General features: G+C 27.1%; 3 protein-coding genes across 6 annotated transcripts; 1 reads left to right on the top strand and 2 right to left on the bottom strand.

Annotated features, from left to right (window-relative positions):
- The first annotated feature begins 1,576 nt into the window (after window positions 1–1,576).
- Window positions 1,577–41,652, top strand: LOC129980867 (ATP-dependent RNA helicase A protein-like). Of its 3 annotated transcripts, none has more exons than XM_056091308.1 (28): window positions 1,577–1,656; window positions 1,927–2,046; window positions 2,623–2,766; window positions 4,131–4,307; window positions 5,938–6,077; window positions 8,454–8,500; window positions 10,003–10,139; window positions 12,143–12,238; window positions 12,576–12,737; window positions 13,663–13,737; window positions 15,710–15,829; window positions 18,031–18,102; window positions 18,202–18,343; window positions 19,666–19,748; window positions 20,013–20,169; window positions 20,376–20,479; window positions 21,015–21,113; window positions 22,037–22,246; window positions 26,086–26,159; window positions 27,445–27,597; window positions 27,706–27,866; window positions 30,243–30,354; window positions 31,115–31,367; window positions 31,835–31,933; window positions 33,944–34,111; window positions 34,257–34,372; window positions 36,515–36,739; window positions 40,724–41,652. In XM_056091308.1, exons 2-28 carry the CDS (start codon window positions 1,933–1,935, stop codon window positions 41,397–41,399), a joined length of 4,116 nt encoding a protein of 1,371 aa, XP_055947283.1. In that variant the 5' UTR covers window positions 1,577–1,656; window positions 1,927–1,932; the 3' UTR covers window positions 41,400–41,652. The 3 variants fall into 3 exon arrangements, with proteins under 3 accessions (XP_055947283.1, XP_055947284.1, XP_055947285.1); XM_056091309.1 differs by having other exon boundaries at window positions 1,595–1,656; window positions 1,913–2,046; XM_056091310.1 differs by lacking the exons at window positions 1,577–1,656; window positions 1,927–2,046; window positions 2,623–2,766; window positions 4,131–4,307 and adding an exon at window positions 7,687–7,797 and having other exon boundaries at window positions 5,952–6,077.
- Window positions 41,653–45,439: 3,787 nt separating this feature from the next.
- On the bottom strand, window positions 45,440–48,977 carry LOC129981931 (tetratricopeptide repeat protein 19, mitochondrial-like). The gene is made up of 2 exons (XM_056092989.1): window positions 48,686–48,977; window positions 45,440–47,142 (listed from the first exon to the last, which is right to left on the bottom strand). The coding sequence occupies exons 1-2, from the start codon at window positions 48,859–48,861 to the stop codon at window positions 46,230–46,232; spliced, it is 1,089 nt and encodes a 362-aa protein (XP_055948964.1). The 5' UTR covers window positions 48,862–48,977; the 3' UTR covers window positions 45,440–46,229.
- A 2,385-nt stretch (window positions 48,978–51,362) lies between these two features.
- Window positions 51,363–59,059, bottom strand: LOC129981911 (uncharacterized). 2 transcript variants are annotated; one of them, XM_056092966.1, is made up of 3 exons: window positions 58,978–59,059; window positions 55,933–56,101; window positions 51,363–51,616 (listed from the first exon to the last, which is right to left on the bottom strand). In XM_056092966.1, coding segments are annotated over exons 1-3 (315 nt in total). In that variant the 5' UTR covers window positions 58,980–59,059; the 3' UTR covers window positions 51,363–51,472. The 2 variants fall into 2 exon arrangements, with proteins under 2 accessions (XP_055948941.1, XP_055948940.1); XM_056092965.1 differs by lacking the exon at window positions 58,978–59,059 and adding an exon at window positions 58,794–58,940.
- Between the last annotated feature and the right edge of the window lie 2,099 nt (window positions 59,060–61,158).

Here is a 61,158-nt window from a genome sequence, read left to right as displayed (position 1 = left end):
CAAATTTGATAGCTGTATGTCAAATGACCTGACCTGTAGAGCGCCAACACACACACACACACACACACACACACACACACACACACACACACACACACACACACACACACACACACACACACACACACATTGAGCTTTATTATAAGTATAGATAACATTTTTCGAAAGTATATACATATGCTTGTAAGTACATTTAGAAGTATGTGGCACACTCTAATTTTTTTTTTTCTGTATCAGTTTATATCAGTTTTATTACTTTCTCGTCCTGGAATAGGGGTAGAGCGTCTTCTCCGTGATCTGAGCGTCCCAGTTTAGGCATTTTTGTTTTTCTTTTGTGTTCTATCTGCGAGGTGTGAATATGCCCTCCTATAAAAGGTGTCGTGTAAGCGAATGTGACGTATGAAGTAGCCAAGTCGTACTCTTTGCCCTAGTTGGCGCTACTGAAAAAATAAGAGACGCTCATTCGGCTTAAATCACTGACAGATAACTGTCAGCGGGTTTGTAAAGTGTCATGAGCCACAACACAACAACTTCCTTGGAAACGAAGGAAAAATAATAATAATAATAATAAAAAATCAAAATTCAGATTTTGACGAATATTCACGCTTTAGATCTTTCTGAATTTGAAAAACATCTGTCTGTCTGTCTGTGACAAAGACGCTTTAAATTAGGTGGTTAAAATTTGGTATACAGCATTTATACCAAATTTTTAGATTTCTACCAAATTTAGAACAAAATTTGTTCAGAAGAAGTTTGTCTGTCCGGCTGTCCGAATATATGTTAACACTATGACTACAAAATGAAGTGCAGCAAAAGAGATAAAATTCGAGGCACAAATTTAATTTAGACATCTATTAAATTTTGAGTCAAATCCCACAAGTGTTCGATCGTCAGTCCGATCTTTGGGATTATAAGTGTAGTTTTGTGCCAAATTATTGTTTCAATCGGACTGAAAAAAGGCATCTAAAACACAAATTCGATTTTCGGATACTATTAACCAACGCCAGAGATTAATCGTCAAAAAATTCTCAAGGATCGTCTGATCAGGATTTAGAAAAAGTGATAATTTCATGCCAAAGGCCATTTCTTAACTATTGTATGCGAATGTCATTGTGGTGAAAGCTTATAAGCCAGTTAACAGCTACGCTACCCGAGCAATTGCTTTTGTATTGTAGTCATGTTACTGGATTGCGAACCAGAAGGTCCTAGGTTCTATCCTCGCTCATTCCAATACGCCACGTCATGCAAGGCATTCTCTGGGCTAACACCTTTATTAGCGAATATGTGATAAAGTTTTGGGGTGACCGCTTTCTCTGGTTACACAACACATTTGCAATTGAAGTTTTTGTGAACGGAAATATAAAACAAAACACTGCATCTCTGAATTCTATCCCCCATAAATCTTGGCAAAATACGCGTCTGTTTGTCAAAGGGAAAGATAAATCCAAAACAGAAAACATCTCATCATTTTAAAATGATTGATTGAACAAATTTATGAAATTCGAACTTTTGCTCAGACGAATCCCGAGACTGAGGCGCCTGTGTCTCCGAATCAGAGAATTAGTAACTGTGACTGTGGTAAGTTACTAACTTCCTTGTTTTTGTTGTTACTAATGATGTACCGGTAGTTATCAAGTTTGCATTTATTAAAGTTTTGTAAGTATTAAGGTAGTGCCTTTTATTTTATTGTTTGAATTGGGAAATTATTGTCAAGTGTAAATATTAGATGCAATCCTTATATTTTAAATTTTAATTCTGTTTGGAAAGCTCAATTTTTGCTTGTGCGAACTTCTGTTTGAATACTGTTATTCATTGTATAAATTTGTTGGTGATTTCCGAATTTTTATGTCACTCTCAACTTTGATATATAATGCCTGATTCATTTTTTAATTTGAAAGTAATATATGTTTAGTTTCAAAACCTTAGGAAACCATGGGAGATGTTACTAAATCCTTTCTTTATGCATGGTGTGGGAAGAATAAAGTTACCCCATCATATGAAGTTAGAGGAACTGGAAGTAAACAACGACAAAGATTTTTATGTGAAGTACGTATTGTATTTATAGTACCAAGTTTTTTGTGTTTATCTTGATATATTGTTTTTGTAAATTTTGCTTCTGTTCTGAGTACTCTGTATCTGTAATATTCATTTATTACTCTATAAATGGTAGAATATGTAAAATTATTGATTTCTGTATTTGCTATTAACATACATAATATAACTTTTGAGTGGTTAGAATGAATCATTGTTGCTTGATGAACTTGGGCTATATTTCAAAAATACTTTATTTCTTAAATAAAGAATTGGGGAGTTATAAATTTAAATGTTATTTTTCTGAAGTTATTAGTTTGATTTTTTAAAGTTTTAATTTTAAAAAATTAGAGTGGTTTATAGAGAGGATTAAAGAAATTAATTATTTGCTCTGTTTTCATATTTTTTATTTGTATGTAGCAGTTGGGAAATTAATTTGCTAAAATTAATTTCTGTTATTTTTTAAAAAATATATATATAGTAGGTTGTTTTTTTGTGAAATAAATCTCTCTATATGCATATTCAAATCAAATTGTTAGTATCATTTTCTTTCTTTTTTTTAGTAATTTTTAACTTTTTGTATGATTATAGGTAACAGTTCCAGGATTTGATTATGTTGGTATAGGAAACTCTACAAACAAGAAAGATGCTCAGACAAATGCTGCTAGAGATTTTTTATTATATCTAGTAAGAGCTGGTAAAATATCGCAATCAGAAGTGCCCATTGAATTGCCTGTAAGCTGATCTCAAATCTTGAATGTAAAATTTTTGATATTGAAACTAAGAAATTTTCCTTAGTATGTTTCATGAAAGTCTATTCATTTATTTATTTTCTAATAAAATTTAAATTAAAAAGAATGCTGTTTAAAATTTGATGTGAAATAAATTAAAAATGACTGGTTGAAACCATGAGCTCTGTAATCCCAATGTCTTTTATTATTGTGGCAACTTAAATAAATTTTTCATATGTTGTGTATAGTTTGTTATTGCATTTTACTAAATTATTGGCAAATAAGAAAATAAACTTCAAAATTTTTATTGCTTTTTGTATGATTAAAGTCTGAAAGAATGTGTTTCCCCCTCTATTTATGTTTTGTTCGTATACCCCCCCCCAAGATAATCACATTATTTTTTAATTTTTATTTCAATAGCTTATTATAGCTTCCAGTTATAAGTCTCATAATGCCTTAGTCTTTAAGAATATTCAAACTCTGTTTTTAATTTTTTTTGTTTTCTTTCATTAAAAAAATGGTTTACCTTTCTTCCATGTAAAACAATTAAAATAGTTCCTTCTTTATCCAAGCTTATATATTTGCATATAAGTTTTAATACTGTACTGTTTTTGGAAAATGTAATAATTTGTTATTGAAAATATTTAAATATTTATTTCTCTTCTGTTAAAAGTTAAGGAATGAAGATATTGTTTTTTTTTTTCATTGAAAGATTAATCTGAATTTATAAATGGATTTTGCTTTATTTTTTATAGCATTCATTTTTTTATGAAATCTAAAATATTAATTATATTACTAAGTATATCACATAAGCTAAAAAATTATGGTTACCAATCTTTAATTCTGTTTATCATCTAGTTATTAACATTCTGTTTGATTGAAAATGCACAATGCCATTTTAATGTCAAAATCAAATGCATATTTTGCATGAAGAATTAGAAATGTTAGTTTGATGTAACAATTTGCAATTTAGATGCTTTATAAGGCAGATAATTGCTTGATCCATCCTTTTTTTTATACCAATAAATAAATGAAAAAATAAAAGGGGAATTGCAGGGAGGAGGAGATATTAAGTGCCTATATCAATTTAAATTTATGCTGTTAAAGTAACCATGAATATCAAATTATGTATATAAGATTCAGTTAAAGTAAAACACAATAAATTATTCTGGCAGACAAACTGGTTACTGATGGCATCTTACAACTTATGATAATGAATAAGAAGTTAAAAACTGGAAGGCAGAAATAAATGTGTTTATCTACTTTTTAATACATGAATAATTGTATCATTATTTAAAACTGATTTTATAAATTTTTTAAAAAATTACTTATTTTTTTAACAATTTTGTTAATGTATATGTATTTTAGGTTGGACTTCAGAATCAAGGACCTGCAGAATTACCATCTGGTGGTCCACAAGCACCTCATATCCAATTGAAAGCTACTGATCAGAATTATCCAATTAAAGATAATTATGTTCCATTTAATCAAGGCTCTGTTCCTAATTATGTGCAGCGTGCAGAGGATCAAAAGAAAATGGAAGAGGTAAATTTTTTAAATGTTTGTAAGCAAGATAATAAAATTCGAACATTAACTTTATATTTGTGGTATATGTACATTAGTCTATGATGAATGAAAAAAAAAAAAAATGAATAATTTTTATTCAGATTTAGAAAAAGCAATCAAATACATTATGATTAAAAAAAAAAAAAGAATCGGTTGAATTCTGTCCTATTTAATATATTTGAAGAGAAATGGAAGAAACAGGGAAGTCTTTTTTTTTGTTCATAAAATTTTATTATTGAATTAAAAAAGGGATTGTATTTAAGTATAGTTAAAATTAAAAAATAAACTGATAATAATATTAAAAAGAAGTAATAAATGACCAATCTGATGACAACAATCAACAGTTATTTTGTTCTGATTGAATACTAAATAATAAGTAATAAGTTATAAACTTCTGAGCTGATGACTAATGAAATGTTATTTATTTGAAGATTCATCATCGAATTTCATTTTAGAGATTTTGGACATATTTCTTCTTAAGTACCTTCATACTTTTTAAAAATTTAATTTTTAAATTAAAATAGGAATAAAAGTCTTTTAATCTCCTGAATATTTGAACTTGATATTCCTTTTCAGTATTTTTGTAATAGTTTCTACAGAATTTTTTTTTCTATTATTTCCTCTCTTGAAATAATATGTTCTCTTCTTTCAAAAAGAATAAAAGTTTAATATAATAGTTACATTCCAGGTAAATAGTCTTTGAAGCCAGACATTCATGATCATTCTGTTTGTTATGCGAAATACAAATTCCACAAATCAGAGTCCAATGCAGCGATTGAACTATGAAACTGTCTTACATGACTCAATAACAAATTTGTAATATTTATTCGACATGAATTTACAAAAACACACAGACAACAAAGCACATTTTACGCAAAAACAGAACTTGCAATAAGAAGTTACAGATTGATAGTAAACAACCTAAACACACAAAGCATTTGGAGAGAATTCCGTAGGAGCAAACCTCTCATTTCTATTCATGCCCCTCTCTAACTCACTACTGGTTCAATACCAACTGCACAACTCACCGATTAACTCATCACTGATTGATTTCAGCTTCATCTCCCAACTCTATAGTTTTCCATAACAAAGCAAAAAAAAAAAAAAAAAGTTCTAGAAAGATAATTTAAACTCAAGTTCTAATAGATTTATCAGCAAGATAGGATTCGTCATTTTTGGAATCTTCAGTTTTACAACCAAGCCTGTAATATTATCTTTTTCACCAAGTGGTATACTGTACAGGAAAGCAACATTACAAATTCATGACATTTCGTTTGTTTAGGCCAATCATTCCATGCCGATTTTATTCCAACTAATGTGGTAAATGATTTATTAGTGTGTCACAAGCTCTCCTCCTTCCATGGACTATAAACCTATAACTGCATTTTCTGACTGACCAATCTAAATGATATAATAGAAATAAGGATAATGCATATTTTTTTGAAAGGGTTGTTATATCTAAAGGTTTTTTTTTTCTTTTTTTCCTCCACATTGACATTTAATTTTGGATTGTTACCACTCCTTTGTTATGATGTGCTGATGGAATTAAAATGAATGTCTGGCTTGGTGATTGAATAGAATATATTTAATGATGTACTACAAATTGCAGGCTGAAGACCTAGATATTAATTCTGCAATTCATGGAAACTGGACTCTTGATAATGCTAAATCTCGACTACATCAATTTCTTCAGGCTAATAAATTGAATCAGGAATATAAGTATTCTGTAGTTGGACCAGATCACAACAGGTTTGCTTAGTTTTTGTTTTTAGTTTTTTTTTTATTTTAGTTTTTTTAAAAAATGATTTTGAACCTTTTATGGGCAATACATTCCAGAATTGATCACTGTCTAATCACTTCCAGCTTCTATGTTTAGATGATTTGTGAAAAAATCTTATGTTTCTTTCAGTTCTGAGTAAGAACTGGAAGAAATTAATTTTTTTTTGGTTTTATTGTCAATTATTGAGTGAAATTCATGCACAGAACTAAAGAATGCATTAGAATTTAAATTATTTTCTGTTATAATTGGTAAAAAGTAAGTTCAATTTGTTGAAACAAATACAGTAAAATATTTTTGAAAGGAAAATTTTGTATGGGGGTTTCACAGTTGAAAACTTAAATAATAATAATAATAATAGAAAATAATTGGAAATTAATTTTTATCTATATTATAAAGTACCCCAGGAAAAATCCAATGAACAAATTAATTTTTCTAAAGGCAATAGTTTAAAAAATCTTTTCTGTTTGTAATAAGATTTGCATTATGTCATAATAAATATATGCATGCAGAATCTCTCGTGTATAATAAGCTACTAAATATAAAAATTAATTAGTTCTAAATTGTAATTTCAATTAAATTATATATGAAACCTGTAAGATTATTTGGAAATTGTATTAAAAAAAATATTTATGTTGTTTCAGGTAGGCAAATCATGCTAGAAATTTACAGATCATAAACTGTTTTTCTCCCGTTCATTTCAAAATAATTTTTAAACGATTTTCATAATCAATAGCAAAATATGTAAAATATAATTTATTGGTTGACAATTCTCTAATTACTATAAAACATTTTAGAATTCAGTAGGAACATGCATTTTCATAAGCTGAATTCCAATTTATAACTAAGGTGGAAAGAATGATAGGCTTAAAAAATTTGATATTATGTTACATATCCATGTAAATTATGTTAGATATTATTGTTCCTGCATCAAACTGAAAATTATTTCATCATTATTTGCACCTTGTATTAGATCATGCAATGTGTAAATCATGAATATAAACTAAAAAGAAAAAAGGTAATCTGAAAAGCAATAACTGGGATACAAATAAACAAATGTGAATGAATCTGCTATACTTGGTTTATTTTTATTTTGAAATGGAAATAATAAAAGGAATCGGAGTTGGTTGTGGTGCTTTAAATGGTTAACTCTTTCTGTGCTTTGTTTATATATCTTAAAAATTTAACTTTATCTTAAAAGACACAAGAATAATAATTTAACAAATCATGTAAAAGTTTAGGAAGAGCCTTTTAAAAATTTTAAAGAGAAAAGAGAATTTTCAGTCATTGCTAATATGTTTCTATTGTGTGATCGTATTTGATTAGAAAATAATTAATATTAAATTGAAGTTTACTTTGATGTAATTTTCATTGAATTTATTAAATCATCATCATTATTAATTAATTAAATGCAGATAAATTTAAGTTCCATTTATTAAATACCTTTAATATTCCCATTTTTTATAGTATCAAATTTCAATGATTATTTCTTTTAAAGTATTTGGGAATTATATCAATACTTTTTTTTATTATGTAATTGAGGTACAACTGGAAGTAACTTTTTATTTTTATTTTATGCAGACACTGGTATAATATTGTGCTGAATCTGCTAGTGATTAGACCATCAATCATGATTATTTTCAACAAATAAATGCCCTTTCTAAAACTCTGGAATGTATTGCCTTTAAAAAGGTTAGTAAGCATGTGTGAATGTTGTTTTTTACCTTTCATTTACTGTCTTGCTTTTGATTGTCTAAAATATTTTGTACTATTTGGTGTTTTTTTTTTTTGTATGCATGTATCAATTAATGTATTTCTAACTATATAAAAAAAGTGAAGAGGGAAAATAAGTAAATGCAACTAAAGAAAAATATTTAATTTTAAAATTTGTGTATGATATCATATATTTTATTAATGTTTTGAATAGTTTTTAAAAAAATATATATATATTAATCTGAAAATTTTAAACAACCTGAATTTTTTTGAATAATCAAAAAAATAAAGTTAAAACTTTAAAATAATTGAAATGTTAAAATTGTTTTTTTTTTTATATTTTCCATTTATAAGTCTATTTTATATGTAGGCTTTCCAATTATATTGTAGTATTGGTATAAGGTTATGATTTTTTTTTTTTTTCCATTTTTACTTTTTGTAGAATTTTGCTACTGTTTATTAATTGAAACTCAAATGCATGTTTTGTTGAATGCTTTTATATTTTTATTTATTGTCAACTTAAAATGGTTTTTGAAATTTCTTGCTTATCATATGAAGATTTTGTTTTTTAGTTTGAGAGATTAGTGCTGATTACCATGTTTCATTATTATTGTTTGATTATTTCATTGTTACAGGAGTTATTTGTGCGAAATGAGTGTATATGTCAAGCAACTTGGCCGTTGTAAGTATATGTTTAGTTACATCATGTTTGCTAAAATTGTTCTTAATGTTTCTGTGAAAATAAGTGTCCTCCCCCCCTTAAATTTTTTTTATTATTGAGCAATGTATGTGTAATTTATAATTTTCTTTTAATTTTTCTAATTGCTGTTGTCTAGAGACTTATCTTTCAATCAACTTTCTATTTCTCTCTTTTTGCTATCAATCTATTAAAACTTTCTCTATCTTTCTACTGTTAAGAATTTCAAAACATTAATTAGCTTTTTGCTTTGTTTTGAGAATAAAAATGTGACTTTCTGTGCTTATTTTTTTAAAAGTAGGAGTTGAGTCTAGTTTATTAAATTCTAATACCATGATTTGCTTATATTATGCAGACCCATTTGTCTTTGCTTTTTAATCAAAAAATTATTTTCAAATGTTTATACTCATCTGTCTTTGTGAAAAATGATGTTTCCGTACTAAACTTAAATAATAATCTGATTTTGAGAATTAATTGAAATAAATGAATATGTAGAAAAATTAAAACAAGAGAAAAAATTAACACTTTTGCTTTTAAGAAATATCATTTAAGTTCTTTGAAATAAGAAAAAAAACTTCTTATTCAATCCAGTGAACTTAATTGATATTGGAATATTATACTCTTTATTAATGTTGCCCAGGGCACTTGCCCTTCTGGCAAATTCTGATTATACTACTGCTGTCATCATTAAATAATTTTGGTACATTTCGGTAGTGTAACTGTTATATTTTGTATTTATTTTTTTAGAAAAATGATATTTCATATTTATTTCATTTGTAATAATATTTAACTTATTTTTAATTTGAGCTTTTGTCAGTGTGATGGCAACTTGTTGATAAAAGCTAATTTTTTTTCATGCATGCATACCGTTCTCATGCAGATTAAATTTTATTTTTCTAACGTGCAAGCTATGGTTAAATTATATTTGAAAAAAATCATTAAAAATAGAAATTTAATTTGTTGGTTAAAACATTAGTACCATTAAAAAGATAATTTTTTGATCTTCAGTATTGTTATATTTACGTTTGTAATTCAAAATGTTAAGTGAATGGCAGTGTGCCATTGAAAGTGACAGCGCTGTTGTAATATTCCATAAAATAAAAAGATGTCAATTTAAAACAATGGTTGTTAGTTTCTTGCTTTTGTTAAGAATATCTACTTTATTGCATAGAATCTGAGATTCAAATAAAGTGAGTGACATTAGCTATCAGATAATACAAAAAATACATTTTATTTTGATATAGATATAAGTACGAGTTTTTTTTTGTGACTGTTTAGTAAGCGATGTTTTCAATTGTACATTAAATAACAGTAACCAATTTTTTTTTTAGTTCTTGTGATTAGCAAAAATTTGTATCTAGCTTTCAGAGTATCTTTTCATTTGATGTTTGATAAAAAAATAAATTTCATTTGATATTTTCTAACATTCAATTGCAATTTCTGGCTTTTTTTTTGCTTTAATTATAGTAAATGCTATTCCTTTATAGCTTTACATGCTAGAGAACATGGTTCAAATAAACAGATGGCATCTAAGTCATGTGCACTTTCTCTTGTACGGCAGTTGTATCATTTGCAAGTAATTGAGGCATACACTGGAATAACAAAGAAGAAAGAATCTGATAAGGTAAAAAAAAAAAAAAGAGTTAAAAAAATAACATTTTGTATGGCATTTAAATATTTCCACCTACCTGAAAGTTATTTTGTGTATTTCTGTGTATGTATTTTTTGTGTGTGGAGTTTTAAAAAAAACAACCTACCACTTATTTGTCTCCAAAACAGTCATTCAGTTTTCTTAATGAAAATGTAAAGGGCCATTTCTAAGACAAAGGTGAGGTGAATGGGGCATTTGTCTCAGACAATTTTAAGAAAAGATGATAAATTTTGAGATCTTTCTGTGAATAATAATAAATTAATCTGCATACTCTGAATTCTTATTCCTACATTAGATTCTTATTTCTATAATCATATTTAAATTAAAATTAAAATTTTATGTAAAATAAAAATAATCTCTCTTTATATTCATTATTGAAATGGGTAGTATTGATGTAGTGTCATCATTATTAAAAAAAGTTGTACAATTTATCAGCTATGAAATCAAAGAGCTTTTGCATCTGTTTCAAGTTGTCCTTCAAAGTAATTACAAATATGTTAGTCTTCCAACTAAATAATCTGCTTTTTATCAAAAGTAAAATATAAATATTTTAACACTGGTTAGGTACAATTCAGTGTTATAATCTTTTCCATTATGGATCAGGATCATGTTTTATAAAAGCCAGATGTTTAAAATTTTCAGAAGAAATATACATAAAGAGTATATTTAAAAAAAATTCAAGGAATCTCTTACTTGCATAAACTGTGATAAAACCAGACACATCACTTCCCGAAGGGGGTGAAAAAAAATTCCCAAAACAAATTGCAATCAACATTATGATGAGAGTACAGTACACACCAGTTGATGACAGTACACTGGCGTATATTGTCATCAATATTATGATGTCAGTGGTTCGAACACAAAAGAATGTGTTGAAGAAATTTTCAAATGAATGCTGAAATGAATGAAGCATATGAAATTTTGAAACTAGAATCATCATTTAACAAATTTTAAAAGGATAATACAGTATGGGCAATATATAAGTGCACCATTAAGGAATAATTGACAATACACAACAATTAATAAATTTTTTGATTGTTATTTTTGGAATAGTAGCCAGATCTGATGAATTTTTTCTCTCTTGATATGATAAAAATACAGTTGATTTTATTGGGAAGTTGATTGTTATTGTTATCAGAATTTTTTAGTTCCAAAGTGAATGTATTAAGCAGCAGCTATTGTACTTGGCTCTTTTAAAATTGGCAATTTGTTTTTATTGATTTTTGCTATTGATAATTAAAATAAGCATTATTATTCACGAGTTTCCTTTTTTTGGCACTACAAATATTACTTGGTTGACTACAGCTCATTGCCAGATAGCCAATGAAGTAAATGTATTAACCATTGATTTTGCTTATTAGTTTGAATTAGGGAAGTTTTTCTTTTTTTCATTTGTTTTTCTATTAAAAATATTTGTGTAATATACATGTAGACTATGCTTAAATTAGCAACATAATTTTTGCACCAAAAAAAAAGTTAGGAAATTTCTGAGAATAGTAAGTTCTCAGAAGAGATATTTTTTTACAGATGTTTTTTGATGGCTAGTTCAAAATCTCAATCTTTTATGAGTGCTAATTTTCCCTAAGATTACAGTACTTAAAATCTTTTGCTCCAATTATTATACGAATGGTATTTCCTTTAGACAATTATTCAAAAAATAGATATATTATGTAATGAATGGATTTTTCATTGCAAATGTTTAATGTTTGCAGTTGAAATTCTAGAAAAAAAGTATTATTATTTTACTATGAATATATTTTGAAGTAAACAGGTATTTTTCTTTTTTATAACAATTACACTTTTTTTCTTAATAAAGATCCTATTGATTTCAACTTGATGTATCATTAGAAAAATTGCTTGCTTAATTCCATTTATTTGAAAAAAATTTAATATTTTTTTCTTGATATGGTTAGTATTTTAACTAATAGTTTTGTTTATGTAAATTTAATAAAAAATTTTTTTAATTAAAATTTTAGTTAGAACCATATGAAGTCAGTGTTGATCCTGAACTTATTAATGAGATTTATGCAACTTTAAATGAATTGGATATTCAACCCAAAGATATCCCAGATGTGAGTATTTTTTTTATTTGCCACAGTTAGTGGAAAAACTATTTGTAAATTATGCGGTGATACTTATTTTACCTATAACTAAGCTCTTTGTAGAATATATTTAAAATTGTGCCTTTAGAATAATTTCAGTTCCTTATTAATGCTTGATTTTAATATTTTTTAATTTTTTTTTGTTGTATTGAGTATATATTTTTGAGTATACATTTAAAATTTAAAAATTCCTGTCAAATTATGGCTAATGCTGAGCATGTAACAAATTATGTAAGATAAATTTAAATATAAAGCATATTCATAAAATTTTTTAATATTTTTTCTGTTAATGTATTGAATCTTATAGGATCCTAATGTTACCGAACCAGTTCTTCTTACGATTGAAAACAATGTAGAAATTGATAACCAAAATCGACCTCATCCTGGAGGTGTAGTACCTTGGTCACCACCTCAGTCTAATTGGAATCCATGGACAAGCTGTAATATAGATGAAGGACCATTAGCTGCGGTAATTGTCATGTATTATATTGATATCCAGCATGTACCCTAATTTGTAAAATAAAATCAGCTTATTACATTTAAAGTTAAAAATATTGCGATGATATTTTTTTATTCATAATTTAAAGGATTTAAATAAATTAATGCCAATTTTTTTTACCTATAATTAAATTTCATGTTTAATATGTATTTTGCGACTTCTGTTATAAAATTATGTAACTTTAAATGCTACAATTTTTTTTGTTGCTTATTTGTCATATTTATAGTATTTAATATGGCTTGTTAAAATTTGGTTCATTGATAAAATTTAAACTTTTAACAAAAACAAACAAACAAAAAAAAAACACTTCTAACATTGACCATCTTATTCAAATGCTTGCTATAAGGTGTTAACATGTTAGATTCTCATAGGACTTTTTTTCTGACATAATTTAGCTTTAAATTGAACTATGGATTAAAAATTTGCTTTTATATATCTTTTTATTCATAAAGAGATACAAATATATCTTTTGTAATGAAGTGTATTTTTAATGGCAATAAACTAATAAATATTTAAATATTGAATCATTTTCCCCAAAATATCTTTTTATTGAATTTTCAATTGATTTTGCTTTTCTCCATTTGATCTTTTAGCATATAAAATTAGAATGTAATGTTGATTATAATATGTAGATACAAAAACTTCATTAAAAAAATTGTTTATTTTTCAAATAAATTTTAAACCTTTATACAATTATCTAGGAAGTAATTACAATTGTTTTAATTAATTTTGAATTTTTAACTGTTTTTATGGTGTTTTATGTTCTTAATGCTATATATATTATTTTAACTATTTGTATTCATTTTTAATATGCCATATAAAATACATTGAAATCATTCTTTAAGAATTTTTGTTCCCTATAAAATAATATGTATGTAATATATTTCTTTGACAGATGCCTCTTGAAACAATCAGTCAGAATTTATTGGTAGAATATAATCAAAAGGAAAACGATAGTACTTTTCAAAAGGTTTGTAATTTTAAATGAAAATTTATTTTCATTATCTTTATTGATTTGAATCTGTATTCCTATATGTAATTGACATTAGTGCTGATAACACTTAAGAAAATATAAATGAATATTTAAATATTGTGTTGTATTTTATTTCTTATTTCGGTTAAAATCTAATTATATATATTCCTTTTTACTTTATTGGAATTAAAGTTTCAGGAATAAAGATTTTTTCTGTGCTCTAAATTATTGCAGATAAGCTCACTTTAAAATTATGAAACAAATATTTGTAAACTTCAATGACTTGGTCCCCACTTCCTTAACTCCATGAATTCTCCACATTGTTATGTATAATTTTATAAAATTAAATTAAATTATTTTGATTAATTTGATATTAAAGAAAATGTAAGATTTTTAAAAATTGTTTTTGTTAGTTAAATATGTCAATATTCTTGTCCTTTAATCCCATTTTATTTTATATAGCAATTTATTTAACTGAAAAGTTTTTATCTTTTTTTTCAATCTTTCAATTCTTAGAAAGCTTTTGATTACATTAGATGGATTAGTAATATTTGTTTTGAAGTTTTAATAATACAGATACTGCTACAGATATTCAAAGTATTGTATCTATTTATTTAATACAAATATCTATGTACTATATTTTTTAAAATTGCCATTATTATGATTATTAAAATTTTTATTAAAAATATTTATACAAAACATTAATCATTTGTGGCATTTTTAGCTTAGTTATTGTATACCTATAGTGTTCTCATTTTTTAAACATTTGCTATCTGTTTACTTTTGTTACTAAACTTAAAAAATAAAATAAATAAGAAAAAGTATACTATCAATTAACCTGAAATACATTTAGATCCAAAATTAAAAATGTTATTTTAATTAATCATTTAGATTATGTGGTCATCTTCGCATTTGGTTTTTTTTGTAGGAAGATCCATTTAATGTTATTTTCCTGTTCATTGTCTGAAATAGCTATGTTTATCTTCAAATGGCCATCTCTTTCTAATGCAACTTAAAAAAAGTTTAAAGCTAAAAAAATGATTTAGCACTTAGAAGCAAACAAATATTTCATTTTGGTTAGAATGGACATGCTAAAAAAAAGTTTTTATTAATATAAGAATCTTTTTTCTGTATTTTAATATATATATATATATATATATATATATATATATATATATATATGCTAGTCACTTTTGGCTATCAGCTGGTTTGCAGGGGATATTGATAATATTTTAATTTCAGTTATATCATTTTGGTATAACTTCATGGCTGTGATTTTCCAAATTATAAGATATTAAAGCCTGTTATTTAAATTGTTTTAGTTCTGTTCTGTTTATAGTGTGCATAACATGTTATTGAGGTAAAAACATCTTATTTATCTGTGTATTCTTGCTATTAAAATGCAAATATGCACTTAATCTTTTTTTTTTTTTTTTTTTTTAAATCTTCCTGTGTATTATAGCAGTTTATTTATTTTGAAGATTACTCAGTTTTAAACAGAATCCTTCTTCAGCTTTCAACAATGACCGAAAATTATTTTATTAAATTTTTGATGAAACAACGACAATGGTTTGAATTTCGAAGTGACAATATAAACTACTGCTGGAAATTAGGCAAAAAATATTTTTTTTTAAAAATTGCCTAAATTTAGGACAAATTTGCATGATTATTAATGGTATAATTTAAATAACAATTTCTTAAATTTTGTAATGATTTTTTTTTGCAATAATGTTTTTGGAAGTTATTATGGAAAAATTTGTTTAATTTGTTATTAATATTCTAATTAAAATTTCAAAAAAAAAAATGCTTTGAATTGCACATTTCCATTTTCCAAAGTATATATATATATGTACCAGATCTGATAGCTTTCAACCAAATGTCATGCACACACATTCATCTGTATTCTTAGAGTTTAGATATATTTCTGCATAAGGATAAATATTATATATCTGTCTATCAAACTTTTTAGATGCTTGAAATGAGAAAGGAACTGCCTGTTTACCAATTTCGTGAAGAGATTCTAAAAGCTATTCGAGAAAACAGTGTTGTGATTATTCGTGGTGCTACTGGATGTGGTAAAACGACTCAAGTAAGCCCTTAGATTATTTTAGTTGATGTTGATTTAGTTAGAGCAATGTCTTATGTAATTACTAATTTCTCTGTGTCATGTACATACTTTATATATGAAAGAGATAGATAACCATTAAGGCTGGATATATTACATATAATGTATTGCTTGATTTTGTTTTTAAATTCAAGTATCAATTTCAAAAGTACTTTTAAATGCTGACTGCCATCAGTTCTTATCTAATATATATATATATATATGTAATGATATCTGTTAAGCTAACTATATTCCTAATTAATTTCCTAATTTTTATCTTAATTTAGCTCATATTAACTTCATTCTAAAAATCCTGATCCAATTCCCACTTTTTATTTAATTAATTCTTCATGTGCTCTATAAAATTCCTAATCTCAGCATTTTCTCATGCTCTGAGTGAAGGGATAAAAATTCTTAATATTTACAACATTCTTTCAAAGATACCTAAGATACCCTCTCATAAATATGCACGAGTCAAAGAGATCCTTATCAAAATTTCATAGTAAAAACATTGTAAGGAAAAATTTTTGCTCTCTTTTGCACTTGTATTGCAGTGAAAGTGGATGTCAGTTTTATCATCGTTTCTTAAAATGCCTCCCGTAGTGAAATAAAGTGTATTTAAAATTTCAAAAGTTTCTTCTTCGATTCAGTCTAGCTACCACTAAAATATGTTTACATACATATATATATATATTATAATCCTTCATGAAAGAGAACAACAAGCTTTTTTTATAGATGAAGATATTGTAATCGACATTGTTTGAAATGTTCTAGTCAGTTACATACTTGTTGTTAGTTTTGTGGAAAACAAATGAATTTATTAATTGTAAATATTGAAGATGAAATCATCTTTATTATTATTATTGTAGTAACAATAGTTAGTTTTGCAAGTTTTTTGTGGGATTAAATTTTGGAATAGTTGAACGTAGAAGATAAAGGCTATGATGGAAGCAATTTCTAGCTTAAAAAAAACTGCATTGTTTATTTTCTTCAGATGAGAATGATTTTAACAGGTTACGAATATAAGAGTAATGAATATAAGTATTGATTTTAACAGGTTACGAATATAAGAGCAATGAATATAAGTATTGATTTATTGAAAAATGGGATATTCTGCTTGTATATAATTTAATTTTAGATGTTTTCTTTTGTAATTTTTCATATTTTGAAGTCAAGTCTGTTTTAGCAAAACATTTGGAAGTTGTATCTCAAATATTTGCTTGATTTTTTTTGCTAATAAAAACTAAATAATAAAAGAAAAATTTTTATAAATTATTTTTGTTATAGAATTAAAAAAATATATAATTATCTGAAATGCTAGCTCAATAAGGAAATCTATATAGCACATTAATGAAGCTGTTAATTTATCTCATATTCTTTGTATCAAATTCAGTAAAAATTAGTTTTGATTCAGAATATTATTTTTTCAGATGGAGTTATTAGAATTTTTCTATGCTATAAACTAGTAAAAATTTATGTAGAAAGTGTTGAAATGTTTATGAAAATATCATTTATTTGCCCTGTTATTTATGCTTAATGCTTAAGAATCATACAATTTTTAATTTTAAGAAAATTAACTTGACTTACATATAGTATAAATTACATTACATATTATTACATATAGTATAAAGTTTGATGTGCATAATTGAAATAATTATATGAAATTCAGTCAGGCTAAGATAATTTTTGCTTTTAAATATTTATCTGAAGTCAAAGGAGTTATACTGATTTAAGAGAACTCTGCACTTCTATAATTATATTAGTTTATATTTTTATTGTATTAAGATAAACAAAAGAATTTAACTATTGCTCAGAGTATAATTTTCTCAGAACATTATGAGTAATAAAAAGAAAAGAGGATTTATGAAATTCATTTTAAGGCTTAAGTAAAAAGAAAAATTGCAAAAGAAAGGAAATCGCTCCATGCTGCAATACTAAGAAAGTTATTCTTTAAAGGAAGAAGTAAAATATTAAATATGTGCTAATTTATAGCTTACACAAAGTGCAAAATTCTTCATGCTCTGAAAATAAGAAAAAACCAGGATTAGAAACTTATCTGAAGACACAAAATGATAGGCAAATGAGGATTTTATTTAAATTGGATTAAATCTAAAATCTGAAATTTCTTTTTGTAAATTTATTAACTAAGTTGCTATAAGCATTTTTATTTGAAAATATTTTTTTAGGTATCTCAATACATTTTGGATGACTATTTAACTTCAGGATGTGGAGCTGATTGTTGTGTTGTAGTGACTCAGGTGATTAAAGTTTTAATTTTCAATTTAATACGGATATTAAGATGGAATTGATTGTAATTTTTAATTCCAACTATTATAGCTGCTTAAATTTTTTTTCAGCCTCGTCGTATCAGTGCTGTGTCTGTTGCTGAAAGAATTGCTGAAGAACGTGTAGAATCTCTTGGGAACACAACAGGATACAGTGTCAGATTTGAATCTTGTTTACCTCGCCCATATGGTTCAATACTTTTTTGTACTGTAGGTTAGTTATATTGTTTTTTTTATAATTGCTATTTTTTTATCTTTATTTTATATTTCTTTTATGATTGTTCTTTTGCATCTATTGATTAAAGTTAGTTAAAACACTATTATTTAAAATTTATTATTAAAATATGCATTATGTGGTGCATTAAAAATTTACAAAAAAAAAAAAAAAAAGCCTTTCTAAGACTAGATGTTTTATAAAAAGAATTATAATTCCATGAATTTCAGTTAATAAAGGCCTTTGTGAAGAATATTTGAATTAAATTTTTGAAACATGGATATATATTAGTTTGTTTAATCTCTGTTACAATGCAACAATGAACTCAATGAAAGTTGTGTATTTATTATATTTTTATAACTAAGATAACTATTATGAATATTAAATTAGATTGCTCTGAACAGGTAGAAAGATGTATATTTGTATGAATATTAGCATCTTAGGTTCAGTTTAATTATATCTAGTTTTTATTTTATTACTTGAAAAGAATATCTTTTTTTATTTTATTTTTAAAAATTAGCGAATTGTCATTAATAATTGTTGCTGTAAGTATGAATTTTCTGAAATATTTTCCAATTTTTAGAAACTTTCCTTTAAAATACAATTTTTCATTTGAACATATATATTTACTGACTTTTTATAAAAATACTATCCCTATATATGAGACCATAACAATCATATTCTCATATCTCAAAATACCTTGAACTAAAATTTATTCTATTCTTGATAATGTTACAATAGCTATGATCTCATGCATATATCGGAATAGTTTTTTTTATAATCTCCCAATGTGTATGTGTGTATATATATACACACATACATTATATATATATATAATGTTTCTAAATGCTTGTTTCAAAAACTTTTAATATTTTTTATTACCATAAGTCTTAAAATGTGCGGAAGATGTGTTGATTAACCTGTTGATATTAACTTAATTTAAAGCATACATTTCAGTAAAATTGGTTTCAAATCCTGATTAAAATAGAAATGAAATAACATTTTTCCCTATAATTTTTTTTTGGTAAAAACATCTTTATAGATATGCATTAAAAGATTTTTTAAACAATTTAAAGTATAAAATTATAATTATTTTATATTACATTAAATGGGATTTCATTCTAAATAAAATTCTTGATTGTAAAAAATCATCTTGGTAAGGTTTCATTATCAGTTTGAATTCATTAATACCTTTCCAATTATTGTTTTATTTTAATAATAAGTATGCTTATTTGTTTGGTGATTATTTTTAACTAATGAATTTTTTTAAATCTTAAATTTACATGTAGAAAACACAAACTTTTAATTCTATTTCTTACTAGGTGTTTTGCTTAGAAAATTGGAATGTGGTTTAAGAGGTGTATCTCATGTGATTGTTGATGAAATTCATGAAAGAGATGTGAATGTAAGACTTTTCATCATCTTAATGATACATTTTTATAGTAATTTTAATTATTTTAATTATTTTATTTAATATTTCTGCTAATTTTTTAAGTATATGTTCTTTTCAATTATTTGAATCTTTTTGAAATAAAGAGTTAAAATTAATTTTCTCCATTAAATTGAACTATATTTTCTCAAATTACTGTACATTTCAGATCTGTTTGATGAATTAGAATCATTAATATATACTAAAAATGCTCTTTGTAATATTGTTCTTTTTTAATAGTCTGACTTTATCATGGTTGTTTTGAGGGACATGGTGCGAGCTTTTCCACAAATGCGTGTTATCTTGATGTCTGCTACTATTGATACTACCTTATTCCAAGAATACTTTGGAGGATGCCCTATAATAGAGGTATCTGGAAGAACTTTTCCTGTTCAAGGTAATTATAATTTTAAATAAATAGTTGTATAAAATTGATAATTGCTGCACTCTTAATATTTATATTAACATTGCAATATTATTATTTAAAGACACAAAAGAACTGTGAACGTAACAGTTTGTACAGTTTATATCTATTTTTTATGTTTCATTATTAATCTAAATGTATTGTAAATTAAACAATTTTATATATTTTAAATATTTTAGAATATTTTTTGGAGGACTGCATTCAGATGCTGAATTTTGTTCCTCCTCCAAATACTAGAAAGAGGAGAAGAGAGGATGATGGTGTAGAAACAGAAGAACTAGATGTAAGAATTTTTATTATTTTGATCTCTTGTTATTTTATTCAAAAGGATGGGGAATCAGAATCCCCATATTTGTATAAGTAAGAATGAATTGTATTGTACGAATTTAACATTTGTGCAAATTTTATTCAAAGCCTTAGTAAATTATATTGAAATAATTTTATTTAAGATAATTTACTTAAACCTCTTTTCTTTTTTGCCCTCTTTCTTCCCCCCCCCCTTATTTATAAACACTTGCTTCAGATGTTCAGCTGAAATTTCTTGTGAATACAATAATAATGTGCATTAACATTATTTGGAATTTCAATTTTCAACTAGAAAACAGCATTTTAAAATCTATTTTATAATGTCATTTTTTCTACATTTTATTTTTTGTCCATTTAATTATATTAAACTTTTGTTCTTTGTAAATGAAATTTAAAATTTTAAATGTAGAAAATTTGTTATTCCTATCTCTTAATTATTATATTTTAGTTATTAATTGTTTTTGTGATTTTTGTAATTTTGCTAAAACAAATTTTATTCTTTCTTTCCCTAGGAAAATTTAAATAAAGTAATTGGGCCAGATTACTCGCCTAGCACCAAACAAGCAATGGCTTCTTTAAGTGAAAAAGAGATGTCATTTGAACTTATTGAAGTATATAATATATTATGTTTTTGTTAACTTATGAGACAAATTATATATAGTTGAGGGTAGATATCATGTAATGTGATATCAGTAATTCTGTAAATAGTTTTTAAGTGCATGCTGGATGTTTAGTCTATTTAAGAAAACATGAAAAAAAAATTAAACTGTAGTAAGTGTCAAAATTTCTAAATTAAACTTAGAATTTATTTTTCCTGCAAAAGCTAACTATTTTTGTTGGGTATTATATATATTTTTTAATGTTAGATTATTCTAATATAAAATTTGAATAAAAACTATTATGAGATACAGAATTTACAAAATTTTGGAATCTATAATTCATACTAATCTACAATATGTATAGTTTGTTCTTAATTCTGGCATAAAAGAAATTCATTGTTTCTAGATTTGTCTCTAATAAGTCCTTAGTTTAAAGCATTGTTAATTTTAAAACAGGTAAACAAATTTATATATTTCAATGAGATTAGTTAATTCATTATAGATTTTAAAGCTGCAAATTCATGTTTGCATATATCTTATTAATTTCTGTTTGTATCTACAAAAAAATAATGAAATATTCTAGATTTGAAACAAAGTAGGATAGATGTAAACTCGAAATGAAATCCTAATCCAAGGATACCATTACTTTCCTTTATATAAAAAACTAATGCAATTGCAGGAAAATATATGGTAGCACTCTTGTAATGAATTATTTGAGAATTGAAACTTTAAATTTGAGAATTATGCATTGATGTTTTACATATGAATTTCCTTTCTATAAAACTTTTTTATGGAATATTATATTTTTGTTCTTTTTTATGGAATATTATATTTTTGTTCTTTTTCATAAATATTGATTATAATACTTTCAGTTTGTACCCATTAATCTTTCATAAAAATTTGCATATTTTAAAATGTCACATATGTTTCAATAGGCTTTGCTGTCATACATTAAAAGTCTGAATGTACCTGGTGCTGTGCTAATTTTCTTGCCTGGTTGGAATTTAATTTTCGCCTTGATGCGCCATTTACAACAGCACCCCAAGTTTAGCACATCAGAATATTGTATTTTACCACTCCATTCACAAGTTCCTCGAGAAGATCAGCACAGAGTGTTTGAACCTGTTCCAGATGGAGTCACTAAGGTAATGTTTTTTTATCCTCAATTTTATATAATCTATTTTTAAAAGTAATTATATAATATATTACATATTTAAATAAAAGTTTATTTTTATTAATCAAACAACTACATTTTGAATTTTATATTTAAAATTTTAACCTTTACTAAATAATTTAAAATTTTAACCTTTACTAAATAATACCTGTGACTGAATTTTCAGATTAATGTTATCATGATGAATTAGGAGAAACTTCCTCTTAAAAGTATATTTTTGATGGAGGAACTGAAAAGAGCCCCCGCCCCCCTCGTTTTCAAAATGTTGGAATATTGGGTTTGAGATTTCCCTAAAATATCTGCAGGTGTAAAATTTTATCTTCTTTTCATTAGCAATCAACTTACCCATCACACATGGTGTATCTATATTGAACTGAGGAGTTAAACAATCAGTTATATGATTAAAGAGAAGATATTTTAATTTAATTAGTGAATAAACTCCTAAATGTGTAATTGGTGCATATATTTTAAAGCATATAAACAAAGATAAAAATTCTGTTGATGCATATATATATATATATATATATATATATATATATATATATATATATATATATATATATATATATATATATATATATATATATATATATATATAAGAAATAAGTAAGTAAGATACTTTTTCAAAATTACCTCAGATTTCAATTATATCTTATGTTAATTTGTTATTCATTAAGGGATTTGCTGAAATAATAATACCCTGGTAGTTATTAAGAATAATGCAAGGATTGTATCATTCTTTGAAGAGTAATCAACAAAATGTCTATCAATTAAAAATAAAATAATCTGCATTGTAGTTCTAGATATTTATACTATGCAAGAAGAGAAAAATTATGAAACTGTGAGTCACCTTTAAAAAAGTTATTATTATTTTTTTATGTGAAAATGTAGTTTTATTATTTCAGATTGTTTGATAAGCAGTCCAGTGATAAAGTCAAACTATAGGAAGTTAATAGTTAAATAAATATTTGATAATACTAATGAATTAATTTGTTTATATTAAAGATAACATTTTTCATGTATATTCTACAGAATACTACTATCTTATGTAGTTTAACATTAATAAAGCTGGTAATTCAACATTGATCCACATTTAAACTTTAAAAATCATTTTATTATTTTGATTCTTGTTGCAAGTATTGAAAGCAGTCTATAACTTTTATTTATTTATTTTCATTAATCCAATATTTGATTTTTCAAGATATAACATTTTTGAGTATTGATTTGCTGCAGTGCAAAAGTGTTTGCTGTGTAATTCTCTTTTCTAAAATATTATACTTAACCCTGTTTTGTTCACATTTAATATGTGAATATAGAATCAAGGCTTGTAGTCCAAATATTAGCTGGGTTGCTTTGGCACTAGGAGAACTGGGAAATTTGGGAAAACATAGGGAATTTTTTAAATTGTCTATTTAATAGGGAAAATGATGGGGATTTTTGATTTTTCCTTAAAAATTGGGAAAATATAAGGATATGAAATTTTAAATTTCTTAGTTTTTTTTTTTTTTTTTCATCTAAAAAATTCTGATCTCTTTTTATATTGCAAGAATAAGAGATCATCCTAACTCTAAAAACTAAATAACATTCTTGGCGATTAAACTGCTGAAACTCGACTCTTCTACTTGCTCTCCTTTTCTTCTGTATAGATCAGTCCATTTTCCAATATTGAGGAAAAATATTGTTATTAGAATAGTGACTATGGTTGTTTTAATACTAATGAATTACTGAAACCGAAAAAAAAAAAAAAAAAAAAAGACTAACAGAGTGTTTTACATTTGTGAAGTATATTATGGTGTGAAAATTAAGGCAAACAGGCTATATTGTGTTCAACTGAGGGAAAAGCCAAAGATTAAACAAGAACAAGTTTATTAATAAAACCGTAAAAATCCACCTAGGAATGCTCTTGGATCCTGGTGCTGTAGAGTGCCGTGAAAATGTTGGTACAAGCTTTTAAAATAGAAAAAGGTGGTGTAGTCACAAGCTTAACAAATGCGTTGAAACAGTAAAACAGACATCCACTATGTGGCACCACAAGGATACCATAAAAAATTTATTTGAATGCATATTTAAAAATTTTGCTATTTTAAAAGCTGCATCATGTTTAAATCTATAGTTATTAAAAATAATACACTATTAGATGAAAAATGAATGGTTGATTTGTTTCAACTTCTTTATTTCCAAAGCATAAATTTCTACTGCATGTTCTCTAATTTGAATTTTTTCATGAAAAATATTAAAAGAACAGCAAAGAACATATTGATACATTTAATGAAAAAAAAACTCGTTTAGATGATTTCTTTTCTGTTTGAAGTCCAAAGAATTTTCCGATTATTTGGAAGTCGTAAAAATAATTCTTGCATTTATACATGACAATGTGGCTGTGGAAAAGTGTATTTGGTATCAGCAAGAATATGCTTGTTGAAACTCTGAAGGAAGATTCTTTAATTGGTCTAATTAATTTTAACCATAATGCCATAAATTATTTTATAACTATATGATGCCATAAATTTTTTATGGAGGTGTTTTAAATTTTTTGACCTCAAGAGGCTTATAAAATAAGCAAAATTTGCTCTTGTGAATTTTTAGGAAATTGCATAGAAAAGAAAAAGTTCAGGGGAAGAAAGAGAATTTAACAAATGCAAATAGCTTTGCAAATTAATTTAAAAAATGAAATTGACAATTGTCAAATCAATCAAATTTGCAGAAATTGATGCTCAAATATGTAAATTGACAAACAAAATTTCTTTGTAAAGTTTTATGTTAAGAAATCATTAAATAATCAGTAAAATTAAGGACTATCATGCTCTTTACTTGTGTGACTTACAATTAACGAGCATGATTGGTAATGTATCCCCCTCTCTTATATAAATTTTTTTTGCATGTAAATATAAACCAGTTATTTTGAATAATGTTAAATTGTTGCTTCTTTTTCTTGTTTTTTCCACTCCTTAAAATAGTATTGCATTATAATTAACATATGAGTGCTGTTTGCATATTTCTTCTTTTTCTTGAATATATGTACAGCAAAAATACAGGATTTTTTTTTTTTCCAGATTTGTGAGGTAACTTTTGTATTGCTTTGCTTGAATTTTTTTTTTATTTCCATAGCACAGCAATTTTTTTCAGTCTATATTGTAATTATTATTGTTCAGAGAATAAATGAGTTACAAACAAAATTACTATAAGGACTATGATAAAATATATTCGTAAACTGCTAATTTCTTTTACTTTTACAAATGTATGCATTCAAAAGTTTTTCAAGAGTATCGCTTCTGAAATTAGATTATAACACCACTAGAGTGGTGTTGTAATCTGGATTAGATTACAGTACCACTTTAATAATATTATAATCTAAAATTTTTTTTCAGCCTGTTACTGATTTATTTACATATTTTATTCATAAGAATGACTTTCTTGTATCTTTTTGGAATACAATTCATAGCAGTTGTATCATAGGTTAAGTTAAAATTTGTTTTGTATCTTTTTGGCATTTGATTAGAAAATTCTGATTTTTCTCATGGACCAAGTATGGTAATGTTTCATTTTAGAAAGAGTTGACAAAGTTTGTTGGCAGTGGAGTTGTTACATGTACCATTACACCCTCTTAATTTATATGTTAGTTCATTTATAGCTCATAAGTCCTGTTTTTGTCTTTGGCCCAGTTTTTTTTTTTTTCAGTATTAATATGAGCAATTAAAACAAATGAAATTTCACTATTATGTAAAAACAATTTTTTAGCTTCATACTTAGTTGGTTTAATTGACAAAATATTAATTGAATTAATATTTTGTGTGCATTCTTTTCTTTTAGATAATCTTATCTACTAACATTGCAGAAACAAGTATCACAATTAATGATGTAGTATATGTCATTGATTCTTGCAAGTAAGTGACAAATTTTCCTTTTAAATATTTGTGTGAAATTAAAGTTTTATTGCTTCTTGAATATGCATACTTGAATTGATGCATTGGATGTGTATACTTGTTCATCAAAATGACTGAATTAATTCATATTGGGGCTAATCAAGTACTATGCAATAACATAAGTTTGAGGTGTTCACATCTTTGTTTATTTAGCACGTTTCATCTTTATGTGTAGCTTCTTATTCTGTTTGCGTGCTTTAATGCAGTGCTTTGAGAAAGAAAGTACAAGTAAGTTAGCTATTGTAAATAATGGGAAATGAAAAGGCTGAATTAATTGATCCTTTAAGTGTTCAATTATTCTTATATAACAGCTTTAAAGCTTGATAAATTCACTTTTAAGGGAACGAAGTAATTTTTTTGTATTCAGTCAAATCTGAAGTCTTTAAAATATTTTATCCTTGCACTTTAGGTCTTTGAGTTGAATATGGAAATCTAAAAAAGGCATTGTGCCACTTAAAAGTCTAAACAATAAAAGAACATTTTGAAAAAAAAATGTTAATGAACACAAATAAGTAAAGCATTTATGCATTCAATATAAACTAAAAACTTCCTGTTTACTGCCATTCAACATTAGATGCATATAAGATTTTTTGCAAAAAGCTTTGCAAAACATTTGCAAAGCATTTTGATTTTCTAAGAAAAGAACCAAACATGTTGCAGATAAAAATGAAGTATTGTGAGTCTTTTAAAGAGTTAATAAGCAAAGTATATAAGATGCAGTTTATTTCATGTCTGCAATAGTAGGCTTAAAAAAATATCAATAAGGAATACATCGAATCTGAGTCCAGTCCATTTGGAGGAAGTCATTGTTAGGCCCTTCATCAGAAATCTTGTTAGATTTTACTCTAGATTAATTTCACCTTTTAATATTTATATTAATTATTAATACTTTTAACATTTGTATCTTTTTTTAAGTGAATTTAATTTTTAATTTTTCTTATTTAGTGGTTGAAATTCACCATTCATTTTGTGGAATCATTACCAAATTGCTCTTAAATGACTTTAAAAAAAACTATGCTAGAGAAGTCTATTATTTTTGTATATAAAAATGTCTGGGATTCAATCTGATTGTGCTGTTTCTACATGCTTACCTATGTATAAGTGAAAAATTAAAAAGAGGGGGAGGTAGCTTCTAAAGCAATTCTTTGCTGAAACTTTTGCTTTTATTAGTCTAATTTTCTTTCTTTGCAAATAAAACTCAGTATTTAGATAGAATGTATTAACAATTATTTCATTCATGTTATAGGGTAAAAATGAAGCTTTTCACATCACATAATAACATGACAAACTATGCAACAGTTTGGGCTTCTAAAACTAACTTAGAACAAAGAAAAGGTAGAGCTGGCCGTGTAAGAGCAGGTTTTGCATTTAGACTTTGCAGTCGAGCTAGATTTGAAAAGTAAGTTATTTGTATTTTCAGTAAATTATTTTTGTTCTTGAAAAAAGAAATTATTATAGTTAGTTTAAAATCTGCAGTTAAATGAAATATTGTGATTTTTTTTTTTAGATTGGAAAATTACACTACACCAGAAATATTTCGCACACCATTGCATGAAATTTCTTTGGCCATTAAACTTCTTAGGCTTGGTGATATTGGTAAATTTCTCTCTAAAGCATTAGAACCTCCACCAATAGATGCTGTCATAGAATCAGAAGTTCTTTTAAGAGGTAACATTTTTTTTTTTGATGAATTATAATTTTTTTGCATTTAGCAAATTAATTTTTCTAATTATATATATATATATATATATATATATATATATAATATATAAAGTTATGGAATACTATAAATTTTAGTGTTAATTTATTGGACAATTCATTAATTTCATTTTAATTTTAATTACCAGTTCAGATGTTATTGTTTCTTTAATAAATGATTTTTAAACTTAGTAATGTTAATTTGGAAACTTTTTTAAACACTTTTTTTTAAACTTTAGGAACCAATTGGGATGGTGAAAATATTGTTTTTTAAACCACATTTTGTCCTTTTTTTAAAAAAAATTTATTTGGGAATCATAGTTCCTGGTGTATAATCTTTTGTTGCTATAAAAGTTCTATTCATTTCCTAGTAATTTCATATAACAAATACTATGCTCATTTCAAAAGTAATGGATGCTGGGATCCATCTAATGGCCTTTAAAATTCGTTCCAGCTTAAAATGCACATATGCATCACCTGTCCCAAGCTTAACTTACAGCAATGCACAGTTGGTAAACATGGCTGTGAGAGACGTTCGTAGGTGATGCATATATGACATGCCCATCATGAAAAGGTTAATAAATGATTTGAAAACATGGTAACATTAATTTTGAAATTCTTTTCCCTCATTTTTTTTTTTTTTTTGGAAACCTATCTGGACGTTAAAAATATTGTTTTTTATGCTACATTATGTCCATTTTGTTTTTTAATTTGTTTTGGGATCATAGTACTTGATGCATAATCTTTTGTTGCTATAGAATGCGATAGGTGATGTTACAAATTTTTTTGGTCAGTTTATTTATTGTATTCAGTTTCATAGAAATAAAATGAATTTTTTTATCATAGGAAATAATAAACTAAATCTGTGGCCTATCAATTGATTAATTTAGTTTATATGAATTTTGAATATTTCTTTGTGTATTACTTTCAGCTAAATAACAGAAACTGTGTATTTCACAGTTGTTTGTAATCATGAAGTAATAATTATTACAGTTATGAAATGCTTTTAAAATTTCTTTAAATTCTTTAATGTGCATTTTTTTCATTAAGTAAGTCTTCCTTGTTTCATGCTTATGTTTCATTTATCAAATTGATTCCATATAGGAATGCTACCTATTACAATGGCTTTCATGATACTGGAAATATTTCTATATGTCATTTTTGATCATGGAAAAATAGAACCCTAAACCACTTCTCATTCAAGCATTTATATAAAAGAATATGTTATAAAACTTTTGGTAAATTAACAGAAGAAGCATGTCTTTAAATCTGTTCAAATTACAGATTGAACAGATAAAATTTCAGAAATTAGACACCAAGAATCATGATAAAGCCTGTTTTAATTCTTAAGAACTCAAATAATTTATGATATCCTTGTGTGCATTATGCTTTATCTTCATAAGTTTGTGACTGTATAACTCAAGTAGTTATAAAATACAGTAAATCTATTCTTTATTCATTTTTATGGTGAATTTTTTTTTTTATCTTTAAAAAATTCTTTGTAAGGATCAGGAGTGACTCACTCGCCACAGCTATGCAGAAGCCAGATAAGGACTGTGTGGAAGGATTCTGTGCTCATGTATCTTTAAAAAGGGGATTTATCAAAATTTAGCTAAGCAAGCATTTATTTTGGCAGCATTATTTTCATATGATACTGCATATTCAGATTGAACAGATAAAACTTCAGAAATTAGATGCTGAGAAGCAAGAGAAAGGCAGTTTTAATTCTTAATAACTTGATTAATTTAAATACTTTATGTATTTGTTACTATAATATCTCTGTGTGTATTATGCTTTACCTACATGAACTTGTGACTTGTAAGTATTTCTGCTTAGATTGGAAGTGATGGGAATTTGAATTTTTATTTTCCTGTGATTCTCTTACAATTGAAATTAGAAGGATAATTCAAACCAGATGAAACATTGGATTCATCATGATAAATAATTTTTGTATTCAAAATTTTCTATTGTATACAAAGCTTAGAAGTTAAAAGCTGAAAAAATCATAGCCCCAGCTTTAATGGCTTTTTAATTTAAACTTCTAACATTGCTTATAAGCTATCATCATTTGCATTTTCCCCCCATTTTCTTTCATCTCAATATCTCTTATTCTTATTATGAAATTAGAGGAGATAATATTGAAGTGGAGATCGATATATTTCTAGTCGGATGGAATCTACCTTTTAAATTTAGATTTTGATAAATTATTGTGAAAAAAACATTAGAAGATATTATTCTAAATATTTTGTAATGTTACATCCAAGCTCTGAAGATTTAATTTTATATTTAATTTTGCATAGGATAATAGTTGAATAGTTGTGGACATTACATTGTTATATTTTTTAGAAATGAGAGCACTGGATCATAATAGTGAACTGACACCTTTAGGTAAAATTTTGGCTCGGCTACCGATAGAGCCTCGTCTGGGGAAAATGCTTGTCCTAGCATGTGCATTTGGGTAAGTTTCTTTTATGAAAAAATATTACTTATTAAGTGTGTTTCTTACTTTTAGTACTGTATTATATAAAGTTATATAACTAAAAGCTGTTATATAAATAAAATCTCTCCATCATTCTATACACCACCCCTCCCCCCAAATATCAGCTTTGTCAATATGGTTTCTGTGAGAGAAAATTATATATCAAATTGTTTTTTTCCTCTCCCCCTTTTTATCTGATTGTAGATAATTACGATAGGATCCTTAACCCTTTCCATTCAGAAAAGTAAAATGCATAATAATTCACCTACAATTATAATTCACCTATACTATATAATTGACCCTCAATAATTCACCTACCTATTCAGTACAAGGACTTGTTTATTGCTCCAAAAATAAATGCATATACTTGTTTTAAATTGAATTCTCCCATTTAATTAATTTGCATCTTCTTACTATTCTGCAGGTATTTTTAACAATCAAAATTAAGTAAATAAATGAAACATCATGAAACATGGCGAGTGAGAGTCGCCATCCAAATGCAAAGAGTTAAAGGATTTTCATCATGATAGGACCTTTTACTATTAACCAAATTACAGCAGTGGAAAATTGTGTTCATAATTAATTACATTAAAATTTTTTATCTTAATGTTAATTTTTAATCTGTTTTTGAAAATATATTCAAAAATGATTAATTAATCATTCTAATAATTTGTTTAATAATGTAAAGTTTTTTTTATATATTTTTTCTTTGCATTTACTGTTCTTAATTTTCTTTTAGAGCTGGAGATGCTCTTTGTACAATTGCCGCACATAGCAGCACTTTTCCTGAACCCTTTGATACACCTTTTCCAAAGCGTTTAGCTTATGTTCATAGAAAATTTTGTGGATTGCGTTGGAGTGACCATTTGACTATGTTGAATGCATTCACTCAATGGGAAGATGCCCATATGCAAAATGAATTCCAAGAACAGTCATTTTGTGAAAGATTTTCTCTAAATATGTCTACTCTTCGAATTACTCATGATGCAAGGGTAAATATTTTTTCAGTAGTTATGCTTATGACTATTTTAGTTTTCAGATGTATCTGAATATTCATTGAAATATAATTTCTTTAAAGATGTTTTTCATACATGGTATTTACTTATCTATTTAGTTATTTTTTTGCAAGTTTTTTGAAAGAATACGATTTACATTTGCTTGAACGGAGTTTTGACTTTTGTGAAATGAAATTGTGCAATGCTTAAGTGATAGACCATATTTTCTGAGTATATTTTTTTAATGTGCTGATTTTTCAAAAATTCATTTACAGTTATTATCATTTTCATTTATTAACTACATTTATATTTAAGTTCTTAAAAATACATACATTTATGAAAAGACTGAATTAACTTTTGTTATGTATATAATTGTTAAAAAAAAGGACCCTCTTAAATATTTTTAACATTATAAACAAAGTTTCTTATGATTATGTATCACTTCTTAAATTTTTATCTTTTAGAACCAGCTTAAAGATCTTCTAATTGCTGCCATGTTTCCTGAATCTTCCTTAGAATCCCAATCATACTATTTTGAAGGACCTGACTCAAAATTAGATATTGTAAGTTGGGAGTAACTTTTAAAAATTTGTTATGGTATGATAATATTATCAGAAGATCATATATAATTTTTAAAAATATTGTTTATTATCTTCTAAATCCTTTTTATATTAAAAAAAATCTTTTTATCTAAATTTTTTTGTATTAAAAAATGTATAAAAATTTAATTGTATAGTTAATTAATTCCTTCAAAAGATATATTTATCTATAGAATGTTATGATTTTTACTTTACATATTCTTTCCCCAAAACCTACTGGATTGCCAGATTTTTTAATGGATGGAATCATGTTGTTGATTCCCTCCCCTTTAAAGGTCTAGATCATTTTTGTAACTATTTATGTTTTCAAAACTTTGTAATTTTTAAAATTTCTTGTATAGTTTGATACACATATATTATGTATATAGAGGGTGATCAAGAAATAACAGGAGGTGTTCGGAGCCCTGTAGTGTGTTATGTCTTGGATGAAATATAACAACATTTCGCCACCATATACATTAAAGTATGCGGTTTTGATTTATAAGGAAAAATAAAAAATTAGTACAAAAAATGCCGATAGGGGAAATCCTGGTGCTGTAAGTGCATAATATGTGGAAAAAGAATACATAACTGCCAATGAAAGCAGTAAATAGCAACATACCAAATACCAATAAAAATTGTTTTATTATAGCAACTTATAAATTTGGCTCAAGGTAACCACCAACTTGATGTTTCAATAATTGCATGGGGTACACGAGGTTTTTGATGGTGGCTCACAGCATATTGGCATTTATTCGTCTGACATGTAACGTTATTTGATCTTTTAAAGTAGGAATGTCAGGAACATGTCCTTGATACACAATGCCTTTCAAGTGAACCAGAACCATCAAGAAACAAAAAACAAAAGAAAAGAAAACAACAACCAGAAATTGCCAAGATTCAGATTAGTGTCATCAGTTAATGAGTGTTATCTTGTATAGATAAAATTTCAGAATCTTGCACAATATTTTCTGCATTGTCGAGAATGGCTAGCTGTTTGACGTGATATTAAACGTGCACTGCTGATAATCTGCTTATTAGCTTTAGCTACCACTTGTTCCTGCTTGATAACTTTACGTCCTCAGCCTTGTTGCACACACCAAGAATTCCTGTTGTTTCAAATCTTTCAACCATTCTTCATAAGTTAGTTATGATTATCGATCCTTTACGTAACTGTTGTAACCACAGTATTCACAAGGAGCAGCATTGGCATTTTCATCCCGCCGATAAAATGGCTTGTCTAATAAGGCGTGTTTACGCAGTGACAACACAATCGATAGGCGAATTCTTGGAGAATGACATAAATTCCTGCAACCCTTCCTTTTATCTTCTATGTCATGTCACAAAGTACCTGTATATGTAAATTACATAATAAAGTTTTCAATCGCAGCGTCAGGATTTCTCCTATCAGCGTTTTTTGGTACTAATTTTTTTTTCTTGAAAAATCGAAATCGCATACTTTAATGTGTATGGTGGTCAAATTTTGTTATATTCCATCCGATACATAACACGCTACTGGGCTCCGAACATCTCTTGTTGTTTCTTGGTCACCCTGTATTATAGTTTTAAAAAATTGTAAAGATGGCCTTTGTGTTTAAATTGGGTGTTTACCTGTTAGATTTGAAGAAAATATCTTAAGATTCTGTGCTTTTTGTCCCTTTGTTATAGTCTGTGTATTTTCTGTAGGTGGTTCAAGGTCACATTTTCTACCGTGTTACTGGTACTAGACAACCAATAACGAAGTAGAAAATGTGACCTTGAACTGCCTATAGAAAATACACAGACTATAGTTTTTTCGTTAATGCTTTCAAAATTGTTTAAGCTACAATGAAGTTTTTTAAAATCGCATTTCATGTCTTTAGAAGCTTTAATTATTTATTTTTTAAAAATCTTTATTAAAGTGGATTTTAAATATATATTTGCTTCTGTCTTAATTACTCAACTAGGTTTTATTTCTTGAAATATATTCATGTTCAGTAAATTTTATTTTTGTAGGTAGTTGCTCTTTTGGCTATGGGTTATTATCCAAATGTATGTTACCACAAGGAGAAAAGGAAAGTTATTACTACTGAAGGAAAAGCTGCACTGGTGCATAAATCATCTGTCAACTGTACCAATCTGCCACCAAAATTTCCTTCACCATTTTTTGTCTTTGGAGAAAAGGTAAGTCACTCTTTGTTATTTCTTGTCTTTCTATTATGTGAAGAAAACTCCCAACAAGAAAATATTTGCTTATTATTTTATTTTATTTTTTATGTTGAACTTGAAAATATACAAGGTTTGTTAATCTTATGAAATCTTTTCACAGATTAGAACAAGAGCTGTAGCTTGCAAACAAATGACAATGATCACCCCTCTGCATCTTCTATTATTTGGATGCAAAAAAGTTGAATACGTAAATGGTTCTATACAGGTGGATCGATGGTATGTTTCAAAACTTGTTTCTCTCTATTTCTCATAAAATGTCAAAGTTTTTGTCTATGTTGATAGTTTTTGTCTTTTTTGTATTATTTTCTCAATGTTGCTTTAAAATACATCTAGAATATTACACTATAATTGAAATATCTTCATAGATTACACTATTATGGCTGAAGTAATTTCCCCATTTCAGATCTATAATTGAATCGCTGTAAACTTTTTATAATCTGAAACTGTCATAGTATTTTTCCAAGGTTTCATTTGTATTTTCAAAATATATTGTGAATGATATCTGAACATAAAGTTCTGATCTAACGGTGAAACTATGGAATCAATATTTGATGGTCAAAGATTGTTAAACTATATAATTTGAATTCTATAACTTTTCAAATAATAATTCTAAGATAAATAATTCCCTACATGCCTTCAGAAAATTAATTCTAAGAATTTTTTTTTTGAGTTTTAGATAAAGAGAAAATTTAAAACAATATAAGGAAAATATAATCATGTATCTTTTTTACGAGACAGAAATAATTACTTTTACAATAGAGATGGTATTGACAATGCAAGATGGTTAAATAAATCATTAGTCGTTTATTTTTTACTAAGAGGAAATAATTGTTTGACTTCAGAAAATTGCTGAATAATACCATAATGCATGCAAATATTTTTCAGGAAGGGGGAGGACAGGGACAATTTTGCTGATAAAGATAGCGAAACTGAGTATTTCTGCAAAATAGGCATTTGAAAAGTTTACTTGTTAACATTTGCATAATATTACTTAAGCTGATTTTGTCTAGTTGAAGTATTTCTCATGATAAATGCAGAAATGATTATGTTATTCCTGCAATTAATGGATTTTTTTTCTTTTTTTTTTTCTCTCAAATCTATAATTTTATAGTTTTTCTTTATTTATATAATTAAGATATTTATTTAAAACTCTTAAATTATTCTAAATTCAGTGAAGTAGTCTAATTTACTGTCTCAGTGGGATTTTCTATAATTTATTATTTTGTTACAACATGCATTTGTGTATTATATTGTATTAATATTCTGAAATTTAGTTGAGTAATGAAAAATTATTTTGAACTTTTGCATTACTCTAAATTCAAAATTTTTGAAATGCTATTGCAGTGTTTCTGTTGCTGCATTCATGCATGTATTCTGAATGGAAATTCTTTTATTTATTTATTTTATTTTAAATAAGCACACTACAGGGATTAACTTCACTTACTGAGTGCATTAATGAAAAATATACAAGGAATACAAGACACAAAGCAAATTAAAACACATGTAAAAATGGATCAGCAAAGAATGAAGAAGTTCCAAATTATTAACATTGATGAAAAGTAGTGAATTATCTAGAAATTGGGACAAGAAGAAGCTCAGTTTTAAAGGATATACAAATATAAATCCACCAAGTTTGATTGAGATTCATATTTTTCAAAAATGATCGAATATGGCATTATTATTATAGAGATAGAGAATGCTCTTTGCTGGGGAGTTTTTTTAACAACACTTTCAACTTACTTTCCCTTATTTCCAGAACCATATAAATTTATAAAGACAGAGAGGAGAATAACTCTCTCTCTCTCCCTCTCTCTCAAAAAAAAAAAAAGCTTTCATTTGCAGAAATAAAAATCTGAGCATTCATGACATTAATGGTCTTTCCCAAGGTTTTAAATTTTATATGAGGTAGAGGGGGTAACCATTATTAGAAAGTACACAAGAAAGTTTTGAAGCTATTCCAATTTGTTATCTATCACATCAATGTTGTAACATGCTTCTTAGACTCTTAGTCATGGTTAAACACACATTCTCGCTCTCTCTCTCACACACAAACAAACAACTTAAAAACTTGCTTGACTGTAAAATAATAAAAATGCTTTAATGTGCTATTCTAATTATATCCAATGAATATCACACATACACTCATATTGGGCTTTTGTATTTTTTTGAGGGAGAGTTAATATAAATTTTATTTTAAAAAGTAAAATTGTTATTTTTCTTATTTTTCTCTCTCAAAGTAATAATCAGATTCTTATTTTTCTTTTTAAATCTAGTTATTCTGTGAAGTGTTATAGTTGTGTCTAGTTATCTGATTTATATTTTTTCAGGATGCCTAATCTTTTATTTATTTATTTTTAGGATTAATCTTAAAATGCCTCCTCGAGATGCTGCTGTTATTGTAGCTTTGCAACCAGCTATTGAGGATTTTATTATGCAAATTGCTTCTGATCCAGAAACTATAGCTGATCCATCTCCTATTAATATGAAACTTATAGAATTAATTAGAAGATTGTCTAATGTAAATGCTGCAAAATTCAATACATTTGGAGAAGATGATGAAAGTGGATTTGGAGACTCAGAAGGGTATGTCATTGAAGAATCTTTGTCTTATATACACTTCAGGAGGCTCTAAAATGTATTCTATTGGTCCAAATAAGATAAAATTTGTACAGATTATTCAGATGATGTGCTTTACATTTATTAATTTTAAAAAAAATAGTACAAAAATTCACCAATAGATGACGCTGTAACACAAATGGCATTCTTTGACATAATTTGCATTACAGTGCATGTCTATTATCATTTTTCTTTGGATAAAAAGAAGGCAGATTCTGCACGAACATTAGTTTCTTCCTTGTTTGTCATTCCTACGTTGCAAGTAAAACCACAGCTAGTGAAGCTGTTCTACCAGAACCAACGACTCCATTGCAGCTCTAAAGGAATTTCGTCATATGAAGCGGTTATGAAGAGGTCCAGTTTCTCCAGGACCCTAAGATGCATAAATTTGATAAAACTAGGCAACTTGGCATTCTTGCAGGTAGAGGACGAAAAAAAAATCTCCTCTTCGAGCGTCGAAAATGTTTCAACCGCGCTCATTGAAGTCAGCAGTCAGTCGCTGCATAATAGTGTGAGTTTGCCAGTTGTTTCCCGTGTTCTGGATATGCCATATTCAACTGTACGAAAAATTGTATGGCAGATTTTGCATTTTTATCCATACAAAATCAAGTCTATGCACCTGTTGCAGTACGGGGACTTAAAGGTCCATTAAACTTTTGCACTTCAGTTCCTAGCTCGAATGTTGGTTGACACAACTTGGCCACAGAACATTCTCTGGAGTGATGAGGCCCACTTTTGTCTCAATGGGCAAGTTAACACTCACAACTGTCGAATGTGGGAGAGGAAAACCCTCTCGTTATCCAGGAACAACCTTGCATCCTGAAAACTTGACAGTATGGTGTGGTTTTATCATCAGATCATATTTCTTTGAAGAGTTAACTTCAAATAGAATCCTAACCTGTTCCGTCATAGAACAACAGTACTACAATATGCTGAGTGATTTTGTAATCCCAACTCTTCTACAGCATGGATGCCTTCAAGACATCATTTTCATGGAGGATGGCACAACACCTCATATTGATCATCGTGTAAAGCGATTTTTAATACAGCATTTCACAGAAGCATGAGTTATCAGCCCTCATTTCCCAATAGTATGGCCTCCTCACTCGCCGGACATCACCCCTGCAACTTTTGGTAGTGGGGTTGTTTGAAGAACAATATCTACCATCAAAGTCCATCATCCCTATCAGATCTGAAGGACATTATTCAGCACCATATTCTTAATATTCCGGCAGACTCACTCAAGTAATCTATAGAAAATATGGTTCTCCGATTAGAGCATATTGTTGAAAATGAAGGACATTTTGAGCAATTTTAATTTTACTTTATTTAACAATTTCGAACCATATTAAATGGTTTTATGTGTATTATAATGCCACCTAATGGTAAATTTTTGTATTATTTTTTTTTTTTCAATAAGAGATTATCTCAATAATCTGCAGTTCAGATTTTATCTCATTTGGATCAATAGAATGCATTTTAGAGTCCTATGAATTGGTTAACTTACTTATTACTAACCCTGTACTTATTTGCTTGTAAAATCGATATTAATTAAAGCCTTTCGACTGTAACCATGGTGATAGAATGTTATTTTTTATCTTCTCTAATTTTATCAGATATGGGAATGATTTAGAAATAATCCTGATTTTGAATGTTTATTTGTTTTTATTGCAATGATATCATGAATGGATAAAAACTGAAGACATGTTTAAAGTTTTGTGTGGCTCATGTTTCCAAACATTTAAAATCTTATGTGGCATGAATTTCAATTCATTTTCCAAGACAAGAAAATACCGATACTGAATTAATGACTACAGCTACTTGAATATTATTAGAAATGAGTACAAAGAAAATCTTGATTCTTTAATGTGGAAATTTATTTAGGTGTTTCGTATTCTAATTTTTTTAGTCCTGAAATTTTTTCTTATTTTGAGGTAGTCATAAAAGTATTTTTGTCTTGTATTGTCACATGCCAGTGTAACTGCGGAAAGTGGTAACTGTGGTAGTTAGTATTAACAAGTTTATGCGTGTTGAAACTCTGAAAGAAAATTCTTCAGTTGGTCTAAGAACTTTGTATGATGCCATAAATTTTTATAGAGATTTGAATGCACCAATCTCAAGAGCCGAAGTATGGAAAATTGGCACATGAGGTATGTGCTGATTTTAGAAAAGCAGAGGAAAGTTAAGGAGGAGGAGGAGGAGGGGGGGGGGAAACGCTAACAAATGCAAAATAGCTTTAGAAATTGAATTGTTGCAAAGGGAAGAGATTGGTGACTGAAAAATCTGCTGAAATTAGGATGCTCTAATATTAGAAATGGCAAATGAAAAAAATAACTAAATAATCACTAAAAATGAAAAATCTCTAAATAGTTTGTATCATGAGGTTATCCATGTTACAAATTTCAAAAGTGCTCATTTTCTTTTTTTTTTTTTTAAATCTTGAAAACAATGAATGTCATTGATGGAAGGGGTAAAAAATCAAGCAAAATATTAAATAAAAATTACATTGCAGTCTGTTAAGTTTTAACATTTAGGCTATGAGATGAATTGAGTTGCCATTACAATTATTTGTGTGCCAAATTTCATGGCTATAAATGCAATAAATTTGAATGGACACCACTTGCAAAGAGGCACAAACACAGTTCATGCATGCTAAGAGGAGGAAAGGTGTATTTCTTCTTAAATTTCTCTCTTAGTTTGAAATGTACTAATTCTTTGTTGAAGAAATGTACACTTTGGTATCTACAAGAGATTTAATTGAAACTAAACACAACCAATATTCCTAACGAACAAATTTATTGTCAAAGGCGACAAAGGCAATTGAAATTTAATAAGTTTTTATACGTCTTTAGAATATATTGTGTCAAAAACTAATTTCTATGAAAGAAATTTTTAGTTTCTTTATTCCAGTACACCTGTTATGATAAAAATTATGCACTTTGTAAGGCACCCCAATTTTGGCAATCCCGCTCATTGTTTCTGGTAACCCCGTTTTCCTAATAGAGAGTCAGAGGAGGGGGGGGGGCGTAGTGAAGAGGGAGATTGGTCTGAAACTGAAGAAAGAGATCAGTCTGCATCCGAAGTGGAGAATTGTGCTCTGTTAAGAGTTTTTTTTTTGTATTTTGTGTTTTACTTTTGTCCTATGTCCTGTATCAATATGTGAATAAAAATTTGGGACTAAATTTTGAAGTGATCACTGTTTCTACTGCTCACACTAAAGAAATCTCACACAAAGAGGGTTTTTACACACTTGATTATTAAAAAATATTTCAGGATTTCAATAATTGTCAAAATGTAGTTAAATTTCTATTACATGCTTGTAACACTATTGATATGTAGTTAAAGAATGGCAGCTTGAATGTCATAGTTATTAAATGTAAGTATTAATTCAGGTGTATTGTAATGTGAAAGTAAAAGGGTTAATAGGATTCTCAATTAAATTTTTCAATTGTGACCATACATTTAGATTTTCCAGTGATAATTACAATGAGATTTTTAAAACTATGTGCTTCCACTCTGTAGTTGTTTCTAAATTTCATAAAACTTATTTAATTTTTGTTTGTTAATAGGCATAACACTTTTTATCAATTTATATATTTTAGAGCTTTAAAATTAAAGAAATTATATCCAATTGCATTTATAGTTCATAATTTCAAAGCATATATTGGTTATTTTAAAAACTTATTTTCAACTCCTCATTTCCTTTTCTTATATTCTGAGATTATAAATTTTGTTGTGAATCATCCTTAAAATTATTGTGTCTATAATTGCATTCTATTTTGGTTTAATGCTAACTTGAAAGCTTTTTAGGAATGAAATCTAATATTCACTTATAATAAAATGTCATGATTTATAAAATTTTAATAATTTTCATCATAAGTATTTGTGAATATATTTATTAAATAGTATGGCAATATTTTTTTAACAAATATTGTTACATTTTCTTTTCAGGCCACCTAGAAAAATGCAGCGGCTAAGTACAGGAATGGCTAGAGGTGGTTTGCCCAGAGGCTACAGTGCAGGAGGTCGGTTTACATCTGGCTCTAGTTATGGAAGTAGAGGAGGAAGAGGTGGAAATTATGGTGGTAGTGGTTTCAAAGGAGGAAACAATGGAGGATATGGAGGTTGGGGTGGGAACTATGGAAATAGAGGAGGCGGTGGTAGAAGCTACGGGAATAGAGGAGGCAGTGGTGGAAGCTATGGGAATAGTGGAGGCTTTGGGAACAGAGGAGGAGCTGGTGGAAGCTATGGGAATAGTGGAGGCTTTGGGAACAGAGGAGGGGCTGGTGGAAGCTATGGGAATAGTGGAGGCTTTGGGAACAGAGGAGGAGCTGGTAGAAACTATGGGAATAGTGGAGGTTTTGGGAACAGAGGAGGAGATGGTGAAAGCTATAGGAATAGTGGAGGTTTTGGGAACAGAGGAGAAGGTGCTGGTAGCTATGGGAATAATGAAAGTTTTGGGAACAGAGGTGGAGATGGTGGAAGCTATGGGAATAATGAAAGTTTTGGGAACAGAGAAGGAGGTGCTGGAAGTTATGGGAATAGGGGAGGTTTTGGAAACAGAGATGGTAATTATGGAGGACAATATGGAATGCAAAGGAGAGGTTATGGAAGAATACTGGATTAATACTGGAGATTATGAAAGTGGTAACAGAGATTATTGAGGTAGCTTTGACAATAATCAAAGTGGATACTAAAGGTTTAATGTAAAAGTCATGGACATTGTTGAATTTATATTCATTTTAAATGTATTTCAAAATTTGAAGTTATTTTAATGTAAATAGAGCCTCATCAATTTCATTTATTGTGGTTAGATAATATAGTAAAACCTTTCATTATTTGTTTTATCATATGACATTGTGATGTATTATGTAATCTTTTATGTAGTAATATTATGTAATAAAAGAAATCACTACATTTTTTTTGCTTATTTTAAAATATTTTAATCAAGTATTGACACATCACACTTGAATACTTTAGTGGAAAGACAAAAAATTTCTGACACCTTTGAGTTTAATGTTAAACATTATTATTTCTTAAATAATAAAAATTATTTTACATATAGTAAGTAAAAAAAGTTTCCATATGGAAGTCAAAGCAACCAATAACTTAATTTCTAGTATTTCTTTCATACTTTCTGTAATTATAAATATAATTTCCAAGTTTGATTTTTCAAACGAAAATTCATATGCTAATATCAGCAGGGACGAAGTGTTAAAAAGGCTGACTTATCATTTTTTTTTGACTGAACAGTGAAGAAATTTAAACAATGAAAGTCATGACCTTATATATACCTTCATTCTTAGAATTTTGAGTCCCCTCTCAACTGTCTTGTCAGGAGTATCTAACCAAAGGAAAACCAATTTCTTTCTTGTGAACTATAAGTGACTGCAAATTTAATTTTATCTTAAAGAATTTAACTTTTTTTTAACGATTTGGCTTGCAATTCAGTAGAATTTTAGGGATTTAAAGTATATTAAATTAATACTTATTTTATCAAAGTAATTAGGAGGTTAAAAGTCTGATCAAAATTTCGGGTGGTAATTAACATTTTGATGATACAGTCCCATAATCAGGGCATTGTTGAAACAGGATTTTCATTAAGTAAAAATATAGAAGTTGAATTCTTAAAGTAGAAACTGATCGAAAGCATTTTATTTTAGATTGAGAAAATGCAGTGTAAAAAATTTCTGAATAACAAAAGAACTTATGTATACAAATAATGTCTGTTGTATGTCAAAAACATTCAATAGCAAAAATTATAATCTAAAAATGTTGAAAAGAAAAGGACTAAAGGATGTGAATTTTTTTTTAAAAAGTAAAAATTTAAATGATTTTACACTGCAGAAGTTTGAATGAACTAATTGAAAAGACAGAAGAATAGAGATTTTCAGTGCATTATGAATTGGAATAGCAATCAAGGTTTTAACAGAAGAGCTTAAAAATTAAAAATGTTTTAAAGGCACACTGCTTGCAGTTCATTTGTTTAAATATAAATAAAGATTTATTGATTTATGTGTATTTTAAGCATTTTTCTTTTCATTCTACCGTGTTTTAGTCAAAATGAGAGAACCACAAGGGTTAACATTCATTTTAATGAATTTTGTTTGAGTAAAAATGTAAATGTGTTTATGAAGTGAGTAATGGTTTGTGTGAAAATGGCATTTAGTTTATCTGTGTAGTAGTTAATGGTAAGTGTACTTTCATCAGGATTTTGAAAGTCACTTTGAACTGTAATTTTTTTTTTTTTAATGATTAAGCTTCTAGAAGTGATAAGCAAGAAAGTATTGGTACTTTTGAATGCTAATGGTGAAGTTTTAAATTTATCATTTGCATTGTAATATCTGAAGTATGTAAGTTTATGAGCCTTGAATTTTCTTAGTAAGATCCTCTAATTTTCTTTTTCAATGACAGTGGGAACTTGGTTCATTTTCTTATATCACCCAGAATTTAAGTATATAACATTAAAAGCCATTTGTTTGATCCTAATCTGAGAAAGATATTAAATGACTTTCTTAATCTTTGTAATTAAATTTTATTTTATAGAAGCAAATATTTTTCCTTTTTTTATTAATGACAGTTTAATTTTGTTTCCTACTCGAAAAAAGGGGAGGGGATAGTTTTATTCATGAATAAAGGAATATTATATTAAAAATAAAATAATCGTTTTTCAGTTGATCTAAGAATGAAGAATTGTTTTAAAGAAATCCAATCTATTTACCAATTTTTTCACAAAACATTTTAAAAAGTAATTTAAATGATAGTATCATTGATTCATTTGCAAGTAACATTTTTTTTATCACAAGATCTCAGAAATATTCTGCATTTGGGAGCTTATACTGATCTATAATCACAGATCAGTTTGAACTTAGGATGCCATTAACTTGTGAATAGATACACAAGAGACAAATTCTCCTTTTAATATAATTTAATAATATATAATATAATAATTTGTTTATCTCTTATTTAACTTTTCTTTTACAATGCTTTTAACATAAAATCAAAATGGTTCTTTAATTTAATGTTATAATTTTGCTTACTTTAAATTTTCTTGTTTGTAAAATGGGTTCGATTGTTTCCAAGAAATGATTGATGGCAATTACATGCTTCAATGCAATTTACTGCATTCCTCAGATAGCCTAAAAATAGCCCCAGCTTCTTGTCTTGTTACAATATCAAATTCACTCTACTCTTCTGTTTTTTTCTGATGAAGATTCATAATGTAGATACAAAAATAAACTAAGAATCTGATTTAAATAGATATAGTAGATTTGAATAAATTGTGTAAATTACTAATTATACTGTAATAAAAACTTAATTGAAATCTGCACTTTTTTCATCCATTATTTAATATACATGTGATACATCACTAGAATTAATATATATATATATATATATATATATATATATATATATATATGAGAGAAATATTTTAAAGTCAAATGATTTCTTAGATAAATAAACTTGTATAAAATTTGAAGTTACCAATTTTGAGGCAGGGCAATTTGTCTTTATTGTCTAAAAAGATGACTCTGATTTAAAAATTCTTAAATTAAGAATACACACATACACAAAGAATTGGTAAAATAATTCCATAGGGAGGCATGAAATTTCAATTAATAATACTGATGTAACTATGTGGAAATAAAATTTCCTCTTCTGTTTTTAAGGAAAATGACAAGAAATTGCCAAAAAATGATGCAAATAAGCCTATTTAAGTAAAAGGTAATTTAAAAAAAAATGATTTAAATATCCTATGTAGACAAATTTCTTCATTTTCAATTATTTAATATTGAAAAAAAAGTTGTTTCCAGAACAATATTATTCGAATTGTAAGAGTTTACTACATCATTTCTTCTAATTGCTAATTGTATATCCCATACTGCTTGGGCTATTATTTGATTCTTGTACTTAAAATCGGATGCAAGTCCAAAATTAGATTAATTTAAATATATGACAATATATAAAGGTATGTAAATTTATAGGCCATATGATAAATCTCTTATCTAATAAATGTCTAACTGGTGATTGATAAAAAAGATTCTGCTAAAAAACTATTTTAAACTACAATGGAGGTTGAATATAACCTTTAAAATATGGTATAAGTTGAATATGACTGGTATAAAATATGATTTAGCAGATCAGCTATTATAATTCATATTAATATGAAATTTTTATTTTTTACAAATTTTTTTATTGTAAACAATGTTTTATAATATATTATGAAAACTTTTTGAAAAAATTGATCACACTAAAAAAATTTTTTTTTTCTAAGATAACAAGAACTTGTAACAAATGACAAAGATTGATTGAATGCACTATCATAATGGAAAAAAAAAAAGTTTATAATTTCTGACAATAAGTAATTTTTGGCATGAAATATGTCATTTGATATTTCAAGAAATAAAAAAGAAAACCCCATAATATTGTGAAATGCTTCAAAGTTAGATATTTTCTTAAAACTGCTTGTTAATAAAAAGCAAAATAACATTAACAATAATAAAATTGATTTAAATTAACAAAACTATTTATTTAAACAGAAAAAGGCCCTTTTTCAATGGCAAATTACAATGATCACAAGATGCATTTAGAGTAAGAAATACATGAAAATAAGTTTATTTCATTCATTCAAAAAGGATCTTATTATATCTGAAATTATTTTATAATTGTATAGATAAAAATATTAGGTTATGATTATAATTACCAACAGATACAATTTTCAATTAAAGTAATATATATATTATAGAATTTAACGAAATTAAATTATGTTTATGCATAGGCTATTAATAATAATCCTATGAATAAAATTTTAATTCTGGGAGAATAGAATTTGATATCCTGTATATTTCTTCAATACCAACTCAAAAATTTATATTGTATAAATGAATTTTTATAGCATATACTAAAATCAGAATTGCATGTGAGATCATTCATGATCAACAACATGCGAGATACATAGAGTGTATCATCACACCTATTAATTATATAAAATTAGTCTCAACTGGGATTGTGTGCAATAAAATAAATTGTTTAACTGTGGGAAATCTTTTAACAGTCTTGGAGAAATTTTTTTATAATGACGTAATTTTCTATGTACTGCTGATTTGAGTTGTAATTTTCTGTTATTTTTTACATTGAAACTAATAAATACTATTAAATAGTCAACAATATTTCTTTTTAACAATTTAAACATATTCTTTTAAAAAGCTTACAGGACAAGAATTTATTTAAAATTAAAATCAAATATTTATAATAAAATAAAATTGAATTTACTATAAAGAAAATTTCAAAAACATAGTTAAAAAAATGAAATTTTTCTATTTTAAAAGACATGAACTTATTAATGCTGAAGGTAATTTAATTTCTGTTTCATACATTTTTACAAGAATTCAACAACATGAAAAACAAAATTAAAATATCTACTTATTTACAGTTGAAACACAAGTTAAACAATAAATCAATGGGATTTATGCATATTTAATTCTTTTAAGCATTCGGCTGCATCTTCTTCTGCAACAGCATGATTCATCTTTCTTGCTAATTTTAAAGCAGTTTTGCAGGCTTCTTCACCTTTTTCAATATTTCCACACTGCAAGTAAGTAGCTCCTAAGTTGCAATAAAATGCTGGCAGATCAGGAGATTCACTTTCGTTGGATCGCTTAATAGCTTTTTTAAAATTCTCAACTGCTAAATCATATTCATTAAGTAAACTATGTACACTACCAATGTCATTCAATAAAACTAAAGTTTGTGGATGAGATATGCCATTAATTCGTTCAGAAATGTCTAGAGCTTTTTGGAAATTTTCTTTGGCTTCTTTCAGCATCCCTGAAGCTAATAAATACCTAGCATACCAATCAACACACATAGCCCATAAAAGAACAGTGTCTTTTTCATGATCAGAAAGATCATTAACATTGTTCAGGTTCATTGCATCTAATTTATTTTGTTGTGTGTTTATACAAAACTGGAAACCCTTTTCAGCTTTTTCTCTCTCCTCTCGGTGACTATAAATAGAAGCAAGTTTCAGAGATATTTCAACAATGGCATTGTCATCAAAAGGTGTACCTGAAGCTAAAAGTTCTTTGGTTACTTGAATAAAAAGCTTTTCTGCTTTTGGATAGTCACCTTTCTCAAAAGCAACATTAGCTAGTACATCAAAAATGTATCTTTGAGCTTGCATATCTTGCCTTTCTTGAGCTAGTTTTAGAGCCAAATGAAGAATATTTTCAGCAGTATCATATTCCTTTTTTTGTAAATTCAGAATTCCTAGTTTCATGACAGATATCATAGGATCTTCTTCCTCTGCTTCCTTTTTCAGTCCAAGCCATGTCAAAATGCCAGCCAACATAAAATTTTTATGTTTTGAACTGAAAAAAAGTAAGGAAGTAATTACTTCTACAAAAAATACTAACACTTCTACAAGAGTTTTACTAAAGTGTCAGCAACAATTAATATCTTGGTGTAAAATTTTTGAAAATTCTATATAGAAATTCTAATAAAAAAGAAGAGAAAACAAGTATAAGTAGATGTTAGGGTGGGAGTATAATTTTAATATTTGTAATTTATGGCAAAGGAAAGCCCTCTTCTCTCCCGCTTTCAAATGATTCCATTAATCTTTTAACTAACCAGATTAAGTCATATAATCAATTTTTTACAATTTATCCTGAATAATTCCTAAAATAATTATCACAACAAATATTTTTAAAAATGTAGACATTCATCTAATTAAAGATGTTCCATTAATTTTTTAATCATGTTACAAGCTATAATAATCTGATCAGAAAACTATAAGTAGAATGAAATAGATATTAATACATTAAATTAAAAATAATTGTTTTTGGTAATTATGAATATCTTAAAAATTATCCATTTTTGCATATATCCTGATTGCACTGATACCTTTTAAAAATTGCCATACATTAAAATTAAAGTAATATAAGTTATTATATTAAAAATAATATTTATTAAGATAATTTTACTTGACAATCAAATTTATTTAAAACTGCTACCATAACTATTCATATAAAATTCAAAGACATTCAAATTCATACAAAATTTAGTTTGTATAGATAATTGAACTGCTACAGACAAAATTCTGAGTACTTTGAAACATGTAAAACAGATATGTTGAAATGAATTTATTACTGAAATTGCTTGAAATGACATGCACTGAATAATTCGAAGTAAAGTATGCCCCATCATTGGTGATGAAGTCTTTCATGAATTACAACTTTACTGTCATTTTTCAATGTGAATCAAGAATTTACTTGGTTATATAGCTTCCAACCTTATACTTAAGGTCTTTAGCTAACTCTCTTTAGTATCCCTAAATGAGGAAAGATATAATAACAGAGACATACAATACAATAATGTTTACTTTTCTTACAACATTAAATAAATTTAGCAAATGACTAACTAAAGTTCAATATTTTTACAGTTCAAAACTTTATCTTTTTTCATTACTAACTTCAGATTTATTTGAGATTCATTGTTAGTTTTAATGCTAATTCTGCTGGACATATAAAGGATAATATACAGGTATAAGAAAACCTAACCAGAATTATAGTGAATTGTAAGCAACATAAAAAAAAAAAAAATACTTCACAGAAAGAAAATAAAAATGAAAATTTTTAATCGTAATTATTTAAAATTTCAAAAATTAAAATATCAGACTAAAAAATGCAATATATAGGTATATCCATAAGTTTTTTTGTAAAACAATTACAACATATTTTGCAACTAGAATATTTCAACATACTTATTTTCTATTTTTACTTTCAGATTACAAAATCGAGAATTGTAATTTAAGGATAATTTGCTAAAATAGACTTGGGCGCAAATAAAGATTAATTTTATTTCTTTTGTTGAGAATTTATTTCCATTCAATTAATTTAAGGAAAAAAGTAATACCTGAATGACCTGTTTTCTGATTGAGTGAGTTTTATACTGAAAACAGATGAATCTTGTCTTTTATATTTTAGATACGTTTCTTTACATTGCACACATTTACAGTAAGAATTGAAAGAACGATATTTGAATATGCAAGTTGATAAAATGCGCCAAATACTATTTCTCATGTTATACATTTTAATTACTAAGCGAATCTCATTATTTTCAAATTTAGAGTTTTACATAATCTAGACTAGCAAAAAACATTTATTTAGCGTTCAGTTTATTTTTGTTTACATGCATATACTCTCGATCCAAGTTCCTATCAAATGACAATTTTGATAGCACAGCTATTGTTTTTTGGATAAGATTTAAAAGATAAAAAAAAATCAATTACTTCATTAAAAAATTATTAATAACTTTTTTAGAGTGATTAGACTACTTTGTTTTCCTTACAAATCACCGTTTATACTGGATGGAGGATATAAACATTTTCAAATGTAATGAGGTACAAGTTGACGTCAGAAACAGAAGATGGTGTACAAAAAACACTGTAAATACGTCGTTTGTTCTATATTTCTATCTAACTCGTAGTCCCGTACGAGGTTTTTCTAAACGAATCTTCTTGAATATAATTTTGAAATAACTTTTGAATGTTTGTTTAATTAATAAATACTTTAGCGGTCATAATGACAAATATTCCGGTCAAAGAAATAAATCAACGTAATGGACCTTTCTATAAGATCATTTTAAAAAGCAGTACTTTCGGAAATATATGCGTAATAGTGAAAGCAATGCACATACATCCTAACTTTTCCTGCCTACACTCACTCTATGTGCGCTTGTCTCCTTCTACAAATAGGAATTTTGATCATGATTCATCAAATGATGGAGTTGGAAAAAATTTTAAATCTGAAATTGCAAACATTTTAGTGAACATGATATTTGACAAATTTTTTTTCTTTAATTTCTAAACTCAACTAACAGAAGTTGTAAAATTAATTTGGAATCTAATTATGTTTTTGAGGAATTTCTATTACTTTCATTTTTACAAAACATTGTCACTTGATTTTCTCAGAAAACATACAGATTTAAGAAGTAATGCTAACCCACAAAGGATATCCTTTTCAAAATTGATCTAGAACCATCTCTCATCTTTCACCAGTATGGGGAAGGGCGATTCTAATGCAGGGTCTACATTCGGTTAGTTCCGGTCAATCCAGTAAGACCATACATGCGCAAAAACTGTACAGTTGTAAGTACTTGTGCCATCAAAACAAGCACTTGCTTGCTGGCAGAAACCGCGAGCACTTTCTATTAGCTTGCAGAGTATTTTATAAGCCCATAAACAAATTCTGAACATCAATGGTTGTTGGTACTCTGGATCGGTACTATTTTTCTATTGAACAAGCAAGCTTGTTTGGCTATCTTTTTTTTTGTAAAGCCCAAATTTATTTTAAATTAATTTTTTAAACTAAAAAGTATTACTTGTAAATTGTCTGAATGTTCATGTAACATATGTCAGTGAAACTTTAACTTTCTAGTTCCATGTAACATATGTCAGTTGTCAAAGCGAAAACAAAAAATGATAAAGTAAGAAGAGGATAGAAAATTATTATGAAAATATATTATCGTACCTAACATACTTTTAGATATCCTGAAATTCATTATTTTCTATTGATAGTTTCAAATAAAAAGTATCGTTTCTAGATAAACTTCTTAATTATAGTACGAATCGAGCTTCATATATAGTAATATTTAAATTCTTGGTTGTCCTAATTTTAGAATACAATGAATTTGAATAGTACGAATTCTTCTAAATCTCTCTAGGTACTTGCAACATCATTCTGTTATGAATAAATATTACTATTTATTCTGTTGATGAATAGTTTTAGAATCTTACTTTGAAGGAATACCGAAACTTAGCTAGTACTCGACTGGCACTGCAGCAGTGATCTGGGTTAATTAAAACACATTCAATTCTTTTATTAGTTTAAACAATATAAATAGACTTTTACCAAGATGTCAATTACTAATTCTGGTTGCTAATCAAAGTAACAGCAATTTGATATCGAATAAGAAATATATTTTAAGCCTGAAGTAAACATGTAACCCAATGCACCGTAATGTTGCCAGTTGAGTGCTAATGGTTCAATTGCAAAATTTGAATTTAATAGCACTAGAGTCATTTTAATTTTTCATCCTTTATTCCTAATGACACAAATTTTTCGAAAACATTGTTATGATATCTTCATGGTATTGTACAGCATTCTAAACATCGAATAACATCCTGTAAATATAAAATTTCTTTTGCTAAATTAGCAAAAGAAATTTTATATTTATAGGTATTTGATCTTGTAATCTGAAGAAAATCTCATGATGCCAGATGTATTGCGTAGAAGTACATTCATATACAAGGTTGTAATTTATTTTGAGATAATGAAAATGAAACTATGAATGTAGCTTAATGCTGTTGTAAAAATACATTTTTTGAGATTCTTCTTTTATTTTGTTCTTACTCCCAAAAACCCTTCATTATGTTTTCTTGATGCAGACATTTATATTTTCTAATTCCTTAAGATTAAAAAATCACAAAGTATTATTCCTAAAAAAATTTATATACTGATAAATTGTCTTGATGTTAGCGTGCAGATAAAACTTAAAGTAAGATAAAAACTCTTCAGATGTATGTAAAAAGTTTATTAATTATTACACAGAATTTCATACAAAAATAAAAAGAACTAAAATTATATATGCTTAGTTTCCAAAAACTTAAAATCTTGAATGAAAAGTCATAGTTTATTATAATTATAGATGAACTGCCACGTCATAAGGTGGTGGTTGCAAATCTTCATATGTTGGCAAAGTAACCGATTTTACAGAAGATTCTCGTTGAAGAGACGCCGTTTCCCGGTCACTCGCAGAAACATTTCTACGTCGGTTTTCAGAATTCTAATTACAATAAAAAATAATTAAACATTAAAATATTGAAAAAATATATATGATAATTATTGTGTAATCAGAAAGGGTAATTCGCATGCTTCAGTCTTTTATTACTTTCCTTTTTCTTTTCCTGAATGAGGAAGTTTTCGATTAAATCCATTTGGCTATGATTTCCGGTGCCAACTTAAAATTGTCTCAGCCTTTTGAGGAGTTTTGCATAAATTTTATTTATCTTTTAATCTCGATTCTTTCTGTTTAATAGTTTCTTTTAATGATTAAGATTACGATTTTTTGTGAATTTGTGGTTTTAAATTTCTTGATTTTGAATAAATCGTTATTCAAAATTCCTTTATTTCGTCTGAGAGAAATTATAACTAAGAAACGAAATCCGCTTGATAGTCTGGCCAGTTAAATGAAATTCTAAAGGTTTTCCTTACATCAAATTTCAATTCTGAGTATAGTTCCCACTCAATTTTTTAAAGGAAATATATACTTTCTAAATTCATACTGGACCTTCGTTGTATTATAAAATGTTATAGATCAAATCAATTTTTTATTTGATTTATAATATATCATTTTATAAAAAAATAAATAATGTATATATATCATTATAGTTCCTCCGCAAATTAAATGCCATTTTTATGATAGTGATTATAATGCAATTTATCTATATGCAATCTGTTGTAATGGTTAAAAGCAAATTTTTAAGAAAAATGATGAAAACCATTGGAAAAAAATCGGCAATCAAACCAGCTTCCCCGAATATGTAATCTCTTGAATCTAATCCTGAACCAAGTATTATTAAAATAAAAAAAAACTTCTGCTTTTAATCAAAATTGTCTTTTTTTTTTATTAATATCAGATGATGCTCAATTTTAAAGCTTTAATAAGGAGATAATTAAAAAAAAGTTAATTGGAGGGATAGCAAATATTTTTTTAATTCCTTATTTTAAATTTCTGAGTAGCTTTCTCTATAAACCGTTCAAATTTTGTTTCTAATTTAATTCTTTGAGATGTTACAACGCTTTTTTTATATTTGCATAATTCAAATCTTAGTGCTATTTTACTTCTTCAAATGCTTATTTTCTTATATTCAAACTTTGGTAATATTCTTTTTGTAGAAAAGTCTCATAAATTAAAATCTAAAGTCTCATACCTCATAATTTGGTATAATAATATTTGGAATTTTTGAATTACATAACATAACACAACTCCATGCCAAATAACAATCTATTTATTTAAAATGCTTTTGCAACTTAATGGTTTTAATGCTTCATAATGGGGAAAATTGAAAATTTCACATTATTTATCATGCGAACTCCGTCGTTTACAAACTGGATAGAAATAATACTTATATTACGCATTCTTGAAAAAAGAAATATTTTCCATAGATTCTGAAGAAATTTATTAATATAATTAATAAATTTTTAAATTAGATGACGTTTGCTTCATACAGCTTTGTATGGGAGAAAATGATTCTATTATTAGAAATTTGGTTTTTAAATGGTTCATATGTGTTTTTAAACCTATTTTATACAAAATTTTTACAAAATAAGTATTTTATAATATCTATATATCTATATATATATATATAAAACAATTATGGGGAGGAAAAATTTTTCCAAATTTGTTTATCATTATTTGACAATAACTTGTATGTTTGGAATGTTTCTATGTTTTATAAAATCCAAATTAAAGCTAATTGTTTTTTGTTTTTGAATAATATGAAAAAATGAGTAAATCGAGCAGTATATATATCGAAATCGTCGGAAAGGAGAAATTAGGGTAAATAAAAGTACTGAACAATAGGGTGGAACGAAAAAATCAATTTTTGATTTTTAATTTGTAATAGCGCTAAAAAGTTGCCTTTTGAAAAAGAATTTCACAAATGATAAAAGTTTATCATGCTAAATACAGGAATTTAGCAAGATGAGAAGAAAAGCATGATAAGTCTAAAAGAAGAAAATGTTCAGATAAGTTTGATTCCAACCCCACAGAATTTAGATAAGAAACTAGACATTTATCTGATATTACTGACTTATATAAAAGGAAAAAATAAAATGCCAATTATGGTATAAAATGTTCTAAACGATCAACGCTCTAACAGGAAAATGGTTATAGGTAATAATGATATAGCTACAACATATGCGCTTTAAGGAAGAAAGAAGCAAGAAAGAGTAAAGAACTACGCAGAATAGTTAAGTTTAATCAAAAACGGACAAAAAAAATACTAGTGCATCAGAAACTATTAATAGTGACAATGACAATGCTGAAGAACAACAGTGTTCTTTACAAAAATAGTCAAACCAACCAGATCCATCAAATAGACAAGAAGAGATAAAACTACCAGTTGCATGTGTGATTTAATATTAAGTTAAAAATCTTCATGTACTTATGGTTCCAAACATCTTTTTAACCTTATCTCATATTCACGCTCTCTCTCTGTGAATCTCAAAAACGTTATAGGCCAGATTATTCAAAGAAATAGGTACTTTGATGCTTCAGAAAATATTCTTTTGTCCATGCTAAATGGTGAGAGTAAAATTCAAAGAGAACTTAGTTTACGACGTGTTTTAAAAGCAAGAACAGAAAATGAAGACAGAGTCAGGTTGTTTAAAGTTCCAAAGGTAAACTTCGATGCAAAGTATTATACCGACATGATCCTATGGCTTGAAAATGATGTAATCATTGAATCCCTCTTGCTAAAAAAATGTTTCCATTGACTCTCTCAAAGACTTGGTACAGAAGGCATCTGAAGCTGAACCAAATAGTATAGGGGACTCGGTTATCGACTTTCCGAGGCTTCCTTATCACATGCAAATAGTGGAAAGAGCTGTGAAATTGGAGGCCTCAAAATCGGCTCAAAATATCTGTGGTTGAATCACAAGAGAAGGATACAAAAGAGCAAAAATTGATTCAAGTGTGAATATGCCAAATTTGAAAAAAAAAAAAAAAAAAAAAAACAGTTTAATGTGGCAATGAAGTAGAAACAAACATTTTGCAGCTGTAACATTTGTAATAATAAGGATACAGAAGTATGAAGCGCAAAGTTTGACATAATATTTTTTATTATTATTATACTTTGTAATTAACAATTTTTCCAATTGTAATGCTTATATAAATATTTAAAATCATCTTTTGCAACAATTTATGAACGAAAATTTCATAAAAATATTTTATCCAAGTTTACAATTTTGCAATTTTTTTTTTGCAAACTTTAAACTCTTTGCGGCACCTCTCATTGCAACCAGGATTTTTTAAAATTCTTTTTGAACCTAAAAGCTAACTTTTCACCACTATTACCAAACTAAAATCTAAGAAAATTTTTTAAAGGCCCTTTTTAAAAATTTCCATTTTTTTAAATTTTTCCACAAATTTCCAGCTCTTTGCGGCACCTCAAGATTATGTAATATTGCAACCAAATTTTTAAAAATTGTTTTTGAACCTAAAAGGCAATTTTTCCGCATTATTACCAAACTAAAATCTAAAAAAAAAAAATTTTAAGGCCATTTTTGTTCCACCCTACTGAACAATCCTTCATAAGAAAATCCAGTAGGAATAAACGAAATAAAGGCGTAAAACTTTTTTTTGTGTTTACTGAGTGTTTGTGTCTGTACTGAGCGAAGTTTTCGAATTCCAGGAATATTGTTAAGTTTAGTTACTCGGAAGCCAAGCTAATAATTCAGAATGCTCTATCAATATTGATTAAGTATAATTTAAAATTATATGATATTTTTTGATAAAATGCAATAAAATGTGAATAATGAAAACTGATCTACCTGATTAAATTAATTGCATTGACACTCATAAGTCTTTGGAGGTTGTTTCAATTGTCTTATTGTTGTATCGACCAATTTTAACTAAATACATCCTATCAAAACATTGAACCGATGCAAATTCAACTTTTAGTTTTAAAAATCTTAGAATAATATATTTTTGCTTCCTAACATTTGCTATATAGCCATCTGCTACTGGAAAATTTTAATTTCAGAAATCGATGTTTTCGTTTTTAGTAATTGATAAAAATTAATGTTAGCATTTCATACAATTTGAAATAATTTAAATTTACTTTTATTAATGAATATATTTATAATATCTTATTACTAACAGAAATATATCACTATCTGGCAAGCAAGTGAAGCGAAATCACGTATCCAAAATCATATAGTGATCGCAAAAGAATCCCAGCATGTTCTTGAGAGTCGGAGAGCGGCGAGAGCAGGTGCTTACTCCCCACTCCTGAATTTTTCAAAAAATCCAATCCCAATGTAGTTACATAACTCTTATAAATTAAGAAAGAAAAAAAAAACCTAATTGATATATACCAGTTCAGGTCTGTCATAAAGAGATGGTCTTCCACTCATGAAGTTTTCAAAATCTCTAGGATTATACTTTCCTGTTACTTTCTTGTACTCATGGACCGCTCTGATGTAACCGAAGATCACAGCTAAGAGAATTATTATGATAACAATTACACCTGCCATTAGATTCCACCTAAATTGAAGAAAGAATTTGTGTTAAAATAATTTTAAAGTTATCAGAAACATATCTACTTATATCAGTTCCTAAATACAATTTTCACTCCTTTTCTTTCTTCAGTTCCATAAAGCTTTTAATGATGCAATTTTTAATTCCATATAATTTCCATTTTACATCTAATTTTAATTAATTGCTTAAAATTTTTTTGAGTATATTTTACAATAACCTTTCAATGATTTTAGTTACTAGATTTATGATCATGAGAATTGCGACGGCTGAATTGAATGCATTTTTTGTGTTACCACTACCATATATTTATGAGTAAATTTTAATCAGCAGGAGTGACATTTTCTCGTATACTTTACAATAAAGGTATTATTCCCTAGCCTAAAATTATGGACCTTAGGGAAGGCCGCTAATGTTTTGCATGGCACTTACAAATAATGAATGTGAATCTAGGATTTTTACCGTATTTATCATGCGAATATGTATTTTGGACGCCCTTTCTTCCGACCGGTTGAAACCAAAATTTGACATAACAGAGCTATAGTTGTTATTACCAAATTTCATTGTTTTAAGTCATTGCCTTTATATACATGAGAAAGTTTAGACTCTTTTACAAATTTGGTTCAAGTTTTGATAAGAATCTACATTTAAGATGGTAAATGAGTGTGCCAAATTTTATTTATTGTTCCTTTCAGTATCTCCAGACTATCACCTTCCGACGATTCTACCTGCCTAATTGATGAAATACGAAGGGATGAGCGCATTTATGGAATTCTTCAACATTCTTTCACCTTGATTTCCTCCCTTAAAAGTACTTTTTCGTTCAGTCTCTCCCCCCCCCCCGAGTATATATGAATGTTGTCATTTCTGACTGTACTATTTTATTATGATTCAAAATTGTATATTGATGACTTATATAATTAGTTCAAGTCTTAAAAAAGCTTTCAGAGAATATTTAATATGTCCTTAAATGTGATGAAAATTATCAACCGTAGTTAATCTCAAAATGTTATCTAAACAATTCAATACAATTAAAAAAAAAAGAAGTTTTTTTAAATAAAAATATTACTATTTTGTAAGAAAACTAAATTACCAAATTTTTACAAATTTTTCATTTATTTATCATAATTTAACGTGCATGTCCAGTAATACAGTAAATAAAAAATGCCATAAAGTATTTTATTGTGAATTAGTAATTTTTTATGTCAATATTTCAAGTTATCTGCAGTTTATACCCCTCTTAAGTTTGCGTATAATCCGTTTTCACTTCATTGTTAAGTGCAAAAATCTCTTTTCATCTCGTTCCTTTCATTTACATTTTGATTGAACATATCCTGGAGCATGCGCAAAAGCGCGGAGAGTCTTCGAGAATGAACAGTATCTAGTTCGTTACGTTTTATATTTCTGAAGTTCTCTTGTACTCGAACAGCCAGACTGAACCCTTCTGACTGTATTTCGTTCAAAATTTGGTCTGAAGTCCATATATCAAATTTAATCCATCTAACTCAAAGCGCTTTTCAAGTAATCGTATTCACAGACAAACAGGCAGGCAGGCAGACAGACAGACAGATAATGCCAAAAATGTTTTTCGAACTCAGAGATCTGAAGCGTGAATATTCGTCAACATATAAAGTTCGAATTTATTGACAATTACATTATTTATTCTATAGTTCATACAAGAGTAAGTGATAAAGAGTCATTAAATATACAACGTTATTATGGTGCGATATTTCAAACTAAAGGTTTGAACCTCAAAAATGTTTCTGTATGATCTAAAATTGCTTTGTTACTCTAAAAAATAAAGCTAAAGAGCAAAAACAATAGCCCTAAAATACGACTGAAATTAATAAATAAAATCAAATGTCCATTTGGTAAACCTTCTTGAGTCTACAAATTACAGTTGAATAATAATGAAATCAGATATCCATCTTAAAAAATAAGAATTATTCTCTGAAGGCTATATAAATGCTGTAAAATAAAATGATAAAAATATTTATTAAATAATAAGGTAATTAATTATTCATAAGAAAATATTTTTTAAAATACAAGTTTAAATGTAGAGTATTTATGTGTTTTTTTAAAAAATTGTTTATGATTATAAATAGATTTTAATCTTCACCAAATGCCATTATTTTCAAAATGCTATATATAGCGAATTCAGTTTATTACAGAAAATTTTAGAGACTCTTAACAATAAAAAAAATTGATCATGATTTTTCAGTCTTAAAAATTCAATTCGGTTTCAAGTATTTATCGTATTATTATTCCGATAGGGAAATTTTGAATAGTTGTAGTGCCTGAAAACATAAACTACAAAGTATAAAATTATACACTATCTTAACAACAATAAAAAAAAAGCAGATTTTGTTTAGTTAAATAAATTTTTTTTCTTTCTGTTGTATATTTATTAATCAAATATTTAAATTCGCCATTGTCACAAGACCTGTCCAAACATATGCAATTTTATGTTTCATAGATTATTTATTAAGCTATAAAATATAAAATTTGGTTTTATACTTTCTTTCAATTATTATGCGAAATTTCGGAATGAATTAAAATTTTCTCTATTTAGAAAGAATATTTCAAACAGCCCACATGAAAACGATTTATGAATTTGGCTTAATCATATTGAAAACTATCACATTTCAAATGGTAAAACATTAAAATATTACAATGAGATCGAAAAAGGATAATACATTACTTTCCAATTATTTCTACAATTGTTGAAAATAAATCCATTTTCAAAATGCACACGACACAATACAAGGAATTCTAATTTCTGAGTAAAAAGCTAAAGTTAAAACAATGTTTAATGGCCTAAATTCGATTTCTTAATATTCAAAGTCATTTATATTCTACAGAGAGAAAATAAAAATGTTACTTACATGGTTTAAGTGATTCAAATCAAAACACTTAAAGTTTCATATGCGGGATGACTCATACATCAACAAAAATCGAATTTCAAAGCTGTAGTGGACCTGATTGTAAAAATATATATTTTTATCGTAAATAAATTTTTTAAAAAAGTTTGATTTTGATGAAGAATCAATACAAAATTTTACCCTAATTAAAAAGAATGAATTGCTTAAATAATTGTTTACATTTTTAAAACGAAATATCCTGTTTTCTTATTTTATGTTTTCTTGTTTCGTGAAATCTTAAACTTTAAAGTATGTGCAGAAATAAGCGCAATGGTCAATATGTGAGCTTACTAAAGGCAGACTATAATATAACTTTACACATAGAGTGGTTAAGTATGTAATTGGCCTGCGGTAACATTGAGTATGGTTCGAGACCCGATTCCATGGAAGGTCTGTATGGTAAATATACCTGGTAGACTTTAAGTCTGTAGAGGACAAGCATCTTAGTATAGCTTGGAAGTTTTTTTTTAGTGGGATTTTTTTTCATGACTAGTTTCCATAAAATAGTACTGCCGGAACTAAATTCCATTTAATAACACTGATTCAGCTTCGAAACAGAATGTTCATATGACTAAAAATTAAAATGAAGTGAAATGATGCTGCTGGCTATCTAGGGGAATTTGAGTATGTCACCATTAAAAGTCACTTTTAAATAGAAAATACATTGAAATTAAATTTAGAATAATCTGAGATTCAGAAGAACCCGACGATTTGATATGAAAGATCCGAGTCGTGATTGCTAAGGAAATGAGCAAGAATTTATGCGATCAAAGAAATTGCGATCAAAGAAAAATTAGAAAAAAATAAATTCCATATTAATAAATAATATGCAAGCGATCCACACATATATCGCACCCAATAACTCATTTCTAAACTACTAAGCAACGTTCACACGAGGTCAATTATTGCATGCAATGGAAGACCACGCCTACCTCAGGAACATCACGTGACCCCCAATGGGATAATGGCAAATGGTTGTCTCATCGGAACAACTGTCATCATTCTCCTGACTGAAGAATCAAAGTTTGTGTTTAAGTTTTACTAAAATATCTATAAAGTAAATGGATTTGTCGATATTTAATTTTCTTGTGCTGATATGGTATAAAAGAATAACCTGCTTCTTTATCGACTCGCATCGAAGCCAAATTTGAAAAATTTGTCCCAAATAATCTATATTGTAAAACGACATTCTGAAACTATTGGTTGCTTTGCGACAAGAGATCTTATATGCTATTTTTACATATTTGGTTAAAAATATTGTGTAATATGGGCTTAAAATTTTCATCAAGCCACGCATTAGAAATATCTTTTTTGTAAAATTATATTTAAAATAGATGGTTTTTTCCCTTCACAAAGGTTTTTTATGGCCCATAAAACTTTTTGTGTTTTTTGTCTCTGAAAAACCTCAATCTGCCAAGAATGAAATGAGCTAAAAAGTAGGTTGCAATGTTTATGAGTTTGGGAATTTAGATATAGAGATTTTTATATTTCAAATGAAATCACATAATACTTTTGGCGGCAATAAAGAAAGCGGTAGTTTAAACCTTTAGATAAGATCATCAAAGCTTTCGTATAAGCCAACGATTATCTTAATGTTCGATGCTTCGTCTCGAATCGAAAATGTGCCATGGAGTTTTCCGCCTTCCATTTATCAATTCTATATATTATTTCTTTTTCCCAAAACCTCTTTTCTGATCTAATACAAAACTGACAGCAATGAGTAAGATATCGCTACTTAGGATGTTTTACTGTCTTCAGGATAGAATATTAAATTTTTCTTCAAAACACATTATTTGCATCGAACTTTCATTCAAAGGAAAATCTGAAGTTACAAGGAAATTCTCGTTTTGTTCAATTTAATTTAACTTCTATGACCTTTGATACGAATTCTAAATGGCTCCAGAATTTTGAAATGTCCTGAAAATTTTACTTACTTCCCATGAACAGAACAAATGATTCTTTTAAGAAATCTGAACAGATAAAAGTATTTGAGATCCTTCATTTGTTTTAAAGTTTCAGCCCATTAAATTTTTTTTTTTTTTTGCTTGCAGATGTGTACAAACTTATTCACATCTTTGTATTACGCAAATGGGAAAGATCACTATGATTAGACAAGTGGAAAGCGTTTTTGTTGCTATCAATATT

This window comes from Argiope bruennichi, chromosome 8, assembly GCF_947563725.1.
Source record: "Argiope bruennichi chromosome 8, qqArgBrue1.1, whole genome shotgun sequence".
NCBI classification, from domain to species: domain Eukaryota; kingdom Metazoa; phylum Arthropoda; class Arachnida; order Araneae; family Araneidae; genus Argiope; species Argiope bruennichi.
This window is presented reverse-complemented; position numbering and strand designations above follow the sequence as displayed.

What these genes read in the sequence shown, in the direction of transcription:
- LOC129980867 (XM_056091308.1), top strand. Translation starts at nt 1,933, where the DNA reads ATGGGAGATGTTACTAAATCCTTTCTTTATGCATGGTGTGGGAAGAAT. An exon ending in AAGAACTTTTCCTGTTCAAG is followed by an intron (nt 20,170 to 20,375) that starts GTAATTATAATT and finishes TAAATATTTTAG; the next exon opens with AATATTTTTTGGAGGACTGC. An exon ending in GAATTACTCATGATGCAAGG is followed by an intron (nt 31,368 to 31,834) that starts GTAAATATTTTT and finishes TTTATCTTTTAG; the next exon opens with AACCAGCTTAAAGATCTTCT.
- LOC129981931 (XM_056092989.1), bottom strand. Translation starts at nt 48,861, where the DNA reads ATGTATAACATGAGAAATAGTATTTGGCGCATTTTATCAACTTGCATA. An exon ending in TCAGAAAACAGGTCATTCAG is followed by an intron (nt 47,143 to 48,685) that starts GTATTACTTTTT and finishes ACTTTTTTTCAG; the next exon opens with TTCAAAACATAAAAATTTTA.
- LOC129981911 (XM_056092965.1), bottom strand. Translation starts at nt 58,831, where the DNA reads ATGGATTTATTTTCAACAATTGTAGAAATAATTGGAAA. An exon ending in ATTGTAGAAATAATTGGAAA is followed by an intron (nt 56,102 to 58,793) that starts GTAATGTATTAT and finishes TCTTCAATTTAG; the next exon opens with GTGGAATCTAATGGCAGGTG. An exon ending in TTTATGACAGACCTGAACTG is followed by an intron (nt 51,617 to 55,932) that starts GTATATATCAAT and finishes TATTGTAATTAG; the next exon opens with AATTCTGAAAACCGACGTAG.